This window comes from Gopherus flavomarginatus, chromosome 20, assembly GCF_025201925.1.
Source record: "Gopherus flavomarginatus isolate rGopFla2 chromosome 20, rGopFla2.mat.asm, whole genome shotgun sequence".
Lineage (NCBI taxonomy): Eukaryota > Metazoa > Chordata > Testudines > Testudinidae > Gopherus > Gopherus flavomarginatus.
The window spans coordinates 6,805,855-6,876,701 of record NC_066636.1 but is presented as its reverse complement, the minus strand read 5'-3'; the positions used below and the strand labels follow the sequence as shown (position 1 = coordinate 6,876,701).

The following is a 70,847-nucleotide window of genomic DNA, read 5'->3' as shown; positions in this document are numbered from 1 at the left end:
CTCACACACCAACCCCCTGAAACATTTCAGTGCCCCAGAGAAATCCTGCCCCCGGCTGTTGGAACGATGTGCTGGAGATTCGACTAGGAAAGGGACTGTCTGAATTGTCAGAGTGGGGAATGGACAACAATCTACAGCAATGTCGTTCACACAAACACACTCTCATCCTGCTCCAGCCGGAAGGGAAATGGGCAGGAATTCTCGCTGCTCAGCCAAGGACACACTGACACTGATGCGCAGACGTGAGTGTGCTGGGGAAGCTGGTCTGAGCAAACAATTTGAAGTGACAATTCAGTGAGAACAGAATCATCATGTAGTGAAATGGGTGTAGTGCAAGTAGTTGTGGTCGAGTGGTTAAGGTGCTCGACTAGAAATCTGTTGGGGTCACCCTGTGCAGGTTCAAATCCTGCCAACTGTGCAAACACTGTGCTGCTGCTGCTGCTGTTGTTGTTATTATTGTAGTCTCAGTGTCTGAGCATTCACAGTGTGACCTGGAGCCATATCTCGTTTCACTGTGGCACTGCTATAGCACTCTGGAGCAGACAGCAACTGGAGGAGTTTTCTCATCCCTGTAATAGCTACATTGACAGAACAGTTCTTCCTTTTCTTTAGCACTATCTAACCAGGGCTTAAGTCAGCTTCACTCTATGGGTTTGGGGATGGAGGGTTTTCACACCCTGAGAGATGTCGCTCTGCCAGTTCAGTGCCCAGTGTACACCAGCCCTTAGATCCCTCTTGGTATTTCAATGCAGGTACTGACCTGTGAGAGGAAAACATCAGCTGACAAACACAGAGACTGAATTCCCCTCATTTAATCTCTCTGCACTTTCCAGAAAGTCACAAAATTCAATTCATTCTTGCTAGGACAGAGAAAAAAGAAGTGACACTAAGTTTTTGGCTTGATTAAATAAAATTAAGTGTTTAATTAATATAGTAAAAATCTGAACTGATTCCTCTAACACCACAGCATGAAATAGGAACAAAGAAAAATCTTGTCAGTGATGACTAATTTCGCAAATGATCTTCCCATTATTAATTTCCATTGGAGGTCTGGGCATCTCCAGTGTCATTGGTCTACATTCACCTTCCCCTTAGAATTGTTCTCGGACATTCGCCTTCCTCTGCAGCGTGGGGCTCGGGTCACTTGCTGGAGGATTCCCTGCACCTTGAGGTCTTTAAGCCATGATTTGAGGACTTCAATAGCTCAGACATAGGTCAGGGGTTTGTTACAGGAGTGGGTGGGTGAGATTCTGTGGCCTGCATTGTGCAGGAGGTCAGACTAGATGATCATAATGGTCCCTTCTGACCTTAAGTCTATGAATCTATGAATCTATTCCCAAATTTGGAAAATTGTGCAGTTCAGAATGTGAATAGTGACCCTGGCTCCTTCCTGCACCTGCTCTACATTGCTCCACAGAAGCTTCTCCCCCTGCAGAGTCACCCCAGCACTGCAGTGCAGCCACCCAGGGTTCAGCAGGGGTCCCTGGCAAGGACAGTGGGTGCAGCTAACAGCCCAGTCTGCCTGGCAGTGAGTCAGCTGTAAAAAAGCAACACCCCCTCCCAGAAGTACAGAGGCTGAATTCCCCAACTTTAACATCATGACCCCCTGTAGAAAGCCATACGTGTCAGTTGTATTTTCACAGGGAGATGAAAAAATCAGGTGACACAAATTTTTAAGTTGAGTAAATAAAGTTGAGGAGTTAGTTATTAACCTCACAAAAATATACTAAAGATCCCTCAACATAACACCTGAAGGCGAAATATGAAGAGAGACAAACCTCGTCAGCAAAGGCTCATTTCCCAAACGATCCTCAAAATGTTACTAATAAACACCCGTCCCCCACAGGAGCTCTGTGCAGTGTCACTGTTCTGCAGGCAGCTTCCCATTCAATGCTGTTGTGGGACATTCCCAGGCCTGGAAGTGCACCAACGACAGAATTTGAAGAGCAAACCTGGCTCCCTGCACCAAGCAGGATTTGAGTGGTTTGTCCCTGTCACTTAATCTTTGTCAATAGTACAGACGCCAGGGGAGAGATCCTGGCACAGGGGCTGGGGAAGAGAAAGGATTGTAGATTCTGGCCTGTGCTCTGGAGAGGAAGTAATAACTGAAAGGGGCATTTCTGACTCCTCCCTTCCTCAGTGTCCCAGGGCTGGAATTCTACATTCCACAGGACAAACAAGGGGGTGAAGCTGTTTGGTTAATGAAAACCAGGGCTCTGGGAGAGGTTGGAACTCACAACCTCAGCATAGCTCCTTTCAGAACGGCCCTGTAACCACTGTGTGCTGAGCAATTGCACCATTGGAGCATCTGCTGGTTAAGGTGCTCTGAGACCCCTAGGTTGATAAGGGCGAGCAGTGACCCCAAAACATTCTCAGTAGGGCTGAGAGCAGGTAGCGACAAGTGTTGTACTCGGTGGGGTGGATTCTTCTTAAGGGCTCCAGGCACCATTTGACCCTTTTGTTCTTCCCTGTGTAATAACAGAGCTGGTTAGGACTCACTGCAGAGTCTTGCTGCAGACCAACAGATCTGAAATCACTGATCACCAGGTCTGAGCATTAGTCCTGCTTTGGGACAGCGTCTCCCATGCAAGAAACTGCCGAGTCTGCGCTAGCAGTGAGACTCCCTCACTAATACCCACCTCAGCCCCCGCCACCTGCCCCGTCCCTGGGCCCCCCATTTTCCCATCCTCCCCCCGGTGCCTCCCTCTGTCTGTGGGGGCCCTCCCCCCACCCATCTCACCTCCCCGTCCCATGGGCCCGCCCCCAACACCCTTCTCCTCCCCCCATCCTCAGCGCCCCGCCCCCGACATCCTCCTCCCGCTCATCCTCAGCACCCCTCCCCCAATTGCCTCCAACCCATTTCTCCATTGCTGGATCCCACTTTCCCATCCCCCACTCCCCCAGTCCATCCCCAGGGTGTGAGGTTCCTCATCTCCAATCTCTGCTACCCCCCAACCTGCCGGGTTCCCCTTTTCAGCCACCGTGGGGCCTTGCAACCCGCACCTGCCTGTCCTCTCTGGGGTCTCTAAATCCCCCAGTCCCACAGTGCACCCTGGTAACACCACCCTCCTCTCCCTCTAATCCCCCTAGTCCCTTCCCCTGGGTCCTCCTGGACACCCCAACCCCACAGTGTGAAATTATTTATGAGTGTTTTAAAATTTCAGTGCTCTGCATTTTTCTCCTGCCACTGTCACCTGGCAGCTCGGGGATGTGAGATTCTCCTCCATAGTGTTTCTGCCCACGGAAACAGAAGAGAGATCACACTTCAGCACCTTTGTAAGTAAAAGCAACCTGGAAACAAACCAACTGCCTCCAGAGTGTGTAGTTTGTGTTTCTATTGTTGAAGCTGATGTGTGTGCAGCATGCACGGTGTGTGTGTATGTGTGCAGTGTGTGCAGTGGACAGGGGCATGGTGTGTGTGTCTATGTGCAGTGTGTGTGGTGGAATGTAGCACTGTGTGTGTGTGTGTGCAGGGCTGGTGCAAGGAAGTTTTGCGCCCTAGGCAAAACTTCTACTTTGCGCCCCCCACCCCCAGCCCTGCATCAGCTTCCCCACCTCCGCCCTCAGGCGCACCCCCCCCCCCCCCGTGGAAGCTCCCCTGCTCGGGAGCCGTGCAGTACCTCCCCACCCCAGCTAACCTCTGCTCCATATCCTCCCCGAGCACGCCGTCCCCGCTCTAATTTTCCTCCCAGGCTTTCGGCACCAGACAGCTGATTGGCGCTGCAGGCCTGGGAGGCGGGAGAAGTGGAGCAGCGACTGTGCGCTCGGGGAGGAACCGCTGTAAAAAAAATTGGGGGCACCACTTTTTGGCGCCCCCAAACCTTGGCACCCTAGGCAACTGCCTAGTTCGCCTTAATGGTAGCACCGGCCCTGTGTGTGTGTGGTGGACAGTGGCACAGTGTGTGTGTATGTGCAGTATGTGTGGTGGACAGTGGCACAGTGTGTGTGTGTGAGTGTGTATATGCAATGTGTGTGGTGGACAGTGGCACTCTGTGTGTGTGTGTGTGTGTGTGTGTGTGTGTGTGTGTGTGTGTGTGTGTGTGTGGACAGTGGCACTGTGTGTGTATGTGCAGTATGTGTGGTGGACAGTGGCACTGTGTATGTGTGTGAGAGTGTGTATGTGCAGTGTGTGTGGTGGACAGTGGCACTATGTGTATGAGCAGTATGTGTGTAGGAGAGAGGCAGTGTGTGCTCACACAGGAATTCATGGGGAACTCACCACCCTTGGCGCAGCATTTGACTTGTGCTCAGAGTGAATGTAGCACTGTGGAGTGTCAGCCATAGAGCATCTTCTGACAGCTCAGAGGAGCAATTGCAGAGAACGTCCTTCTCAACCCCAGGCTGGAAAATGCTCAGTGAGCAAAAGACCAGTCTCTGACACCTCCTGCAAAATGGCATCTCTCTGCTCCAAAGCATGGAGACGCTGTAGCTTTAATGGTAGTAAAAAAAATGGCCCCTGGGAAAACAAGCGTAAGGCCCTTTCTGGAAAAGGCTGAAACTTTTTTGCTGAAATTAAAAAAACCAATTCAGCCTGACTGGCTGTTAATGACCCTTGCAGAAAGTCCTACTTCTTGCCCAACATGCACGTGAAAGAACCATTTCCATTTCAGTGCCAGGAGAAAGGAGACCCAGAAGAAGCCTCTGTGCCTCCTGCACTTCAGCAATGCATGAGAGGGGTCAAATAATCAGATCAAATATTACAGTGCATGATGGAGTGTGCATACCCCGCACTAGGCAAGAAAGGGTTAATTCCACACTATGGCTGGAGCAAGTCCCGCCCCTCCGACCCTGCTGGTCTTGCTCCAGCTGCTGTGTCAGTATAAAGGAGAACAGCTCAGCTCAGTCTGGGGCTGGCCATTGAGGAAGCCGCACACTTGGTGGAGGCTCCAGGCCAGGAGCCGCTACAGCCCCTGACTGCGGGACCAGAGATCCCAGGTACCAGACTGGAGACTTGCTACCTACAGTCAATTGGTGGGAGTCAAAGTTCTATGGAGCTGCCAGTGCCAGGGAACCCAGAGACCCTGACGATAGATGGACGACAGCTTCAGGAAACAAGGTAGGAAGTGGCCCCGGGAGGCAGAGTGAGTGGTATCAGGTACCCGTGTAAGGTCAGAATGTTGCGGTAGGATCCTGGTTGGCTGGGTAATGAACGCACTCAACTTGAGAGTGCCTTGGGCTGGGACCCAGTGGGGTCAGGTGGTCCCAGTTCCCCTTAATCCAGCCACTATCCCCATTTTGAAGCGGCCCCCTGATGTGGCCATTAGGCCTTACAGCCCTGAACCAAAGGGTGGCCATATTGACTCACTCACGCAATCCTGAACCAAGGACAGCCATGTTGACTCTGGACTTAGTGCACCTAAATCTTGAGTTCAAGGACAGTCCAACCTTTCCAGTGATCTCTCACATGGCCCATCTTGCATAAAACACATCTTAGCTGTGCCATATGCATATCATAACAATATTCTCTGTGAAGAATATGGGGTGTAGGGTCACAGCTCCTCTGGCAGGGCAGCGGCTGGCAGGGACCAGGGGAAGCTAGAGAGAGCTCCTGGCTGGTTGCTGGGAGTTGCAGGCTTGAGACCCTGGGAAGAGGGCAAAGAACTTGCTGGGGCTGTGGGGAAGTGGCCCCGGGAATTGAAACGGCACTGGTGGAGGAAGTTAAGGAGAGAAAACAGAAGCTGTTAGCTACAGGATGCCTGGGCTGGGACCCAGAGTAGTGTGGGCTTGGATCCCAGCCACTCACCACTGCGGAAATGGCTGGATTGGGAGACACTTCACCGCACACCAGCCTATGTCACCCTGGAAGGGAGGAGCACCCTGGAAGGGAGGAGCACAGGGAGGAGCACGGATGGCCGAGTCATAAAGAGGATGCTGCAGTACGTGGACTGAGGCAGGTCTGCAAGCAGTGATAGTGATGGACGAGGCACCACCAGGAGAGGGAACACTGGCTGACTGAGCTAATCCCTGAGACAAAGAGCAGGAGGTGCCACCCTGGCATCACCCATTACAGGGCCTGAGTGCATGTCCTCCCCTTCCTGGGGGTCTGGCCAGGCTCTGCCAAGCAAGGCTCAGCTGCTCTGTGAGCCCATCCAGGGAGCTGATACCGCCCAGACATATGAGTGTCCTCAGGGCAACACAGTTGCACAAGTGAGTAGGGGCAGGCTGCAGCGTACACCATGCTTGCTGGCTCAGCCTCGTGCATGCTGGGGTGACCACTTCCCCGTTGATGAGACCTGGTCCCACCGTCTTCCTAGAGCTCCAGTCTGTCCTGTTGCCATCCCTGTCTGTGTTGCTGTTGTCTGCTCCAGCAGCTGACTGGAAGGGGTGCGTTGGCCCCAGGCCCATGTAGGTCTGGAAGGTTGAAAGCAGGAAGAATGGTGCCTTCCTAGCCCACTCAATATTCCAGAATATAATTAAGGAAAACATTTCTCAATGAATTCTCAGTAAAAGATGAGAAACAGCCAGTGTCTGCATCATGCTAAGGGCATTGGGATTTTCTTTAAATTTGGCAGACCAACCTAACACACATTTTAACCTCTTCTTTTCAAACTGTTGCTCATTCTTGGGGTCTGCTTTGTCTCCAGACAGATCCATTCTCTTTCAGAACGGCCTTGCTCTTCCTGTCTGTTTCACTCCTGGACGTATTGGGGTAAAGACTCCCCTTCACTCTATTCTCAGACAAACACTAGTATTAACTGTTTGCTACTGAGGGGTTAAGAAGCATTTATTGCATGACGGATGACGTTTCTGGGGGAGTGTTCCCAAGATCCAGCACTTTGTGTTCAAACATCTCCCAGCTTCCTTGGTGAAAATAAGACCAAGGTTTCTTTGCAGTATTACAAGAATAAAGGAGGTTTTCACCCCAGGTAAGACTTGAACCCACACTCTTTAGCTTAGGAGACAAATGCCTTATCCATTAGGCCACTGATGTACAACTGGAAGGATAGAAATTCCCTCTCATAAATGCACATTCCTCACATTCACTTGGAAGCCAAATACCCCCTTTCTGCACCTTACAGAAATGTCTGCATCCACCGGCAGTGAGGCAACTAGGCAGGTGACTGACAGAGCTGAGCACCACTTTTCTACCAGCCATCTTTAGAGAAGAACCCCACTCTAGAGTCACCCCTCCCTCCTTCAGCACCTCCACGTCTGTGGCTCTGAGCGGCAGTAGGATGATTAGGGGGCAAATCCGGGGCTGGAATGGAGGTAAGGTTGGCCTGTAAGGAGTAACCAGGTGGGGCAGACCCAGGGGGAGGCTGTGGGCTGCTGGTCGGTCGTTGGGATCTGAGCTCTGGATCAAGGCTGCACCGCAACCTGACACCCAGGGTTACAGGGCTGACATAGCGACTCCCTTACTGGCCTTGATGAACCCCAAACCCTTGTCACTAAGGGCATTGAGGAGTCTCTGTCCCTTAATAACTTCTGGGAGCTCACTAGCAGCCTGCGGGTGTCAGCCACCTCCTGCCACACAGGTTAGACTCTTGGTGCTGTGCCAGCCACCCCCTCACTTGCAGGCCCAGTGTAGGAAGAAGAAGGCCTGGTGCTGGCAGAAGAGGGTTTTGATTAACCCACCTCTATGTTATGGGCACAGCACACGGATGCTGTGTCCCTCTGCTGGCTTTTCTTCAGCAGCACCTAGAGGCCTTGGCTCCAGGCTAGTGCCTTGCGAACTCTGGCACTGGTAGGAAGCACTGCAGGGTGCTGGGCAGCGGCCCTGGCAAACCAGCTGCTGGTAGGTGTCTCTGTGGTATCTTGGGTCAGTGAGTTCAGCTGTTAATGGAAAGGAGGGGGGTTTATGCTCCCCCAGGAATGCCACTGAAGGCTCCTCCTGGGCTCCTCAAGGTCTGCTGGGAGCCGTGATGTTCCCCTTTTGCTGCCTTGAAGGCTCCTTCTTGGACAAAGTGGGTTCACCTGCTGGCTGGAAGAATGTGAGGGCTGCGCTGCAAAAGCCCATCTCCTTGCAGCCGTGCTGGAGGCTCAGGCTTAATCCTCAAAGCCGAGCGCAAAACCTTCAGCAGGGAGCGTTTCGCTCCCTCCCGCCTCTGCCCAAGGAGCAAGGGAGAAGCAGATGAGAGACGCTGGCTCAAAGACGCCTCCCTCCCACTTCCCTGTACGCTGTGCAAAGCTCCTGGCCTGCCTCATGCCTTGCCAGGAAAGCGCGGCCATGCTGCCCAAGCCTGAGTCACGTCCACAGCCTGGACTGCCCCGGCTGACGGCGCGCGGAGCCACGCGAGTCAATGGCAGGTCAAGTCGGGAGCCTCAGCTCTTTCCCCTGACAGCCACACAGCGTTGCCTAGCATCCCGAGAGCCTCCCTCATGTTCTCCCGCAGCAGCAGCCTGCCGGTGTGGGTGGGAAAAGGGGATGAGGAAGCACTGCGTCCTAATTCCGGGACAGGAGGCCTTCGCCACGCCCAGGCCTGCCTCTTGCCTTCAGCCCAGGCAGCCAGAGGTGCCGGGAAGTTCCCTGGCAGGCCACCGCCTCAGCCAGGAAATAAGGAAAAGGCGATGAATAAAGAAGTCAGGAAATAACAAGGAAATGAAGAGGTTTGTTGAAAGGGTTTCTGTCCGATTTACCAGCTTCTCAGCTGCCGCTCAAAGTTAAAGACCTAAAGTCAACCTATCAGCATAAGCACAGATGGTTAGATGAGAATTAAAAGGATCTGCTGTCACAAGTGTTAGGTGCCTGCAAGCAGCATGCAGACCATTTAAAAATGTCGCAATTAGAGGCTCAGATTAAATGTTTGCTCTAAATCAGAAACGACAATAGGAGGACCAGCAGGAAGCCACTCTAGGTAAACAGCCAAGTAATGGAGGCTGTTAAGAGGCAACAAGTCATTCCTCAAAATTTGGAAATCAAATCCGAGTGAGGATAATAGGAAAGTGCACAAACTCTGGCCTGTTAAGTGTCAAAGTGTAACAAGTCAGGCCAAGAAAGAATCTGAGAAGCAACATGCTAAAGACACAAAAGCTAAGCATAAATCCGGTCAATGCGAGTCCTGGTCTGTCCCTGCAGAAAGGTGAACCCCCTCTGTGGCTGGAGTGAGCTCCTCTAAGCTGATCTCACTAAAGACCTGTGCCAGGTAGTGCTCATTGGAAAAATGTTTCCTCTGATGGTTGGGAAAACGGGACCAGCGGTGCTCAGGCCGGCTGACACAATTAAAATCTTTCCCAACAACAAACATCATGCAGCCCAGAGGAAGGGAGCCTTTGATCTTCCATCTCATGCCTTAACTGGGGACCATACACACTAATATAGCAGTAACCAGTGCCACAGAGCACAAAGTTTACCAGTAATGCCCTCCCTGGTCGGAGCTCCACCACCTTCTGTACTCGCACCGCGAATGTGATAAACAAGACTCCAGCCCCATCATTCTTCCCTGGCCAGGAGGCCCTTCCTCCAATCACCCTCTGCCCTATTGAGCTACCCTAGAGTTGTTAATGTGCATTTCCTGAACACCCACCATGTCCAAGTCCAGCTGCTCCAAGGCACTGAACCTCAAGCCCCTCCTCCTGGGCCCCCAAATCCCTTCCACCTTCCACACAGCCATTTTCACAGATGCCCATTGCTTAGTACTGCCCTTGCTCAGCTGCACAGAGGAGTTTTCATCCCCAATTCCTGCCTGTCACTGCCCAGCAGCCTCTGGCACCATTCCTGATGGTCACCCTGCCTTACTCTCTTTCTGCCATGTTGGGAAAGACAGCTCTCATCCTTAAAGGTCAGGTGGGCCAACTAGGGACAGAAGCCCATTCTGTGTTTTCCTACTGCAGAGCCCAATATCAGAGACTCACCTTCCAGTGCCACCCAGAGGGGAGGCAAGTGGGGCAATTTGCCCCAGGCCCTGCAGGGGCCCCATGAGAATACAGTATTGCAACTTTTTTTTAATGGAAGGGGCCTCCAAAATTGCTTTGCTCCCAGGCGAGCCCTGCTCACCTTGGGTGCAGGCACCACTGTGCTGCCAGAGAACAAGTGCCTCTGCACAGAAAGGATGAAAAAACCTGCCAAAGCCTGGGATTGAACCAGGGACTTCTAGCTCTTCAGTCTAATACTCTCCCAACTGAGCTACTTTGGCAGCTGCATGGGATTATTTTGGCCTATTGCTTCTCTCTCCAGAATGTTTTTGCAGCAGTTACACACAAAAAGGACGTCATTGTGAGCGGCCCATGAAGACAAGACTTACTTTTGCCTGCCTTGCTCGGCTTAACTTGCTGCCTCACCCTGTTCCTGCCCTAGTGCCCGGGTTGACCTGGTGGTAGAAAGGGACTGGAGGCCAGTGGCGTGGGGAGGAAGTTGATCTGGACCCTGAGCTAGACTAGACCCTGGCAGTGAGAGTCTAGCCACCATTTGCCGCCCCACCCTGTTGTCCTGGCTTCCCCCACTGGGAGTCATTTTGGGAGGGAAGCGGGGCTTCTGCCTCCCCTCCCCGATTTTCACATGGCAGAGGAGTGCGAACAGGAAAATGAACGGCTACTCCACACCTCCACTGGAGGAAACTGACACCCTTAGCTGTGGTGAGTAAGACTCAAACCACATCTATTGCCAATTTAAGGAGTTGGTGCTGAATTTCTAAACCATCAGTGGGTCACAAGCCATGATAGACTCATAGATTTTAAGGTCAGAAGGGACCATTATGATCATCTAGTCTGACCTCCTTCACAGTGCAGGCCATACAATCTCACCCATCCACTTCAATAACAAATCCCTAACGTATGTCTGAGTTATTGAAGTCCTCAAATTGTGGTTTGAAGACCTCAAGCTGCAGAGAATCCTCCAGCAAGTGTCACGTGCCCCATGCTGCAAAGGAAGGCAAAAAACCTCCAGGGCTTCTGCCAGTCTGCCCTGGAGGAAAATTCCTTCCTGACCCTAAATATGGCGATCAGTTAAACCCAGAGCATGTGAGCAAGACTCACCACCCAGCACCCAAGAAAGAATTCTCTGTAGTAACTCAGATCCCATCCCATCTAACATCCCATTCCAGACCACTGGGCATACCTACCTGCTGATAATTTGGCAATTGATCGTTGATTAATTGCCAAAATTAGGCTATCCCATCCCGTCCATAAACTTATCAAGCTTAGTCTTAAAGCCAGATGTGTCTTTTGCCCCCACTACTCCCCTTGGAAGGCTCCCCAGAACTTCACTTCTCTAATGGTTAGAAACCTTCGTCTAATTTCAAGTCTAAACTTTCTAGTGTCCAGTTTATATCCATTTGTTCTTGTGTCCACATTGACACTAAGCTTAAATAATTCCTCTTCCTCCCTGATATTTATCCCTCTGATATATTTATAAAGAGCAATTATATCCCCCCTCAGCCTTCTTTTGGTTAGGCTAAATAAGCCAAGCTCTTTGAGTCTCCTTTCATAAGACAGGTTTTCCATTCCTCGGATTATCCTAGTAGCCTGTCTCTGAACCTGTTCCAGTTTGAATTCACTCTTCTTAAACATGGGAGACCAGAACCGCACACAGTATTCCAGATGAGGTCTCACCAGTGCCTTGTATAACAGTACTAACACCTCCTTATCTTTGCTGGAAATACTTCGCTTGATGCATCCTAAAACTGCATTAGCTTTTTTAATGGCCATATCACATTGGCGGCTCATAGTCATCCTGTGATCAACCAATACTCTGAGGTCCTTCTCCTCCTCTGTTACTTCCAACTGATGTGTCCCCAATTTATAACTAAAATTCTTGTTATTAATCCCTAAATGCATGACCCTGCACTTTTCACTATTAAATTTCATCCTATTACTATTACTCCAGTTTACAAGGTCATCCAGATCTTCCTGTATGATATCCCAGTCCTTCTCTGTGTTAGCAATACCTCCCAGCTTTGAGTCATCTGCAAATTTTATTAGCACATTCCCAGTTTTTGTGCCAAGGTCAGTAATAAAATGGTTAAATAGGATTGGCCCCAAAACTGATCCCTGAGGAACTCCACTAGTAACCTCCTTCCAGCCTGACAGTTCAACTTTCAGTACGACACATTGTAGTCTCCCCTTTAACCAGTTCCTTATCCACCTTTCAGTTTTCATATTGATCCCCATCTTTTCCAATTTAACTAATAATTTCCCATGTCAAATGCCTTACTGAAATCGAGGTAAATTAGATCCACTGCATTTCCTTTGTCTAGAAAATCTGGTACCTGCTCAAAGAAGGAGATCAGGTTGGTTTGGCACAATCTACCTTTAGTAAAACCATGTTGTATTTTGTCCCAATTACCATTGACCTCAATCTCCTTAACTACTTTCTCCTTCAAAATTTTTTCCAAGACCTTACATACTACAGATGTCAAACTAACAGGCCTATAGTTACTCGGATCACTTTTTTTCCCTTTCTTAAAGATAGGAACTATGTTAGCAATTCTCCAGTCGTACGGTACAAACCCTGTGTTTACTGATTCATTAAAAATTCTTGCTAATGGGCTTGCAATTTCATGTGCCAGTTCCTTTAATGTTCTTGGATGAAGATTATCTAGGCCCTTGGATTTTGTCCCATTAAGCTGTTCGAGTTTGGCTTCTACCTCGGATGTGGTAATATCTACCTCCACATCCTCATTCCCATTTGTCATCCTACCACTATCCCTACGCTCCTCATTAGCCTCATTAAAGACTGAGGTAAAGTATTTATTTAGATATTGGGCCATGCCTAGGTTATCCTTAACCTCCATTCCATCCTCAGTGTTTAGCGGTCCCACTTCTTCTTTCTTTGTTTTCTTCTTATTTATATGGCTATAGAACCTTTTACTATGGGTTTTAATTCCCTTTGCAAGGTCCACCTCTACACGGCTTTAGCCTTTCTCACTTCATCCCTACATGTTCTGACCTCACTAAGGTAGCTTTCCTTGCTAATCCCTCCCATCTTCCACTCCTTGTAGGCTTTCTGCTTTTTCTTAATCACCTCTCTGAGATGCTTGCTCATCCAGCTTGGTCTACAACTTCTGTCGATGAGTTTTTTCCCCTTTCTTGGGATGCAGGCTTCTGATAGTTTCTGCAGCTTTGACTTGAAGTAATTCCAGGCCTCCTCCACCTTTAGATCCACAAGTTCTTCAGTCCAATCCACTTCCCTAACTAATTTCCTTAATTCTTTAAAGTTAGCCCTTTTGAAATAAAAAACCCTAGTCCCAGATCTATTTTTGTTTATCCTTCTATCTAGTTTGAACTGAATTAGCTCATGATCACTCAGACCAAGGTTGTCCCCTACAACCATTTCTTCTATGAGGTCCTTACTACTCACCAAAAACAAATCTAAAATGGCATCCCCTCTTGTTGGTTCTTCAACTACTTGGTGAAGAAATCCATCAGCTACCACATCTAGAAAAATCTGAGCCCTATTATTGTTACACGTACTTGTCCTCCAGTCTATATCTGGGAAGTTAAAGTCTCCCATGAACACACAATTCCCATTAGTGTTTACTTCATTAAAAACATTAAAGAGGTCTCTATCCATATCCAAATCAGATCCCGGCGGTCTGTAGCACACCCCAAGCACTATCTCAGGGGAGGCTCTAGTAGCTTTCTTTCCCAGTGTGATTTTTGCCCAGACAGACTCTGTCTTATCTATTCCATCACTTCTTATTTCTTTACAGTTAACCTCATCATTTACATACAATGGTACTCCACCACCTTTGCCTTTATTTCTGTCTTTCCTAAACAGCACTTAGCCTTCAATAGCTGTACTCCAGTCATGACTACTATTCCACCATGTTTCTGTTATCCCTATAATATCCGGTTTCACTTCCTGCACCAGTAGCTCTAGTTCCTCCATTTTGTTACCTAGGCTCCTCGCATTAGTGTACAGACATCTTAATTTTTGCCGTTTGGCTTCATTGACATTCTTTACCCATTTAGGCACAGACATTCTACCACCGGTATCACCTATTAGACTGGTATCTACACTACCCTTCCTCCTTATGTCCATTCTTCTGCCCACGGCTATATCCCCTCTTATTTTGTTTTTTCCCCTCTCAGTGTTGAATTCCAGCGTGGAGATTACCTGGACATCTCCCAACCATCTCCTCCAAATTCCTAGTTTAAAGCTCTCTTAATCAGTTGCCCCAGCCTCCATCCTAGAAGCCTATTTCCCTCCTTACTCAGGTGAAGTCCATCCCAAGAGAACAATCCTCTGTCCATGAATGCTTCCCAGTGGCCATACATACCAAAGCCCTCCTTATAGCACCACTGCCTGAGCCATCTGCTGATCACCATAATCTTGTCACACCTTTGTTGCCTTTCTCTAGGAACAGGCAAAATCCCACTGAAGATCACCTGAGCCTCGATTTCGTTAAGCGTCTTCCCCATTCTGGCATAGTCTCCCTTGATATGTTCCAGTGAGAATCTAGCTGTATCATTCGTTCCCACATGAAGGACAATCAGCGGATTCTTTCCCACTCCCGTTAGGATCCTTTTCAGCCTCAGGTCCACATTCTGTGTCTTAGCACCCAGCAGCCAGCACACCCTTCTGTTCTCTGGATCAGCTCTAGTTACAGCCTGTCTATTCTTCTCAGTAAGGAGTCCACAATCACATAGACCTGCCTTTTCCTGGTGACTGTAATTCTCTGATCCATCCCCTGCTCCCACTGGCTGCAAGTCCTTGTGATTCAGATTCACCCTTGCAATCCTCCACAACCCATCCTGTATCCTCCCGGGGCTCATATTTGGTGTTGTCTCCATTGACTCTTCCCCTCTTCCTGTAAGACTAGCTGCTCTTCTCTTTTTCCTTGCCCTCTCACCTTCAGCGACCACCTGCTGTGCCCCTTCTTCATTTTCCAACTCCACAAACCTGTTCCTGAGCTCTATTTCTCCTTCACTGGCCCGTCTTTTCCTCTGCTTGGTTCTCTTAGTCACATGCTTCCCTTGTCCACTTTCCTCACCCAGCAGTCTCCCCTTAGAATTCTTTGGTCCTGCTTCCCTCTGCAAGTCTGAGCTTATCCCTTCAGCCTCCTCATGTCTTTGCTCCATCATTTGCTCAAACCCCCTTCTAAAGTCAACCAGAGTTTCCACCTGCATCTCCAGTCCTCGGATCTTTTCTTCAATCAGCTCTATCAGGCGGCACTTCATGCAGACAAAACTCTTTTCAGGTACCCCCTCCAGGATCGTGTACATGCCGCAACTTCCACATCCAGTCATCCTCATTGTGTCTTTCACTGCTGCCTCTCTATCGGTCATAGCCTTCCCACCTAAAACTTGTTAGTCGAAGAAACACAAACCAAAACAAACCCCCAACAGGCACCAGAACACTGGCAGACCATCACCCACTCCCTTCACTAGCCTGTCAGTTCTTCTGCCTAGGTCTCTAAATCTCCCCCACAAACTCCCCGTGACCTGCCACTGAAACTCCCCTGTTTACAGCTCTGTTTGCTGACTGCTGTGCCGCTGCAGCTATCTATGTTGCTGCCTGACTGGCTGCCTGCCTTTATAGGACCCCTAAGCAGAGAAGCCCCACCCCCTAAGCAGGGCTCAGCTTCTCTCCCAGCACACTGCCCCTACCAGCCTCCACACATACAAACTGCAAAACACAATACACAAAATACAAAAACCTGCTCCTCCAACAGAAGTCCCACTGAAACTCCGCTGTTTACAGCTCTGTTTGCTGGCTGCTGTGCCGCTGCAGCTGCCTAAGGACATGATGCTCTGGGACAATGCAGCTTACCACTCCCTCAGCAAAGCGTGTGGGAACATGTGATACAGTGTCTTGGTCAAAGGTGTTTGGCTTCCAAGTCTGCCAATTCTTAGACCTTGTGGCAAGAAAGAAACCATCCCCACCTCCCTAACACACACACACAGCTACCCCAATCAGAGCTTCCGAGGAGGGGTGAAAAGTGGAATCCCCTAGAAAGTTGTGGAGAATGTGATGGATTTCTGCATTATTTTTATAAAAAATATGTGTCTCAGTTTACCCACTCACTTTGTATTGTTACCACTGAGTCTCAAAGAGTTAAATGCTTTCTGAAACACGATCATGGCTGGGCATCAAGTAGGCAGTTCTGGCTTGGTGTGAATGAACTATCAAACACTGTTGCCATATGAATGTTTGCAGTGTTGCTCTAGCTGTGTAGGTTCCAGGATATTAGAGATACATGGTGGATGAGGTAATATTTTTATTGGGCCAACTTCTCTTGGTGAGAGAGACAAGCTTTCAAGCTTACACAGACCTGAGGAAGAGCTCTGTGTAAGCTCAAAGCCTTGTTTCTCTCACCACTAGAAGTTGCTCCAGTACAAGATATTACCTCACTTATCTTGTCTCTCTGTAGCTTATGAATGGAAATACTTTGGAAGACCAAGGTCAGGACATGAACTTTTAAGGACTGGCAGCCAAGGGGAGCAGCACACATGAAAGCGGTGTGACTGCAACTTGACAGAGAGACGGGAGGTGTCAGGACATGGTGTTAAGAACTCATCTGGGCAGTGCAATGGTGGAGAAATGGAATTCTGGATGCACTGGGCTACAGAGGCGAGATGTTCTGCCAGCCAGGACATGCACATAAACATGGCTTTTCCAGTATAACCTAAGGACCCTAAAACACTGAATTCCAGTTGGCTCATAAATTCTGACTTGTTTTGAAACAGCCATCCTGTGCTGCTGCAAAACATCTGCTGGATGCATCATTCCCAAAGGGCTAAAGTCTTTTAACAAGGGTTCAGGTTCTTTTGGACTTGCTGAAAAAGCCATGGTGAGAAACAGTGGCTGTGAAGCTAATGATTCCATTTTGAAGTAATGGACTCATCCTTCTAAAATGTGGAGGCTGCTGAAAGGGGCTGTGATGCTACATAAAAAAAGAGATCAACTGCTAATGTTGCCACCAGTAATGCATAATTCTGATAAACGTTGTACAAAGCTCACCTTGTAAGGTATTTTTGGAAAAGTTATAATCTGCTAAGTATTATTAGCCTGTTCAAATGTGTGTCTCACCACTGTGGACGATGTTACAAAATTTTACTGTACACTTGTTACTAAACATGTTGTGTTCCCAGGTAACAACCACAAGACAGATTTACATCAGGACTTGCCAGCCACGTGCTGCTGGGCCATTAAGGAGAATTAGCTCTTCCAGTGGGCCCCTCCTGAGGATGCCCATATGGACAATGGAGGCCCAGCAGGGCACACAGAATATGTGATGCACAACTCCATGTTTGAACCAGTATTTTTCCATGCACATGGACTGGGGTATAAATTGGAAATGGTGACATCACCCCCCTTGCCTCATCCTGCTCAACATCTCTGGACTGTGATTTCTAATATAAGGGAGCTTTCAACAATGGACCGAGAACACCAATATTTGGGTGAACCAGAGAGACTTATTGCAAGTTAGCAGATTTAACTTTACTGCCATTATCCTGATCTACAGACTCTGAAATCATTGTAATGCATGGGATTAATTTTAACAACTCTCTTCTATTTTAGAATCCTAGAATATCAGGGTTGGAAGAGATCTCAGCAGGTTATCTAGTCCAACCCCCTGCTCAAAACAGGACCAACCTCAACTAAATCATCCCAGTCAGGGCTTTGTCAAGCTGGGCCTTAAAAACCTCTAAGGATGGAGATTCCACCACCTCCCTAGGTAACCCATTCCAGTGCTTCACCATCTTCCTAGTGAAATAGTGTTTCCTAATATCCAACCTCGACCTCCCCCACTGCAACTTGAGACCACTACTCCTTGTTCTGTCATCTGTCACCACCAAGAACAGCTGAGCTCCATCCGCTTTGGAACCCCCCTTCAGGTAGTTGAAGGCTGCTATCAAATTCCCCCTCACTCTTCTCTTCTGCAGACTAAATAAGCCTAATTCCCTCAGCCTCTCATCATAAGTCATGTGCCCCAGCCCTCCTAATCATTTTTTATGTTAATAAGCCTTTAGGTTTTGGATTACTAAAGGACTGGCTACCAGATCTTGAAGTACATATTCTCCTGGGGCAAGTGGCTGGTTCTTCAGACTTGGAAGAAGCTAATCTCTGATGAATTTTGGTTTTAATGGCCTTTCATTATACTGTCTGGTTCGTCTGGATGGTGCATGAGGGGCTAGAGAGCCTGAAGGGAACTGTCTGTGGCTTCAAAATAACTGGCATATGTGATAGATCCAGACAAGTTGGGAACAGCAGAGTAGTCTTATTGGTAGCCAGGAAGCGGGCGGCTTTTCCAAAGGACATCCCCCCAGTCAAAGGGGAGGATCCACAGGACCTGGATAACCAAGTAATTCCAGGGGACAACAAATGAAATAACAGGGACAGGAGTATGGTCAAAGGGCTAAACGTAGGGAACCTAATGGGGACACTGAGCAGAGAACCCCAGACAGCACCCACTGCTCCTCGAAGGCATTAAGGGAGTCAGCGGGCGCTGCCCAGAGGAACTCTGCCCGGATGCGTGAATGGACTGAGGAGCAGAAATAGGCCCCACAGTTGCAGGAAATCCCTTCAGACAACCTCCGCTCCCTGATTTTATAGATGGCCAGTTTGGCCAGGGCCAAGAGCAGGTTGACAAGGAGGTCCCACGATATTGTGGGGTCTCAGATGGGAGGGGTGTGTAAATTAACAGGTGAGGGGAAAAGTGCAACCAAAAACGTAATAATATATCTAAGGGCTTGTCTACATCAGAAAGTTGCAGCGCTGGTGAGGGAGTTACAGCGCTGCAACTTAGGAGGTGTACACATCTGCAGGGCACCACCAGCGCTGCAACTCCCTGTTTGCAGCGCTGGCCGTACTCCCGTTTTGTCTCGGGTGTAGAGGATCCAGCGCTGGTGATCCAGCGCTGGTAATCAAGTATAGACACTTACCAGCGCTTTTCTTGACCTCCGTGGAATAAGCAGGTATCCCAGCATACCTGAGGAAGCCTCTGGTAATCAAGCTGGTCTCCTTCCCCGGCTTGCTCTCGCGTTCCCCGAACCCCGAGCAAGCAGGTCTCTGTCCCTGCGGTTTGCAGGGTGGTTCCGGGAACGCGAGAGCAAACCGGGAAAGGAGACCAGCTTCACCGCGGTTTGCTCTCGCGTTCCGCGAACCACCCTGCAAACCGCAGGGAAGGAGACCTGCTTGCTCGGCGGTTCGGGGAACGCGAGAGCAAACCGGGGAAGGAGACCAGCTTCGCCGCGGTTTGCTCTCGCGTTCCCCGAACAAGCAGGTCTCCTTCCCTGCGGTTTGCAGGGTGGTTCGCGGAACGCGAGAGCAAACCGCGGCGAAGCTGGTCTCCTTTCCCGGTTTGCTCTCGCGTTCCCCGAACCCGAGCAAGCAGGTCTCCTTCCCTGCGGTTTGCAGGGTGGTTCGCGGAACGCGAGAGCAAACCGCGGCGAAGCTGGTCTCCTTTCCCGGTTTGCTCTCGCGTTCCCCGAACCCGAGCAAGCAGGTCTCCTTCCCTGCGGTTTGCAGGGTGGTTCGCGGAACGCGAGAGCAAACCGCGGCGAAGCTGGTCTCCTTCCCCGGTTTGCTCTCGCGTTCCCCGAAACCCCTTGAAGCCGCCCAACAGCGCTGCAGTGTGGCCACATCTAACACCACTTGCAGCGCTGGTTGCTGTAAGTGTGGCCACTCTGCAGCGCTGGCCCTATACAGCTGTACTAATACAGCTGTAACAACCAGCGCTGCAAAATTTTAGATGTAGACATGGCCTAAGAGTAGCCGGAACAGGGGCTACAACCTGGTGCACTCCAGATAAATGTGCGCCAGGATTTCCCTCGTGCTGCAGAAGGGGCAGATGTCTGAGATAGGGGTGAACTGCGCCAAGTACACGCCTGTGATCATGGCCCCATGAAGGAGCCGCCAACTGATATCCACAGCGGGCCTCGGAACCAGGGTGGAGTATAGGCTGGCCCACCTGGGCTCCTCACCCTTGAGAGGTGGCAGGAGGTCCCACCACTTTGTGTCAGGGCGGGAGGCAAGGGTGAGGAAGTGAAGGCTGTGGAGCACAAGCATGTACAGATGTTTCTTGGCGCAGTCTGGAACCGAATCTGCTGCAAAGCGTGTAGTCGGCTAACGGTGAAAGGGTGTGGGGGGGTCCTCTCGCAGGACCCAGTCAAGGTAGGCCCTAGCAGCAGGTGTCAAAGCAGCTTTCACCTCCTGAAGTACATGCTGCGGAGTACGAGGTCTGGAGAGTCCCATGTGCTTAGCGAGCATCAAGAAATCCAGCCAGTCTCTCTGGTTGTAGTCCAGGAGGTCTCCAACTCTAGTGATTTCTGCCAGGACCAACCTCTGGTGCACCGCGGGGGACTCTGCCACCTGCACATGGAGCTGGGGGTTGTGTAGCAGGGGGTCCACAAAGAGATCAGCCCCCACAGCCGCCACCATGGACCTGGTCGTTGAAAACAGCTTCCAGGTCCGGAGGAGGTCTTGGTAGAAGACCGGAAGCCCAGAGAGGCCTTGCAGAAGACCTCTCAGAGGGAGATAAAGGAGCTGCCAGTCGTATCGGAGCCCTCGGAAGCGGCACAGGAAGGCATGTGCCAGTAGTCACCACGCCAGACTACCTGCACCATACAGGAGCCTCTGCAGGGCCTGGAGGCAGAAGACATGGATCTGAGTGTGTTAGCACTTCAGGCCCTGCCCTCCTTCCTCCAGGGGCAGGTGGAGGACCCCTGCAGAGACCCAGTGCACTCCTGGCCAAAAGAAGCCAGAACTGACTTCTGGAGGCTGGCCAGGAAATCTGGAGCCGGGGCCAGGGTGTTGAGTCGGTACCAGAGCATGGCCAGGAAAAGTTGATTGAGCACTAGTGCCCTCCCTTGGAGGGAGAGGCACCGGAGTAGTCCTGTCCATTTCCGGAGTTGCTCCATCACCCTGCCCTTTAAGCCATGCCAGTTCTCCGGCAGAGACAGATGCATGGCAGAGAGATAAACGTCAAGACAGTGCAGCGGACCTGCAATCCACCAGATGGCCTGAAGTGCAGGTGGGAGGGAGTTCACCTGCCACTCATCCCCGACCACCAGGCCAGAGCTCTTGACCCAGTTGACTCGGGCAGAGGAGGCTGCCGAGTAGATGGCCTGGCAAGCCTCCCCCCGCACCAAGTCCCCAGGTTCCTGGACCACGAGAAGCATGTAATCGGCGTACACTGACAGGACCAGCCGCAGCTCAGGCTCCCAGAGCACCAACCCCGTCAACCTCTGGGGGAGGAGACAGAGGAAGGGTTCGATTGCCAGAACGTACTGCTGGCCTGAGAGGGGGCACCCCGCTGCACTTCTAGCCCAAAGTTGACGGGCTCAGTCAGGGTCCGGTTGAGCCTGACCTGACACTCTGTGGAAGCGTACAGCACCTGGAGAAAACCCACAAAGTGGAATCCGAAGCCAAACACTCGCAGAGTGCTCAGGAGATACCCATGGTCCACCCTGTCGAACACCTTCTCCTGATCCAGGGACAGGAGGGCAAAAGACAGACAATCCCCACACCCAAGCACCAAGAGGTCCCGGACCAGATACAGGTTATCAAAGATGGTGCAGGTCTGGTCTGGGTGGACCACGTCCGCCAGCATGGACCCTAGTTGCAGTGAGATGGCCTTCGCTACGACTTTGTGGTCCATGCTGAGGAGCAAGACAGGATGCCAATTCCGTAGGTTCATAGACTATCAGAGTTGGAAGGGACCTCAGGAGGTCACCTAGTCCAACCCCCTGCTCAAAGCAGGACCAATCCCCAGACAGATTTTTACCCCAGTTCCCTAAATGGCCCCCTCAAGGATTGAACTCACAATCCTGGGTTTAGCAGGCCAATGCTCAAACCATTGAGCTATCCCTCCCCCCAGGTTGCAGAGGTCCCCCTTCTTCGGCAGTAAAGCGAGCATGGCTCGCCTGCATGAAAGAGAGAGGACCCTGCTCTGCAAGGACTCGGCCCAGACGGTGACTAGGTCTGGGCCAAGGATGTCCCAGAACACACGGTAGAACTCCACGGTCAGCCTGTCCATGCCCAGAGATTTATTGGTGGGCATGCAACAGCGGGCTTCCGAGAACTCGGCCAGATTGAGAGGTAGCTCTAGCAGGTCACAATTGCCCGCGCTGACCATCGGGAGTCTGCAAGTGTTACGAGCACTCTGCAAGTGTTATGATTGTTCGGCTCCAGGGAGAAAAAATTTGCATAGAAGGTCCTGGCCCTCCTGCATAGCTCTTCCGGATCCGTGAGTGGGTGCCGTCCTCCGCCAAGAGGCAAGTGATGTGCTTCTTAGCCCCCCTCTTTTTCTCCAGGGCATAGAAGAAGTGAGAGCCGCAATCCATCTCCCGAAGGAGGTGGATGTAGGATCGAACAAAGGCACCCTGGGCCCAATGATCTTCGAGAGCCCGGAGCTCCTCCTGCTTCTCCCCGCACTCTCTGCAGAGGGATGGATCCTCGGGGCTGGGGGCCAGACGCCTCTCCAGCTCTAAGACCTCCCATTCCAATGGCTCTATCGCCGCATTCCTCCGTTGGCTGGTGCCTTGGGTGTAGTTACATAGAATATCATACAGAATATCAGGGTTGGAAGGGACCTCAGGAGGTCATCTAGTCCAACTCCCTGCTCAAAGTAGGCCCAATCTCCAGTTGCGGCAGAAGAGCTGGGCGTGCACCTTCCCCAGGTCCCACCACCACTGCACCAAGGGAAAGGCGCACCTCTGCCCTCGCCAGGCCAGCCAGAACTCCCAGAAGGATGCCACAAAGCCCACATCCTCCAACAAACTGTTATTGAAGTGCCAATACGCCGACCCCGGCCTCTCCGCACAGAGAGAGGCCATCACGGTGGCAAGATGATGATCTGAAAACGGGACCAGCTGAATGCTGGAGGAGTGGGCCCGTGAAAGGTGGAAACGTAACAAGTAAATACGGTCCAACTGGGAGCGGGGCGACCGATGGGCCTCCACCTGGATGAAGATAAATGTTGAGATGTCATCCAGGTGGTGGTCGCGCCAGACGTCCACCAGGGAGTGATGTTCAACAATCTCCCGGAAGATGTCCATGGCGGCCGGGCACTGCTCGGTCCCTGAGTGGTCTTGTTGCTTGAGGGTGGTCTTAAAGTCCCCGCCCAGGACCTGGCACTCACGAGGATCCAAGAAGCCGAGGAAGGCGGATGCCTGCTGATAAAAATGCAACCTCTCCGGGACCGATGTCAGGGCATAAATGTTGACGAGATTGACCACAAGCCCCTCCATGTGGACCTGGAGGTGCAGCAGGCAGCCCAGCACAGCCTCGGCAACCCCCAGCACCTCGGGCCGTAGGTTGGGAGAGAACAGGGTCGCCACTACAGCCTTGCGAACTGAGAGATGGCTTAAGTACACCCTGTCCCCCTCACTCCAGCCACCAGCTATCTTCAGCGGCCAGATCTATATGGGTCTCCTGCAGGAAAACCACAGTACCCCGAGGGAAGGAGAGCACCTGGCTCCGTCAAAGCCCTGGGTGTTCAGTGTTGCAAAGATGAAAGGTGTCATGAGGAGGGCTGGGGGTGATCCTCGCTGGCAGAGTTGCCCAGGACCTCCATCGGGCCGCACAGCAAACCATGACCTACCCCGTAGGTAAGTAAGGAGTCACGGAAGAGGTGGACCTGCTGGTAGGCCACGGAGGCCTGCTTCCCAGTCCTTTTACCCTCCCCCATGAGGGCTCTCGCGGCCCGGAGGATTTGATGAAAATTCCCCCATCACTGGAGAGCAAGCTGCACCTTGCTGCGGGAGCCACGGACGTCTTCAAGGAACTCCCGCAGCTCTTCTCACAGCGCATGGGGGCTGGCTATCCTCCAGAGGAGGCTCTGACACAGCCCCATGGCCCACCGAGATGGGCAGGCAAGGGGCGGACCCCCAACGTGGCACCTGATGGCCTGGCGCCACGAGGCCCACCTCAAACCCCAGCTCAATAGGGGGCAACTGAGGGAAGATCGCAGCGCCTGGTGGGTCGGGACAGGGAAATACAAAGGCTGCTCCCTGGAGGTCATCCTCTGGGATATGAAAGGAGTCGGCCCCAGGGATGTCAATGGCATCACAGGAGGTGGAGAGAATAAGGATGAGGTTGGCATCAGGGGCAGGGCAGGGATCGAGTAGAGTCAGGACAGGGATCAAGGGTAGGGGCAGGACAGGGATCAGGAGCAGAGCTGAGGAGGGGGACAGAGGCAGGATCCGGAGCCCCATGAGTTGGGCCGCTGGAAGGTGGCCCCTTTCGGGTCAGCTCAGGGATCTGGGGGGTGGGAAGGGGATCCTCAATGATGCCGGGCTCACATTCCATGGCTGGTGTGGCAGCCACGGCATCAGGAGATGGACAACCTTCAGTGGGGTCCCTGCCCAGGAAGGAGGTCGGTTGCCCCACACCTAAGAGGTGTACCCCATGGAAATCAGGTCCTGGCCACGTGGCACCAGCCGTCACCTCCATAGGCTCGGCGGCTGTCAGCAGGGTGCCACCTGTGGCCGGGCAGATGGAAGAGCCCTGGGGACCCTCAGAGGTTGGAGCAGAAGCAGCAGTTAGGGGGATGGAGGATGGGGAAAGGGGGGCCAGAGTGAGGATGTCTACATCAAGGCCTGCTGGCAGAGGGTCATCCTCCCCTAGGGTGACCGGAGTCAGACCCAGGGCCTCGATTTCCTCATAGATAGAGGGGAGATCACCTTCCACCACCCCGGGGTTCACTCTGCCAGGACCCGAAGCGATGCTCGCTTCAGGGCTCGCTGGGTTCTAAACTATGAAGAGGGCAGGAGGGGCTCCATCGGGGGCCTCTGATGGGAGGGACACCAGGGGAGGGATAGTGCTACCCCCCGATGCTGCCACGTCTTCCCCAACTGGCACCATTAAATGGCAAGTGCTAGAGGGCAAAGCAGAAGCCTTGGGATCAGTGCCCCCCTTTCTAGTCTTCCAGGGGGCTTCTGCATCGGTGGAAAGGAGCAGAGCTCGAGCCTTCCGCTTGCCCTGCTTCTCCTGTACTAGGGTCCAGCCCTCCATGGCATCGTCTGGGGGCTGGTTAACAGGGGTCGGGTCAGGGAGCAAGGGCAATGGCTTGGGGACTTGGGGAGGCAACGGTGGGGCAGCATGAGAAAGGGAGGATTCTTTCTGGGGCAGGCCCTCTCCCATGCCCGGTGGTATCCCCGCCGCGCCCTTCTCCACAGGCCCTGTCATATCGCAGGCAGTGGAGGTGGGGCTCTCCCCACTCGGCTGGGCTTGCTGGGGGCAGTACCCCTTGAGCCCGAGTGGGAGCAGTGGTAGGCTGGGAAGGAGGAGGGACAGCTCTGGGCACCGGGCAGCCAGGAAGGACCCCTCAAGCACTTCACCATCACGCACCGCCAGCGGCAGTTGAAGCTGCACTTGCCAGCAGAACAAGAGGACGTGACGGAGGACAGGGTCTTTGCAGCCCAGCGGGAGAGGGCTGATGACAGAGATTGGTCGCCCCAAGGTAGAAAGGGCAGGCAGCAGGGCGGCATTGGGCAGGAAGAGAGGGACGGTGGTCAGGACTAACCGAACACCCAGGTCTTCTAACGGCTCCAGGGGATGAACACTCTCCCTGCCACCAGGTCCTTCTGCACTGCCTCCTAAGCAGCGGCCTCCAAAGCTAGGAAGAAGATGACCTTTCCATACATTTTGGAGGCTGCCACGATGACTGTGGCCCCACTACCCTCGCCAACGCCTGCACGTAGGTCTCCACGAGGGGCGAGGCAGGCACGAGGAGGCAATGGACACTGTGTTTCCTGGTCAAGGTGGGAAAGGGGCCCCAGCCACTATAGATGGTAGCGGAGGCGGTGATTGGGGGAGATGACGTTGCAGCGGGTAGGGGGGCTGCCGCCACCTGGGTGTATGCCCTGGGGGCTGGGGGAGGGGCACCTGCAGAGCTGGTGGAAGGAGCAGCGGGGGCAGCCCCTGCCATGGAGGGTCTGGTCCTTTTAGCGGGGCCCTTACCCTTCTTCTTTCCCTGATCTTTCCTGCCGGCTGGGGGAACTCCACCAGAATTGGAAGGGGCGAGGGACCTGGCAGCAGCAGAGGTCTCCCCAGTACTCGCCACGCCGGTGCCCAGCGGGCGTGGTGGCAGGCAGTTTGGCAGCGGCGGTTGAGGTAGAGGTTAGGGAAGTGGACGCGGGGACAGGCGGAGGAGGGGTGACAGGATCTGTTTGAGGGGGTCTCTCCCACTGTGTCCCCTGCCATAATGAGAGCGGGAGGGGGACAAACAGCGAAGGGGGTTAGGGAAGGGAGGCAACCACTCTTCCCCATTAGGCTGCAAGCAGGGGAGGAGGGCACTAGAAGGGGAGGTCTAAATGAGTGGGGAGGGCTATCGAGGACTTGGGGGGATGTCAGTCACCGACTCGAGGTGGAAATCCGGCTCCTCTAGCTGCACTAGGAGATCGGGGGATACAACAACATTGGGGGGGGGTGCAGTGAACTACGGCAAACTCAAACGGGGAAGGGTACAAGCGCACAGGAGGGGGCATGGCTGCACAAGGGGAGGGGCTAATCAGGGCTGAGGGACTGTGAGGGTAGGGGAAACAGCCAGGCTGGAAGTGTGGCAGAGGAAACATGGGGCTAGCTTCAGGGCTGAGGTGGGACAATCAAGATTGCAGAGGGAAACAGGCGGGGCAGACAAACAAACTCAAGCTGGGGCTAGGGAGGGACAAAGGCTGCAGGGATAAATGGGGTAGGCAGCAAGGGGTAAAGCTGGGGGACCTATAACAAAGGGGAAGGGGGTGAGTTCAAGGGGACGTGCGCCCACAAGCGTTTGCACGAAAAGTCAATGTTCAGCTAGCTGCTGCTGCAGGCCCAAATTGTGGAAACGGGCATGGCTAGCCAGGCGAGCAGTGCAGTCCTAGAGGCAGGAGCTCGAGGCAGATAGTAAACAGCCAGTGGGGGCGGTGGAGGGGCCAGCAGTAGTGGTGGTGGGGGTAAAGGGGGACACAGATGGACCAGGGGGCAGGCTCCACGCCACACGCCCAGTGTCCCCACAAACAGTCCAGATCCCCACCACAAGAGCATAGTTCAAAAATTACTCAGTGCTTAAGCGCCCCCTCCACTGTGGTCTTCAGAGCCTCTATGTGTTCCCCCAGCAGCAGCTGGTCCTCTTCTTCTCCTCTTTGGGGCTCCAGCAGCTCCCCAGCAGCTCCAGCAGGTGGTCTGGTGGCCAGGCAGGAGGGATCCTGCTCAGATGGTGGTGGTGGAGGTGGTGTCCTCAGCAACAAGGGCTGGAGCTGGTGTCCCACACTCTCCTTCTCTGGGGAGCAGGCCAGCAGCCCCCCCGGGGCTGTAGGTGGAGTAACAGCAGCAACTGAGGGTGGGGGTGGGGTCCACTAGCCAGCCAGCAAGCAGGTAGCAGAGAAAGGGGGTGGTTGGTGGTGTCTAGCCCAGCCAGGGGAGCAACTGGATCAGCAACAGCAGCAGTAGTGAGGGCTCAGTACCCAGCAGGAACAGCAGCAGCAGCCTTCTCCCTCCTTCCCTCTACAGCAGAGGAGTTGAAGGGAGATACTCTACTTGCCACTGGAGAAGCAGGCATCTGTTCCCTGAGTGATCAGAGCAGGGCTGCTCCAGGCTAATGAGAACACCTGACTCCAATTAACCTGCTAAGAGTCAGTTGAGGCTGTTAAGCACCTGACTCTAATTAAGGCCCCTCTAATGCTATAAAAGGGCTCACTCCAGTTAGGCCAGGGAGCCAAAGGAGAGTAAGTGCAGTTGAAGGGCTGGTTAATGAAGACACCCTCAAGTCATTGGTAAGGGAGCCCAGGGTAAGGGTGAAGAACAGAGACGCAGGAGAGCTGTGGGGAAGTGGCCCAGGGAAATGTAGCAACTCTGGCAGTGAATGGTTGGCTGCCAACAGCTGCTACCATTAAGGTCCCTGGACCGGAACCCGGATTAGAGGGCAGGCCTAGGTTCCCCCGCAACCCACCACTACAAGAACACCCCCTGGGAGGGGAAGACAGGCCCCTGTCAGGACAGAAGGCTAAACTGTTTTGGTATGGGGCCATAGGAGCAACAGAGACTGTGGGAGTTCTCTCATCAACCTCCTTGCTGGCTTATGATGAAAAGGGCTCAGTAGCCTCAGTCCCTGGCCCTAGAGAGAAAAGGGCTATGTGGAGTGAGCCTCTGAAGCCTGGAATTGCGGAACCCACTGGGCAAGGTCAGAGCTCTGCCACACATAGAATTTTGGAAGCACATATTTGTTGCTGGCTTAGTGAAAACTTATGTACCCCACCAGCTTGGGGTACACATTCTGTTTTCTGGCAGTCTGATCTGAGACTGGTGCTCTTAGCCATGTCCCACAATAAGCAGCATGACGGGCACACTGCTAGAGAGATGATATAAAGATGTGACCAAATGGGAATTTTTTGTACTATTTTTGAGTTCTATGTGTGCCTCACTTTCCCTTTTTACCTACTTGGCTGGAAAGGGACTGTTTGTTCTTGGGGCATGCTAACGCAGAGGTTTGAAGGCACCTAGCAGCCTGGGACTAAATGGGTAATTGGAAAGGGACTAGCTGGCAATCCCATATCAGTGGAGAATTCATAAAGACAATAACAAATCCAATTGCAAGGACATTTAAACCCAGCAACCAATGACCATGGATTGCCCCACCTCTCTGTAGGAAGCCAAGCAGCTTTTCCCCAGCTCGGGAACAAAGGACTGGAGAGGTATGAGATAAAAGTTGGCTGCTGGAGCCAGTCAAGGTGCTCTCAGCTGGAGTGTAGCCAAGGAGGTCAAACAGAGAAAGAACCAAGGGCTTCATTACAGCTTGGGTGGGCTCTGGGCTATGCTTTCACCGTCATTTCTCTACGCAAACCCAAGGACTTCCTACACTGTGTTCCAGATCACTAATAAACCCTTCTGTTTGGACAATGCTGTGTTAGTGTCACTGAAAATGCTGGGTGAGTTGCATTGATCCCTGAAGAGAGGACAAGTCTCATTCAGGCACTGAACAGAACTCAGAGTGTGAAGCAGAGGTGCTGAAGGCCCAGAGGTCCAGTCTAAAGAGGTGGTGAAGATACATAGCTGACCCAGGTGGAAGAGACCCCAAGGGAGTCTGGCACACTGAAGGTGATCCTCCTAGAGACTGTTCCAAAGCAGGGGCCACAGCAGTGATCTTGTGGATCCATGACAAAAGGTCAGGGGCCAGCTTGCCCTGTGGATCCATGAAAATAGACCTCACAATGCAGAATTAATTCAGCTATGCAGCATTTAGGGTATGTCTACACTACGGGATTATTCTGATGTTACAGAAACTGTTTTTTTAAAACAGATTGTATAAAGTCAAGTGCACGTGGCCACACTAGGCACATTAATTCACCGGTGTGTGTCCATGTACCGAGGCTAGCGTCGATTTCCGGAGCATTGCACTATGGGTAGCTATCCATAGCTATCTCAAAGTTCCCGCAGTCTCCTCTGCCCATTGGAATTCTGGGTTGAGATCCCAATGCATGATGGGGCAAAAACAGTGTCGCGGGTGATTCTGGGTAAATGTCGTCACTCAATCTTTCCTCCCTGAAAGCAACGGCACACAATCATTTCGTGCATTTTTCCCTGGATTGCCCTGGCAGACGCCATAGCATGGCAACCATGGAGCCCGTTTAGCCTTTTGTCACTGTCACCATATGTGTGCTGGATGCTGCTGACAGAGGCGGTACTGCAGTGCTACACAGCAGCATTCATTCGCCTTTGCAAGGTAGCAGAGATGGTTACCAGCCCTATATCACCGTCTGCAATTGGAAATTGGAAATGACGGTTATCAATCCTTTTGTACCATCTGCTGCTGTCATGGGTGCTCCTGGCTGGCCTCGCTGAGGTCAGCTGGGGGCACATGGACAAAACTGGGAATGACTCCCCAGGTCATGCCCTTCTTTATGTTTTGTCTAAAAATAGAGTCAGTCCTGCCTAGAATATGGGGCAAGTCTACTAGAGAACCAGAGAGCACAACCGCACAGACCCCCAGATATCCCACAGGAATGATGAGCTGCATACCATTCTAGGGGGTGCCCCTGCAACAACCCCCGCCCATTGCTTCCTTCCTCCCACACCCCTCCTGGGCTACCATGGCAGTTATCCTCCCATTTGTGTGATGAAGTAATAAAGAATGCAAATAAGAAACACTGACTTTTTACTGAGATAAAATGAGTGGGAGGCAGCCTCCCGCTGCTATGATAGTCCAGGCAGTACAGAATCTTCATTAGACATGAAAGGGGGTGGGGGAGGCGCTCAGCCTCCAGTTGCTATGATGAGGACGGTTTTCAATCCTTCTGTACCGTCTGCTGGGAATAACAGGGAGTCATTCCCATTTTTGCCCAGGCATCCCTGACCGACCTCACCGAGGCCAGCCAGGAGCACTCATGGGATGATGATGAGGATGGATATCAGTCATTTTGCACCGTCTGCCACCGGGGAGGGATAGGGATGCTGGTTTTCAGCACTGCAGCACCTCGTCTACCAGCAGCATGCAGTAGACATAGAGTGACATTGAAAAAAGGTGAGAAACGATTTTTCCCCTTTTCTTTTGGGGAATGGAAGGGGGCAAATTGACGACATATACCCTGAAACACTCAGGAAAATGTTTTTGACCCTTCGGCATTGGGAGCTCAGCAAGATTGCAAATGCTTTTCGGAGACTGCGGGGACTGTGGGATAGCTGGAGTCCTCAGTCTCCACTTCCTCCCTCCATGAGCGTCCATTTGATTCTTTGGCTTTCCATTATGCTTGTCACACAGCACTGTGCTGAGTCCCTGCTGTGGCTTCTGTCTATCATAGCCTGGAGATTTTTTCAAATGCTTCGTCATTTCGTCTTCTGTAACGGAGCTCTGATAGAACAGATTTGTCTCCCCATACAGCGATCAGATCCAGTATCTCCCATACGGTCCATGCTGGAGCTCTTTTTGGATTTGGGACTGCATCGCCACCCGTGCTGATCAGAGCTCCACACTGGGCAAACAGGAAATTAAATTCAAAAGTTCGCGGGGCTTTTCCTATCTACGTGGCCAGTGCATCCAAGTTCAGATTGCTTTCCAGAGCAGTCACAATGGTGCACTGTGGAATACCGCCCGGAGGCCAATACTGTCGAATTACGGCCACGCTAATCCTAATCCGACATGGCAATACCGATTTCCGTGCTAATCCCCTCATCAGGGAGGAGTACAGAAATCGGTTTTAAAAGCCCTTTATATCAATATAAAGGGCTTCGTTGTGTGGACGAGTGCAGGGTTAATTCGGTTTAACGCTGCTAAATTCGGTTTAAACGCGTAGCGTAGACCAGGCCTTAGATACTACAATTATGGGCATGCTAAAAACCATCTGAACAATAGAAAAATAAATCGGATGCTCAACATTTATCTTCTTTTTACTCTTCTGTGGCTGTTCAGCATTATACATGGCAGCTGAGGGCATAAGAACAGAGAATAAGGTGGATAGTGGATAAGGAGGTGTTCCTTGGGGGTTGAATGATGGTCTTGATCCCAACCTTCAGTATCTAAAGAAAACAATAACCCTAAATAAAATGTTAAACAATAAAGTTATTACATTAACTCCATGGAAAGATTAAAATCTGGGAAAAGAAAAAGCCTAAAGTAGAGCTACAATTTTCCATATTGCTGATACTGGAACTACAGACTCCTTTAGACACAGTTCAGCATTTATTATGGGCTGGCATGGTCTCACCTCAGCATTCACATCTGAGACGTGGATGTTGGTGCTTGTTTCTCGAATGGTGTTGCTGAGAGTTTCTCCTTTTTGATAAGTACGGATGAGTGTGGCTGGTTAGTGTATATGAGCCCTCGTCTTTGTACCCATCATGACCATCTCACGTTCATGAATGGTGGGGACATTCATTTCACAGGTAGACAGATGTTTTTGCAGCTTGGTACGACTGGCACCAATACAATGGAAAAGTTATCTCTGATGAAAAACATACTGATGTCCCATTGAAAATGGGAACTTTTGCCGAAACCACTACATTTCAAGTAGGGTGACCAATTTTTCAGCATTGCTCATCGGTTGTGGTTTCTTTTATATTTTGAAAATTGTTAAGGATTTTGGATAATGTTAAGATTGGAATTGTCCAGTAAGAAAATTTTGCCTTATTTATTAAATACTGAACTTTTGCTATTTCTAGGGCGTGTTAACACTCAGAACTTCGTATTCTTTGTAACACTTCTCTTTGCCATTCTGAGGTAAGAAGAAAGCTCTAAACCTAGGGTCTACTTTCCCTAAGCCATAACGATTCCTACCTACAAAAACGTTAACTCTGGGGTAGCTTGGAACTGACTTTGGAGGAATGGAACCAAATGATCCTTTCTTCCACTCTAGCACTTCACCGTTATTCTCATTTACCAACATTCTGAAGTTTGAGGTGCGATGTTCTTGATCAGCATTGGAATAGTAACAATATGGACCTTTACTTTCATTGAAAAACCCAACAGAACATCCTGCCTCTGCACAGACATACTCTCTGCGAGATGCCTCCTCATTCCAGATGGAAACTGCCCCGCTTGGAATTGACCCTTCCCAATCAACCCATTTCAGGTTTTCGTGGTCATCAAAAATGATCTGGCCCTTGTTCTCTGGAGGTGTTTTGCTCTTCTCCTCATCTGCTGTGTAAATATTCAAAGCAGAGGTCCCTTCCTGGAGGCTGGAAATCAGGGATGGTGCAGCATGGTTGTTATTTCCCAAGACTAAAATGAAAAAAAATGTAAAGCACATGAGTGGAATTCACATTTCCATTTTTTTTCCATTTCCATCTCTGTGTGTGTGTGTGTGTTGGGTGTTCTCTGTTTAATACAGTAATTAATGCAGGGATGGATTTTCTACTGTGGTCTGATCTGCCAGTATTGAAATGATATGTATTTTGGTAAGGTTGATGGTTACTTTGGTGGTAACCTTTCACAAATGACACTAATCATCCAAGCCTATAAGGAACACCTCAGTTTCCAAAAGGTTTCTATTGCCTCCTTCTCTGAGTACCAGATAGTACCTGCCCCTGCACAGGCATGTTTACTTTGAGCCTTATTCCTAATACGAGTGATCAGAGAGGGGAAGAGCCTTGGCTCCACTCACTCCACAACTTGAGCTAGCACAGGAGGTCAGAACGCGTAGGGGGAAAGTGAGAACTGCCAAAAACCAAGCAGAGTTGGACCATGAAAAGGAAATTAAAACCCACAATAAAACGTTCTATAGCCACATAAATGAAAAGACAACAAGGAAAGAAGAGAGGCTGTAATAACCTTAGTCCCAGATTTGGACCTTAGCGTCCAAAATATGGGGGTTAGCATGAAAACCTCCAAGCTTAGTTACCAGCTTGGACCTGGTACCTGCTGCCACCACCCAAAAAATTAGAGTGTTTTGGGGCACTCTGGTCCCTCTGAAAAACCTTCCCTGGGGACCCCAAGACCCAAATCCCTTGAGTCTCACAACAAAGGGAAATAATCCTTTTTCCCTTCCCCCCTCCAGGTGCTCCTGGAGAGATACACAGACACAAGCTCTGTGAATCCAAACAGAGTGAATCCCCCTCTCTGTTCCCAATCCTGGAAACAAAAAGTACTTTCCTCTTCACCCAGAGGGAATGCAAAATCAGGCTAGCCACTTCAACACACACAGATCTCCCCTGATTTCTTCCTCCCACCAATTCCCTGGTGAGTACAGACTCAATTTCCCTGCAGTAAAGAAAAACTCCAACAGGTCTTAAAAGAAAGCTTTATATAAAAAAGAAAGAAAAAATACAAATAGTCTCTCTGTATTAAGATGACACAATACAGGGCAATTTCTTAAAAGAATATTAAATAAACAGCCTTATTCCAAAAGAATACAAATCAAAGCACTCCAGCACTTATATTCATGCAAATACCAAAGAAAAGAAACCATAGAACTTACTATCTGATCTCTTTGTCCTTACACTTAGAAACAGAAAATAAGAAAGTAGAACTACTTCTCCAAAGCTCAGAGCAAGCAGGCAGCCAGAAAACAAAGACTTCAGACACACAATTCCCTCCACCCAAAATTGAAAAAATCCGGTTTCCTGATTGGTCCTCTGGTCAGGTGCTTCAGGTGAAAGAGACATTAACCCTTAGCTATCTGTTTATGACACGCCCCCCAAATTGCAGACAGTGGGGAAGCTCACTGGCGGCGATTTCCTTCTAGAACTTGAAAATAAACAGATTAATACAACACATACACCTTTACATATACTCCTAAGTATATAACTAACAGACTTTTACATTTTAAGAACACTTTTTAACTACTGAATTCTGGGAAACTCTCACGGGAGAGTGCATCAGCAACTTTATTAGAAGCTCCTGTGATGTGTTGAATTTCAAAATCAAAATTTTGGAGAGCTAAACTCCAACGAAGAAGTTTCTTGTTGTTCCCCTTGGCAGTATGAAGCCACTTTAGTGCAGCATGGTCAGTTTGTAGTTGGAACCGCCGTCCCCAAACATATGGGCGTAGCTTTTCCAGGGCGTACACAATGGCATAGCATTCCTTTTCACTGACTGACCAGTGACTTTCCCTCTCAGACAGTTTCTTGCTGAGAAACACGACAGGATGGAAGTTGTGATCTGTTGCTTCCTGCATGAGCACTGCTCCTATACCACGCTCAGATGCATCTGTGGTTACTAGGAATGGCTTGTCAAAATCCGGGGCCCTGAGCACAGGGTCAGACATGAGCGTTGCCTTAAGTTGGGTAAAGGCCTTTTGACACTCATCAGTCCACTTAACTGCATTTGGCTGGGTCTTTTTGGTCAGGTCGGTCAGTGGGGCAGCGATTTGGCTGTAGTGTGGTACAAATCGCCTGTAGTATCCGGCCAAGCCTAAGAAGGATTGGACCTGTTTCTTTGACCTTGGGACAGGCCACTTTTGGATAGCATCCACCTTGGCCTGTAGGGGGTTTATGGTTCCTCGACCCACCTGGTGCCCCAGGTAAGTCACTCTGTTTTGGCCTATTTGACACTTTTTGGCCTTAACAGTTAGTCCTGCCTGCCTGATGCGCTCAAAGACCTTTTCCAGGTGTAGTAGGTGTTCGGGCCAGGAGTTTGAAAAAATGGCCACATTATCGAGGTAGGCAACTGCAAATTCTCCCAGTCCAGCTAGTAGACCATCTACCAGCCTCTGGAAGGTGGCGGGTACATTTTGAAGGCCGAAAGGAAGGACATTGAATTCATACACCCCCGCATGGGTGACGAATGCTGACCTCTCCTTGGCAGGTTTATTTAGTGGTACTTGCCAGTACCCCTTGGTTAAGTCTATTGTAGAGATGAACTGGGCACGTCCCAACTTTTCCAATAGCTCATCGGTACGTGGCATTGGATAGTTGTCCGGACGAGTTACAGCATTTAGCTTACGGTAGTCCACGCAAAAGCGTATTTCCCCATTGGGTTTGGGTACCAGAACCACTGGAGATGCCCATGCACTGGTAGATGGGCGGATTATACCCATCTGTAGCATGTTCTGGATCTCCCGTTCTATAGCAGCTTGGGCATGAGGAGACACTCGGTAGGGTGGGGTTCTGATTGGGTGAGCATTACCTGTATCAATGGAGTGGTATGCCCGTTCAGTCCGTCCTGGGGTGGCTGAGAACAATGGGGCGAAGCTAGTGCACAGCTCCTTGATTTGCTGCCGCTGCAGACGTTCCAGAGTGGTTGAGAGGTTCACCTCTTCCACGCCACCGTCTTTTTTCCCGTCGTAGTAGACACCGTCAGGCCACTCAGCATCCTCTCCCTGGACTGTAAACTGACAAACCTGTAAGTCTCTGGAATAGAAAGGCTTGAGAGAATTAACATGGTACACTTTAGGCTTTAGTGAGGAATTGGGAAATGCTATGAGGTAGTTTACAGCTCCCAGGCGCTCTTGGACCGTGAATGGCCCTTCCCATGAGGCTTCCATCTTATGGGCCTGTTGCGCCTTCAAGACCATAACCTGGTCTCCTACCTTGAAGGACCGATCTCTGGCATGTCTGTCATACCAGGCCTTTTGCTCTTCTTGAGCATCCTTTAGGTTCTCTCTAGCAAGGGCTAAAGAGTGTCGGAGGGTGCTTTGTAGGTTGCTTACAAAGTCCAGCATGTTAGTTCCTGGAGAAGGCGTAAACCCCTCCCATTGCTGCTTCACCAACTGTAATGGCCCCTTAACCTCGTGACCATACACAAGTTCAAATGGTGAAAACCCTAAACTGGGATGTGGTACAGCCCTGTAGGCAAACAGCAACTGCTGCAACACTAGGTCCCAATTATTGGAGAATTCGTTGATGAATTTTCGTATCATGGCCCCCAAAGTTCCATTGAACCTTTCCACCAGGCCATTGGTTTGATGGTGGTATGGGGTGGCAACCAAGTGATTCACCCCATGAGTTTTCCACAGTTTTTCCATGGTCCCTGCCAGGAAATTAGACCCTGAATCTGTAAGGATGTCAGAGGGCCAACCTACCCTGGCAAAGATGTCTGTTAGGGCCAGGCACACAGTGTTAGCCCTGGTGTTGCCTAGAGCGACTGCTTCTGGCCATCGGGTAGCAAAGTCCACTAAAGTCAGTACGTACTGCTTTCCTCTGGGCGTCTTTTTTGGGAAAGGGCCCAGAATATCCACAGCTACTCGCTGAAATGGGACCTCAATTATGGGGAGTGGCTGGAGAGGGGCCTTGACCTGGTCTTGAGGCTTTCCCACTCTTTGGCATACCTCACAAGACCGGACATACTTGGCAACGTCCTTGCCCATCCCCTCCCAGTGGAAGGACTTCCCCAACCGGTCTTTGGTTCTGTTCACCCCAGCATGCCCACTGGGATGATCATGGGCTAAGCTTAAGAGCTTCCCCCGGTACCTAGTTGGAACCACCAACTGTTTTTGCGGCTGCCATTCTTCCCGGTGTCCACCAGAAAGAATTTCCTTGTATAAAAGTCCTTGGTCTATAACAAACCGGGATCGATTAGAAGAGCTGAGAGGCGGTGGGGTGCTCCGTGCCGCCGCCCAAGCTTTCTGAAGGCTGTCATCCGCTTCCTGCTCAGTCTGGAACTGTTCCCTTGAGGCTGGGGTCACCAGTTCTTCCTCAGACTGTGGACTGGGGCTTGGTCCCTCTGGAAGCGATGTAGGTGATGGGGTTGTTTCCGTTGCTGGTGAACCGCTCTCCGCTGGTGCACCTGAGGGTATTTTAGGCTCTGGCTGAGCCTTTTGGGTATGGTTGTCTTTTGCTTCTGCCAGTTTTGGCTCGCTGGCGCCCTCTGGCGTTGAGTTTGAAGATGGGGTTGCACTTGCTGGTGCTGGTTGCTGTTCCAGTTCCGGGCCTGGGACTGGAGATGCTGTGGCTGTTTCAGTGGTAGGCATGGAATCTGGGTCCACTACCTCTGTCTGGGTCTCTGGTAACACAGACGGGGCCTCTGTGGACGGTTCAGGAACAGGAATGGGTCTGGAAGCTTGCCTGGTTTGGCTACGTGTAACCATTCCCACTCTCTTGGCCCGCCTCACCTGGTTGGCCAAGTCTTCCCCCAGTAGCATGGGGATAGGATAATTGTCATAGACTGCAAAAGTCCACATTCCTGACCAGCCTTTGTACTGGACAGGCAGTTGAGCTGTAGGCAAGTCTACAGCTTGTGACATGAAGGGGTAAATTGTAACTTTGGCCTTTGGGTTGATGAATTTGGGGTCAACGAAGGATTGGTGGATAGCTGACACTTGTGCCCCCGTGTCTCTCCACGCAGTAACCTTTTTTCCGCCCACTCTCAAATTTTTCCTTCGCTCCAAGGGTATTTGAGAGGCATCCGGGCCTGGGGATCTTTGGTGTGATGGTGGTGTAATGAATTGCACTCGCATGGTGTTCTTGGGACACTTGGCCTTGATATGTCCCAGTTCATTACACTTAAAGCATCTTCCATCTGATGGGTCACTGGGCCGAGGTGAGTTACTGGAGACTGGTGAGGTTGAAGGGTAGGGTATCTGTGGCTTTACTTGGGTGGTATGTGGGGTCTTTGGCTGTCCTCGGTTGTAGGGTTTATGGTCTGTGTGCCCCCTGGGGTAATCGTTCCCCTTGACAGTAGCTTTCTTGCTTTTTGCCAGTTCCATCCATTTGGCTCCAATCTCCCCCGCCTCAGCGATATTCTTGGGGTTTCCATCTTGTATGTACCGCGTGATGTCTTCAGGAACACCATCCAAGAACTGCTCCATTTGTATGAGGAGGTTCAGTTCTTCCAAGGTTTGAATGTTGTTTCCTGTTAGCCAGGCCTCATAGTTTTTTGCAATGTAGTAGGCGTGTTTGGGAAATGACACCTCTGGTTTCCACTTTTGGGTTCTGAAGCGCCGACGGGCATGATCTGGGGTTATCCCCATCCTGTATCTGGCCTTGGTTAGAAAAAGTTTATAGTCATTCATTTGGTGCTTAGGCATTTCAGCTGCCACCTCTGCTAAAGGTCCACTGAGCTGTGACCTCAATTCTACCATGTACTGGTCTTCGGGAATGCTGTACCCAAGACAGGCTCTTTCAAAATTTTCCAAGAAGGCCTCGGTGTCATCACCTGCCTTGTAGGTGGGAAATTTCCTGGGCTGTGGAGCAATATTTGGCGCCGGGTTGTTAGGGTTGGCTGGCACAGGCAGCCCAGCTTTTGCCAACTCCAGTTCATGTTTTCTCTGTTTTTCCTTCTCTTTATTCTCTTTTTGTTGTTTTTCCATTTCTCGGTGGTGGGCCGACTCTTCTTCTGCTTGTTTCCTTCGGTAGGCCACCTCTTCTTCTTCTTGCTTCCTTCTGTGGGCCAACTCTTCTTCTGCTTGTTTCCTTCGGTAGGCCACCTCTTCTTCTTCTAGTTTTCTTTTGTGTGCTGCCTCCTTGGCTGCCTCTTTGGCTTGTTCTTCTCTTTCTTTCATCTCCATCTCTTTTTGTTTTATTTCCAGTTGTCGCCTGTGTTCAGCTTCTTTGATTTGTTCTTCGGCGTCAATTTTTGCCTTAGAAGTCATGGTTCCTGTTTTCTTGTGTTGGGGTGCCCTCCGGTGTTTATCTTCCGAACTGCAGGCTCTGTTCCCTCCTGGAGTCTGCCTAGCAACAGTGCTTTTTTCCTTTTCTCTCTCTAGCTAATGTTCAATGAAGGGAAACCAGAAAAACTACTTTATTTGCATGCCTATAAGTGCTGGTATGACTCTCAATGGGAGTGCTATTGTGTGACAAAAGACTGTTAATAGTCCTTAACGACTTCTGCTTAACATGCAAGCCACAAACTGCGAGAGAGAGCAGAAAAAAAAATTCTCTCTGGTTCCCTTTTAAAACCAACTGCTTCTCTCTGCTAAAAAGCCCTTAGCAGAGAAAAGAAAAATATAATATTTCTACTGGCTTCTGGATTCTAGTCCCACCAGCTGCACACCATGTAATAACCTTAGTCCCAGATTTGGACCTTAGCGTCCAAAATATGGGGGTTAGCATGAAAACCTCCAAGCTTAGTTACCAGCTTGGACCTGGTACCTGCTGCCACCACCCAAAAAATTAGAGTGTTTTGGGGCACTCTGGTCCCTCTGAAAAACCTTCCCTGGGGACCCCAAGACCCAAATCCCTTGAGTCTCACAACAAAGGGAAATAATCCTTTTTCCCTTCCCCCCTCCAGGTGCTCCTGGAGAGATACACAGACACAAGCTCTGTGAATCCAAACAGAGTGAATCCCCCTCTCTGTTCCCAATCCTGGAAACAAAAAGTACTTTCCTCTTCACCCAGAGGGAATGCAAAATCAGGCTAGCCACTTCAACACACACAGATCTCCCCTGATTTCTTCCTCCCACCAATTCCCTGGTGAGTACAGACTCAATTTCCCTGCAGTAAAGAAAAACTCCAACAGGTCTTAAAAGAAAGCTTTATATAAAAAAGAAAGAAAAAATACAAATAGTCTCTCTGTATTAAGATGACACAATACAGGGCAATTTCTTAAAAGAATATTAAATAAACAGCCTTATTCCAAAAGAATACAAATCAAAGCACTCCAGCACTTATATTCATGCAAATACCAAAGAAAAGAAACCATAGAACTTACTATCTGATCTCTTTGTCCTTACACTTAGAAACAGAAAATAAGAAAGTAGAACTACTTCTCCAAAGCTCAGAGCAAGCAGGCAGCCAGAAAACAAAGACTTCAGACACACAATTCCCTCCACCCAAAATTGAAAAAATCCGGTTTCCTGATTGGTCCTCTGGTCAGGTGCTTCAGGTGAAAGAGACATTAACCCTTAGCTATCTGTTTATGACAGAGGCCGCTAAACACTGAGGATGGGCTGGAGATTGAAGATAATCTAGACATGACCCAATAAGTAAATGGATAGTTTGCCTCAGTTTTTAATGAGGGTAATGAGGGGCTTAGTCTTAGTGGCAGGAAGGCTAATGGAAATGAGGATTTGGAAGTGGAAATAGCACATCCGAGGTGGAAGTCAAATTCAAACAGCCTAATTGGAGCAAATTGAGGGTCCTGGCTAATCTGCATCCAAAAATATTAAAGGGACTGGCACAGGAAATTGCAAGCTCAACAGCAAGGGATTTTTAATGTATCTGTAAACTTGGGGGACATACCCTGTGAGAAGACAACTGCTAAAATAGTAGTAATACATGGCTTGATAGCATTCATCACCATGTATTTTTGACAGGTTTCCATGCCCCATTTTGGGCTTATGTCCTGCCTTCCCATCCTGTTTCCGCTGGCGCTGAAGTGTGTTGTAATAAAAAAAGACCAGGCATATAAAAATGTTAACGGGGTCTGTCTTCATATACGCTTGTCTTTTAAAGTGTTTATTCCTTTACAAAACTTAACATAACTTTCACCTGTATTTGTTAAAAAGCAGGCAAAGAAGCAGCCTTCTTCTCTCTGATCTACTGGTTTACAAAGGCTGTGTTGGTGACAGCTGTTTTGCTGCAAAACTGTCCTAACTGAAAAAATGACCAGTGCTAGCCTAAAACCTAGGGAAAAACTTTTTTATACTATATATTACTTTTATAAACAGGTTTTCTGTGTTTTTAATACTGGGTTCTTTCTGCATACTTACAGTTTATTAAAACACTTATGCCAATGAGACTAAATGAAAAAAGTGTCTTCAGGTAGCCTGTTTTTCAAAGGGGTCTTCTTTTCTAATCCACTACCTTCAAAAGGCTGTTTCAAGTTGCTCTCACTAAAAACATTGGGAAAAAGCTTTTAAACACTTTTTCTTAGTCAGGGTTTAGGCCAGAGCTGCTTCTGCATGCTTTTTTTTCATTGAAACACTCCTGTAAATAAAGGGTTGTGTCTTTAGGTAGGTTTGTCTTTTAAGTGTTTACTTAATAAGTTAGAAAAGAGGGGGTTTTTTAGCATTACTTTAAAAAATACATTTTTGAACTGTTTACATTATGTGTTGGTCAGCTTTTGTTACAGTGTGAAGGAAAACAGCCGGTCCTGGTTGTTTAGACAAGAGCAGAGCAGGGGCCTTTTTACTTGTTTCTCTCTGGGGGAAAAAAAAAAGGCGGGAATCCTCTGGCTACATACTTCTTTTAGCTTTAATGGTTAAAAAGCTTTTATTTTACATAGTAAGCTTATTTACAGTTAAAGTTACTATTCTTTCTAATACAAGTATTTGGCATAATTTTGTTTTAAAAGCAGGCCTAGAGCTTTCTTGTTATGTTCTGGTCTTCTTATCTCTGATCCACTAACTCACACACGCTGGTTTTGCTGATAATGGCTTTGCTAAAAAAGCATGCTGTTTCAAAGTGTTCTTACTAAAAAATAATCCATGTTGGTTTAAAACAGAGGGAAACAATTATCATTATACATTACTTTTATAAACACGTTTTCTGTGTTTTTAACTCGAGGCTGTTTCTGCATGCTCACTTTATATTGAAACACCTATCCAAAGGGGCTAAATGAAAATTTGTGTTTTCAGATAGACTTGTTTTTCAAAGCTGTCTTCTTTTCTAACCCGCTAACTTAAAAAGTCTCCTTCAAATTGTCCTCACTAAAAACATAGGAAAAAGCTTTTAAAATCTTTTTCTTAGTCAGGGTTTAGGCCTAGGGTGCTTCTGGATGCTCTTTTTTTAATAAAACATATGCAAAAGGAATGTGTCTTCATATAGGCTTGTCTTCTCAAGTGTTTATTCCCTTAAAAGCCTTACTATAACTTTCACCTCTATTTGTTAAAAGGGGGGGGAAGAAACAAACTTCTTCTCGGATCCACTGGTTTACAAAATAAGGGAAATATAAACTGTCTGTTACTAAGGATCTGTGGTTCAAACCTGGGGTCTTCTGGCCTTCTTATCTCTGATCACAGAGGCTGTTTTTGCTAACAATGGCTTTGCGGCAAAAGCCTGTTGTTTCAAATTGTGCTTACTAAAAAATAACCCACATTAGTCTAAAACTTTTTTGTCACTATACATTACTTTTATAACCAGGGGTTGTTTCTGCATGCTCTTTTTTTATATTAAAACACTTATGCCAAGGGGGCTAAATAAAGAAATATGTCTTTAGATAGACTTGTCTTTTCAAGTGTTTAGTCCTTTACAAGACTTTCACCTCTAGTTGTTAAATAGTGGAGAAAGAAACAAACTTCTTCTCTCTAATCCACTAGTTTACAAAATAAGGGATATATAAACTGCCTGTTACTAAAAACCTGGCATTTTAAACCTGGGGTGCATCTGCCTGTTCTTTTTTTATTACAACACATACAAAAGGGATGTCTTAGGTTTGTCTTTTCAAGTAATTACACCTTTGCAAAACTTAATGTAACTTTAACATGTGTTTGTTAAAAAGCAAGTAAAGATGCAAACTCCTTCTCTGTGATCCACTGACTCACAGAGGTTGCTTTGCTAACAGGAGCTTTGCTGCAAAAGCCTGATGTTTCATATTTTGCTTACTAAAAAATAACACATTAGTCTAAAACCTAGGGGAAAACTTTTAAAATTGTGTGGTTTTAACTTTTATAAAAACCCCTATGTAAAGGGGCTACATGGCGGGAAAAATACTGGAGGTCTGTTTCTTTAGCCAAGAATAAGACAGTTAAAAGGGGGAGAGGAGAGGAGGGAAAAGAGGAGGGAGATGGCTCTTGTTTAAAATCTTGGGACTCTAGGATTGGTTTAGGAAAATGAATTCTGTGATGCTGTTGTAGAACAAACTCCGATTGATCCGAACTAAAGGTAGTGATAACAAGCCTGAGAGGGTCTGAAACTGGAAAGTTGCCTCATTCTACAGAAAGACTGGAAAGGTAAAAATTCTCTCTCTCTCGCTCTCATTCTCTGTCTCTCTCTCTTTCTGATTCAACCATGTACTCTCTATTTTTGCCCTTTGCAAAGGGGGCTCTCTTTCCTCTTTTCTTACCCTCTTTTTTTTTTTAACTTCTCTTTTTTTTTTAACCTACGCTGGTATTGAATAGTTTAAATGCATTTTTATTCACTTTTTTACCATGTGCTTACCAAACACGCTCTGCCTTAGTAAATCCCCTTTTAAACCTAGTTTTCAATATTATTTAATTTTTTCTTAAGCTAAACCTTTACAACCCTCTCTCCTTACTCAATCACATCCATATAACTTTTCTTTCCTTTTTTCTCTAAACCTTGCCCAAATTTTCTTTTTTCATCTTTAAACTCTCTCATTCTATTCTTTCAACCTTTCTCTCAATGTACCCAAGCACAAACACACACAACACTTCCCCTATTCAAACACACACACACATTTTTTTTTCAAAATGGCTGATGCCACCAAACTTCAGTGCCAACGGAAACAGGGTGGGAAGGCAGGACATAAGGCCCAAATGGGGTATAGAAACCTGTCAAAAAAAAGCATGATGATGAATGCTATCGAGCCATATACTACTAATAGTCCCTATTTTTATGAAAGAGAAAAATGTGATTCTGTGACTAGAGAATTTCTAATATAGTGCCTACTTTTATGAAAGGGAAAAAAGTGATCCGGGAATGTACAGGCCTGTTAGTTTGACCTCAATTGTATGCAAGGTCTTGGAACAAATTCAGAAGGAGAAAGTACTTAAGGACATAGAGGTGAATGGTAACTGGGATAAAGTACAAAATGGTTTTACAAAAGGTAAATTGTTCCAGACCATCCTGATCTCTTCCTTTGAGAAGATAACTGATTTTTTTGGACAAAGGAAATGCAGTAGATCTAATCTACCTGGATTTCAATAAAGCATTTGATATAGTTCCACAGGGGAAATTATTAGATAAATTGGAGAGGATGGGGATTAACATGAGAATTGAAAAGTGGATAAGGAACTGTCTAAAAGGGAATCTACAACAGGTTATACTGAAAGGTGAACTGTCAGGTTGAAGGGAGATTAGTAGGGGAGTTCCTCCAGGATTTGTTTTGGAACCAAAAAGTGGGAGTGTGCTAATAAAATGTGTGGATGAAACAAAGATGGAAGGTATTGCCAAGATGGAGGCAGACTGGAATATCATACAAGAAGATCTGGACTACCTTGAAAACTGGAGTAAAAGAAATGGGATGAAATTTAACAGTGCAAAATGCAAGGCCATCCTCTACACTGAGGACCTACACTGGAAGCAATAGAGGAGAAGAAAGACCTGGGTGTATTGATTAATCACAGGATGACTATGAGCTGCTAACGTGATGCATCTGTGAAAAAGGCTAAGGAAATCCTACGCTGCATTAGGTGAGGCACTTCCAGTAAAGCTAGGGAAGTGTTAGTACCATTGTTCAAGGCATTTATGTGAGACCTCACCTGGAACACCATGTGCAATTCTGGTCTCTCATTTTTAAGAAAAATGAATTCAAACTGGAACAGGTGTAGACATGGGCTACTAGGATGATAAGAAGAATGGAAAACCTACCGTATGAGGGGAGACTCAAAGAGCTTGTCTTGTTTAGCCAAAAGAAGGCTGAGGGAGATATGCTTGATATCTATAACTACGGCAGAGGGAGGGAGAAGAGTTAAGTGCCAATGTTGACACAAGGACAAAGGGAGATAAACTGGCAATCAACAAGTTTAGGCCTGAAATTAGATGAAGGTATCTAAACATCAAATTAATGAAGTTCTGGAACAGCCTTCCAAGGAGAGCAGTGGGGGCAAAAAACCTAACCGGCTTCAAGACTGCACATGATAAGTTTATGGAGTGGATGGTGTGATGGGACTGCCTATAATGGCATGTGGCCCATCTGTAACTGCTAGCAGCAAATATCCCCAGTGGCTAGAGATGGAATACTCGACGGGGAGGGCTCTGAGTTACTACAGAGAATTCTTTCCCAGGTATCTGACTGGAGGGTCTTGGCAACATTCTCAGGGTCCAACTGATCACCACACTTAGAGCCAGAAAGAAATTTCCCCCCTGCAGCATGGGTCATGGGTCACTTGCAGATTTAAACTGGAATAAAAGGTGTATTCGCTGTAACTTTAAGTTTTCAATTCATGATTTGAGGATTTCAGTAACTCAGCCAGAAGCTAGGGGCCTATTACATCAGGGGATGGGCGAGGTTCTGGGATCTGCAATGTCCAGGAGGTCAGACTAGATGATCATGATGGTTCCTTCCGGCCTTAAAGTCCATGAGTCTATTAGTCATAATTTGCTACTGTAGTAAATTGCTACTCGCATGAAGCAGAAGGAAGCAGGGAGTGTCTCTAAAGCAGAATGCCTCCCCAGGCTGTGCCCCACACCTAGCTCAGGGCTGTGCCTAAAGGCATAGTCTAGCCCTTAGTTAACAATTCTTTTGACATTGCATGGCCTAGAAATGAATCCAGCTCACTCTCCCATAGCTATTTTGGCTCTGTTGTTTATAGAGAGGTACAAAAACGTGAAAGTTACTTCAGAAACTGAACCAGTCTGATTCTGACACATACAGAGGGGTGCAGGGACTCTGACTCTGACACAAATGAGTGATCACCAGACTGATACACACATGGGAGCCAGTCTGATTCTGAGGGCTTATCTATACACCATTCACAGCAAACTAGGGTGTGACTCTACCCCACACTAGCCTGCCACACATTAAGTTCCCATGAGGACTCTGCTGATGGGCACCAACTGTTCAGTAGTGTGCTTTGATCTACTCCTGTTTCAAAGCAGGGTAGATGAAAACACGATATGGAATTGTTAATATCCAGCAGCAGGTTCCACACAACCAGTTAATGAGTGGAATAGCTTTATACCCCAGTTTGCTGTGAACAAAGAGTTTGTATAGACAAGCCCTTATACATACATGGGAGTGATCTTATGATGCATACAGGGCGTGTTTTTGTGTGTATGATAAAACTGACACATATGGGAAGCCTGATCTGACTCACACACAGAGGGAGCAAAAGATCTGTTGAGTAAGAAAGTGAATTTGTACATGGGCACTTTTCTGACCAGAACCAAATTTTATGTCAGAATGTAAGAACATAAGAATGGCCATACTTGGTCAGACCAAAGGTCCATCTAACCCGGTATCCTGTCCTCTGACAGTGGTTAGTGCCAGGTGCCCCAGAGGGAATGAACAGAACAGGTAATCATCAAGTGATCCATCCCTTGTCACCCATTCCCAGCTTCTGGCAAACAGAGGTGGGGAGCACCATCCCTGCCCATCCTGGGTAAGAGCCATTGATGGAACTATCCTCCGTGAACTTATCTAGTTCTTTTTTTTACCCTATTATAGACTTAAACTTCACAACATCTTCTGGCAAAGAGTCCCACAGGTTGACTATGTGTTGTGTAAAGAAATACTTCCTTTTGTTTGTTTAAACCTGCTGCCTATTAATTTCATTTGGTGACCCCTAGTTCTTGTGTTACGGGAAGGAGTAATTAACACTTACTTGTTTACTTTCTCCACACCAGTCATGATTTTATAGACCTCGGTCATATCCCCCCTTAGTTGTCTCTTTTCCAAGATGAAAAGTCCCAGTCTTATTAATCTCTCTCATACAGAAACCGTTCCATAACCCATATCATTTTTTTTGCCCTTTTCTGAACCTTTTCCAAATCCAATATATCTTGTTTGACATGGGGAGACCACATCTGCATGTAGTATTCAAGATGGGGGCGTACCACGGATTTATATAGAGGCAATATGATATTTTGTGTCTTGTTATCTATCCCTTTCTTAATGATTTTCCACATTCTATTCACTTTTTTGACTGCCACTGCACATTGAGTGGGTGTTTTCAGAAAACTATCCATAATGACTCCAAGATCTCTTTCTTGTCCTATTAGGTTCATCTCAAACTGTGTCCCTTTGCTAGTCACTGGTCTGTGGCTATTCAGTAGGAAAAGTCTCTGGAGATTACAGCCCCTTTGGAATTACTGACCTTTTTCTTTTTCCTCCCCCATCTCGGAAGCAGATTCGTTCAAACTAATCTTTTCCAAGAGTTCTGTGTCTGCATCCATGGCCATGTCCTTCTTGTAGAATTCCAACTTCCTATAAAATTTCAGGGAGGAAAAGTGAAAAACAACAATTGTTATTACAAGAGGAATTTTAGGTAGAAAAAATATAATTATCCAAGGTACTATCCTGTGAGGACATCAGTTAACACCACTTCTTGAGCAAGAAAATATTTTAATAGATTCAATAGATCTATTTTTAATAGACTCAAGTGGTCATAGCTGTGGTTCTGTCTTTTCCTAAAAAAACTAGAACCTTGAGTAGAATCTAGGGAGGTAACAAAAGTCTAGGTATAGAATCAGAACCTGGGGCAAGGCATGGAGATAAGCAAGGTCAGTATAGGGCCAGCAGGTGCAAGTTGGTTTGGAGGCATGGAGATCAACCCCATGGGGCAAGATGAGGAGAAAGACCAGAAAAGGATCAGGACATGGGGGAGTGACGCCTTGGTATGTTAGGGTTAATGAGAACACTGCAGGCTCAGGAAGTGGGATGGGCCATAGGGTGTTGGGGATGGTGCAAGGTCAGAATCGAGCCAGGTGTGGGGATAGTTAGGGAAAACTGTGCACAAATGAAGAGGGATGAAAGGGAATGTGGAAGTAGAAAAAGAACTGACAGGGATTTGAAGGGGTTTTTAATGCATGACAGTCTCTGTTAGCAAGAGTCAGCTAACTGCTTGCTAACAGAGACTGTTAGCAAGACTTGCTAACTGTAACCCTAATAACATGAGATTTGTAGAAGCGAGGATTGTGTGAGGCGAGTGGGAAAGAACTGTATGAGAATTTGTTGCGATCTTGTGTAGATAAGATAGAATGTGGACTAGAGTCAAAATAAGTGAGAAAAATAAGTTATGAGGATGGCCTGTGTATAAACAGAATGCAGCTGTTGCTTGCTACTGTCTGTACAGTGTTGCTTATTATTGTCTGTAATAAAGGTATAAATGTTTGCTGTAATTGTTTACCTGTAGAGAGACCTGCTTAGGAGGGGGAAATCCTGTATCCTAGTGCACTCTCTCCCTCTATGCAATTGCTTGAGAATAAAGTATATGACTTTGCTGCACCCAACCAGAAGTGAGAACCGTGTTTTTCTCCGACAATTTGGGGGCTCATCCAGGATGGCAACACCTACTGAGACAACGGCAGCTGCTGTGGATTGTTCCCCTTTGAACCCCATGGCACCACAAGAGAGGTATGAGACCTTTTGAATTCTCTATCGGGGTATTGGAGAAGAACTGTCCATGAGGCCGTCTGTCTCCGTTGGGCTCAGGGCCGGCTCTAGCCATTTCGCCGCCCCAAGCACAGCGGCACGCTGCGGGGGGCGCTCTGCCGCTCGCCGGTCCCGCGGCTCTGGTGGACCTCCCGCAGGCGTTCCTGTGGAGGGTCCGCTGGTCCCACGGGCTCTGGTGGACCTCCCGCAGGCGTGCCTGTGGAAGCTCCATCGAGCCGCGGGACCAGCGGACTCTCCACAGGCATGCCTGTGGGAGGTCCACCGGAGCCGCCTGCTGCCCTCTCGGCAACCAGCAGAGCGCCCTCCGTGGGATGCCGCCCCAAGCACGCGCTTGGCGTGCTGAGGCCTGGAGCCGGCCCTGGTTGGGCTTACGTCATCTGAACTTATTGACTGTGCAGCAAGATCAAATGCAGAGCGGTACTGGGGAACTGTTTTGCCATCCCCAGTAAGGTTAGTTTGAAGTGGTACTGGGGACTTAGTTGTGCCACCCCACAATAAGGTAGTTGTATGCGGTACTGGGGAACTGTTAGCTTGGCAGCCCCCAATAAAGTTAATGCATAAGGGAAATGCATTAGGTATGCACAGGTGCTGAGGGGTTTTTACCACCTCAAGAGGGGTTGTCACCACCTCATAAGGGAAAGTGTATTGAGTTTGGACACAAGGTACAGATGCATCATGGTATTTAGAAACAGAGGCCTTGGGTGGTGGGGTATACACAGTGTGAATGAGAGTTGCCAGAAGACACCCAGAGTATTCTGCGAAGCAATAGCTCATGACCAGAAATATTCTAAAGCAAGCCCAGTAACTCCACCTAGAGGATCTGTTGAAGATCCAACCCACAGTGGGCTGACTCGGTCTGGCATTGTCCGGCGAGGAAGCTACCTGGGCCTAGGAGTGTGTGAACCCATCTTCCCTCCTCCTTCTTTTCTCCGTGTTCCTCTCCTATGTGAGTGCCCTGTAGGGTGAGATCCTTAGTTTATCAGCCGCTAGCGAGCAGGGTGTTTTCCCTGTGTGTGATTGGAAAATGGGTGAGAGACAACCTAAGCATTCTCCCTCACCTCCTAAGGGTACCCCAGCATATTACATGTACGTACATTATGGTCCTAAAACCTGCAGGTATTGAGACATTGGAATCTTTACACGTGTGAAAATCCATCTAAACAATGCCCACTAGAAGGTACCTTCAATCTAGATAAGATCATACATCTCAGAGGAACTTTTAATCACCAAAAAAAGCCTCTGACACACAGTGGGAGCAATTTGTCTAATGAGGAAAGTAACGGGTTAATTTGAAATTCAGCTTGGCCCAGAGATAAAGAGAAAGTTGCTCTGCGTTCAAGGTCAAGAATCAATGCAGACCATGCTAAGTACAAAGAAAAACTGCTTTTGGCCCCAGTTGGCTGTGAAAAAAACATAGACAGAGGCAAACCAAAGGCAATACAAGTTACAGGACTGAGATTACATTTGCAAAGCTTAACTGTCCAGTGAGATCCAATAGTCTGCCTTTGCGACCCTGGAGCTGGTGTGGTTTGGTGACGCTGAAGAAACCACAGGCAGTCGACCTGGCCTGGAATCTCTGAAAACGATGCTGCAGGAGATCCCAGAGTGTAAAAGAACTGCCCTCCCAAGAGCGGAAGCGTGTTGGAAATTCTGGACAAGCAGTATACAGGATAATCTCCCGTCCACCTCTCCCCCTTCTCTGAATGTTATACACAGACGTGGCCAGTCTGGATGTACGTGCGTGAGTATGAAGTGGCTTAGGCTTGGCATTAATGTTTTTTTTTCCCTGAGTGATGTGGGAGTGTTCCCAACACTCTCTCTTGTTTTATTTTATGAATGAAGCATTAAAATTCAGTCATATGGTGTGTTTTCTTTATCTTCCCCCAACGATCCTGCGGTGTCAGCCTGATCACCTGACACGAGGGATAGATTGGTAACAGCAATTTGTCACAGTTGGTGGGCAACTGAAAAGTGGGGGAGCCCTGCAGAATTCACACCGTTTGTTTTGCCCTTGTTATTTTAATGTTTGCTTTGCTTGATATTGTTGGTGTTATATGTTGAGGACTGAATGATTAAAGGTGTGCCCACTCTCAGCTGCAGTAAGTCTGAGAACCAGAGAGGGCTTTAGCATTCCTCTCTCCACCCCAGTTGACTGGGAAGGGTCAGGTGGATCTACCCCCAGTCGTAGCAGGACTGAGCAATAGAGAAGTTGGAGAAAAGGGAAGAGATGTGTACTTGATAACTAGAATTGAGCAATTAAGAGCATAGATCATGAACCAGGCAGCAACTCAAACCTATGCCCAGGGCAAGATGCAGGCCTTGAGATAGGACTTCCAGGCAGAAAAGGAAGCATTGGCTAAGCAAGTACTGGTCCTTCAGAGACTTGTCAAAATTTAACCATTTGTGCTCAGCATACGCTGTAACAGCAGTGTGTTTGCCACAAGAGGAAACTGAATATTTAAACGCCCATGTGCCATGCATTTTTACCCAGGTGGCAAGCCTTGTGAGTAAGAATGTTTAAGGGAAGAGACCAGGAAGGGTGGGGGCTAGTTGAGAAGCCCACCCTCCTAGCTAAATTGGTAGTGGAACAAACCGGTGCCCATGGAAGGGACGGTTCAGCAAGGAAAGCAGGATCGGGCCCAAGCGGGCAGGCAACAGATAGAGCAGGGGTCGGCAACCTTTCAGAAGTGGTGTGCTGAGTCTTCATTCCTTCACTCTAAGTTAAGGTTTTGCCTGCCAGTAATACATTTTAACATTCTTTGGTCTCTTTCTATAAGTCTATAATATATAACTAACTATTGTAGTATGTAAAGTAAATAAGGTTTTTTAAATGTTTAAGAAGCTTTATTTAAAATTAAATAAAATGCAGAGCCCCCCTGGACCAGTGGCCAGGACCCAGGCAGTGTGAGTGCCACTGAAAATCAGCTCGCATGCTGCCGTCGGCACCCGTGCCATAGGTTGCCTACCCCTGAGATAGAAAGATTGGAAAATAGGTTGGAAATTTTGAGGGCATAGTGGAAGGAAAAGAGTAAGTAATTATAAGCATGGGGATTTCAAATACCCAGGACAATACTTGAAATGGTGATTTGAGTTGATAAAAAGTGGCTGTTGGGAGACAAGCAAATGATTTAAGGAAAGAGTGAGAAGTTAACTCTGTAGTTGCTGGAGGGAACAGCAGTTGAACTTTGTAAAAATGCTGAAGAGGAAAGTTCTTGCTGTCTTCGAAATGTTTTGTAAATAAATCCAGGCAAAGAAATTATTTGATTGCGATCATTTGGCTATGAACAATTTAGTCAAATTAGCTAAATAAATGTATACAGTGCTATGTAATTAAAACCGTAATAGGCTCTAAGGGGCTACAATAAGCAGTGATGTTTTCTTTCAGATCACTGTGTGTTTGAAAGCTGGAGTTAGAAGTAAAAGGCAATCAAAATTCTGGTAAAGTAAATTGTGTCCCTTTTTAAGTAAGAATCTTTAAGCTGTGGATAGCTTTGGATCCAGAAGCAAGCCAGAAAGCATCTCTATTAATGCAAATTATCTAACTGATAAGGTAGAAACCACTGAAACCTGGGCTGCCTATGAAACAAATACAAGACAATATGGGGTAATTCCTCTGTTTTGCCTGAAATCAACAAGGGTATTTGTATATTTTAAGCAATGACAGAGTGCCCAGAAGGGGTAGAGCTCTGTTCTTTTATCTTTCAGATAATCAGAGAAAACTGATGCCAGCTGAACAGCATTCAACATACCATGCATTTACTGGCACAATAGGAACTATGTCCTGTGTTCTATGTCCTGTCTTGTGATGTTTGTCTCGTGGCCAGAATTGTTGTGTCCAAACACTTTATATTTCAAGTTGAATAAAACAAGTATTTTGCATTTTAATTTAACCCTTCTGTTTGATTTTAAACTAGACTATCCTATTAAAATATTAAAGTGTTTGGATAAATCAGGAAAATGTGATATACTAAAGTCTAATACATTTGCTTAAGTATGAAAAAGAAACTTCATTGGCCAGATCTTTTAATTGAAAAAATGTGGTTAAATTTGCATATCAACAGTTTTTGGAAGCAAGGACATGAAAAGTTAACCCATTCCCCATATTGCATATGGGATCCTTCTGGCTACCTCAGATTTCTAGCCAGAGGGCCGAGGAAGAAGGGAAGCTATTGGACACCAGAGGTGGTACTGAGTGGACTCCTCAAAAGTGGGTATGCTTGTCCTCGCTTGTTGCTCCAAAGCTCTGCAATAAAGTTATTTTACTGGACGGGTATATGTGGCATACATTGAATAATAAGACTAATGTACTGTATAATGGCAATGTGTATGTGTTCATGGTTGGGAAAAGATGTATGAGTGAAGAGTGGAAGTTTCCTTTGTAGGCTGAAAGAAGCCAAGAAGGGGAGAAGGAAAAAGAACAGAATGAATTAACTGGGAAAAAAATAGCTATCAAGCTCAGTCCAAATATAAGACGCTGGACCCATTCAAGGACACTGCTCACAGCTAAGACTTGGCTGATAACCAAGAAAAGGGGGGAGAGGCTTGAATGTGCCCAAGCAGCTGTAAAATCTGCAAAACACTGCTAGGCATTAATGAAATGTGTTAGGTTTCTTTTCTCACAGGTATAGAAGCGCTACCCAAAGACCAGGGCCGGCTCTAGGTTTTTTGCCGCCCCAAGCAAAAAAAATTTTGGTTCCTCCCCGTCCCAGCCCTGGACTCTTCGCCGCACCCCCTGCCGCCCCAGCTCTGGGCTCCCCCCTCACCCCCCACCATTGCCTCCCACCCACACACCTCCTGCCGCCCCAGCCCTGGGCTCGCCCCCACCCCACCTGCACCCTCCTTCCACCGCAGCCCTGGGTCACTGGTAACTCACTCCCAGGGCAGGTCATTCAGCAGGAATTTTGGATATGCACAGAACACAGACAGGACTGGTTCCCATATGGTTACAGAACTGCAGCAAAGTGCAACAATTTTCAGCTTGTGTGACTGGAGGATCTCTGGATGCCTATTATAAGACTGTCCTACATAAATGAGGAAAAGTTGAGATGTCCTTATTATTCTTTTGTTCCACTCTTTCTTTCTATGGGGAATTTGCCAATGCAATATCACTGTCTTCCTTTTAAACAAACAAACAAAAAAGGCCATGGCTGTTGAAAACAGCAATTCCAGTCCTAATAACCACGGGGAAGCATTTCTTGCTCACTTTTATCCTACTTTTTCTACAGCAAGTTACAGTGGATCAGTATATTTGATTTGGGAGAAATGAAGTACCAGCTGCCCAAACTGAGCTTGAGCACTCCTGAATTTTGAGGTGTTCAAACCTGGAAGGCAGGTGCTGGGTGTGTGTGTCAGGGGGGCTGTGGGCTCCGCAGGGGAGCATGGCAGCATGTATGCAGCAGCGTGTCTAGTGCTGGTCTGAGTGGCATGGTAAGGGGGCTGGGGGGTTGGAGAAGGAGCAGGGGGTTCCGGGTGGGCAGTCAAGGGACAGGGAGCAGGAGGGGTGGATGGGGCAGAGGTTCGGGGGGGGCACTCAGGGGACAGGCAGCGGTTGGATAGGCATGGGAGTCCCAGGGGTTTGTCAGGGGACAGGTAGGGGGTTAGGTCCTAGGGGGGAAGTTGGGGAGGGTCTCAGGAGGGGGCAGTTGGGGACAAGGAGAAGGGAGGCGTAGATAGGGGGTGGGGTCCCAAGGGGCAGTTAGGGGCAGGGGTCAACCAGGGGACAAGGGCCAGTAGCGCTGAGATAGGGGGTGGGGTCCTAGGGAGCAGTTAGGGGCAGGGGTCCAGGGAGGGGATGGTCAGGGGACAGGGAGCATGGGGGGTTGGATGGGTTGGGGCAGTCGGAGGGAGTGGATGGTGGCAGGGTGGGGCTACCCTCCCTCCTCGTGGAGTGTCCTATTTTTTGAATGTTAAAATATGGTATCCCTACCCTTCACAGTGCAGTTCTCCATTTACAGCAGCCTGCAGCATGAGGTCCCCCACTTCCTTTCCAGTTTGTCGTGTCCAAGGGAATGCTGGGAAATGTAGTTCTTTCCCTGCTCCATGGCCAGCTCTATAGGCAAGGAGCTAACCAAGGAACTACAGCTCCCAGGGCCCCCTGACGGTTTTCAGCTCCCATGCTGGATCCCTGCCGCCCCTGCAAATGGGCTGCCCCAACCATGTGCTTGTTTTTCTCGTGCCTAGAGCCACCCCTGCCAAAGAACCTAGCAGCCCTACCACTCCTTGGAACCGGGAGACTGGATCTATGTAAAGGTCCATCAGTGAAAGAGTGCTCTGGCTCCACACTGGAAGGGCCCTCTTCAAGTTGTGTTAACCACCAACACTGTCGTGAAGTGCCAAGGACTACCTGCCTGGACGCATGCTTCTCGCTGCAAAAAGACCCCTCCACCTCGGGAGGATTTTCCTACTGATGATTGGCCTATTTCTCCTTCTAGCTCTGCTGTGCCTTCTGGACAGGAGGAAAAAAGGACAAGGTGAAGTGCCAGTAACCTCCCTTGACCACTGACAGACCTACTGTGCCTTTGGATTTTTCTAGAAGAAGCAAAACCATTACAGGGTGATGTGCTAGTAACCTCTCTCGTGTATGATGCTTAACCATGATTGCTTCAGGAAAGAAGAAGGAACATTCGCTCCACTGAAATTGCCAAAGTCCAGGAATTCCTGACTACAAAAGACATTAAGAACTGACCCTGGTGAAGAAACTAAGATTTATACACTGGCAGGAAAAAAATTGTGGGACCCATGCTTGGGAATGTGGTATTGATTGAATGCTGGGGTTTATCCAACAGGCTGCGCCTTGTGATTTGGATAAATCCTTCAGCATACATTGCCCTCTCTAACTGGATTTTAAATGATAAGTACCAAAGGCAACTTGTTGCCACTGCCCCTGCCATCTCCTCCATTACACTATTACCCCTGTAATACATCCAAATATAGACAATTCCATATATTTGCTAAAACTAATGGCCAAGGCCTTCACACTTTAGTGATTTATTTAAAGATTGTTTGGGAAAATAGAAAGAAAAAAATATTTTTAAAGTTCAGGATGTCCCATATAAGCAAACAATTGAGTGGGAAAAGACTGGTTAGAGGAGATAAAAGTATATGATATCACTACAAATGAACCCAAGAATCTGTAACTGAAATTGATGTGTTCCATAGTGAAGTAGATATGATGGCTGTTCCTGGAGTTTGCAATGTGTTACTTGAAAGAGGCTCTTATTGTTATTTGGTCACCCAATTAGTGAGTAATCAAATGAATACCCAAAGAGTTTGTTCTGCCACAGAAAATTTCACCTGTATAGAAATTATTCCAGTGACTAATAATGTAACCTGTACTTTATTGCAATACACCCCCTCCGATGCTATTAATATTAATGCCTCTTGAAAGTACCTGAGGATAGTTAAATAACAGATGTGATATAGTACTATACCAAAGAGAGATGTATTAGGATATTGATGGACTTTGATTAATACTACGCTAGGGACAGTCAAATTTACATTGCCCTTATCCAGTTTCCAGATCACCTCTACGTACCCAAATTTCTCACAGGGAGCTGCCATTAGATTAGCACAACAGAGGGCTGGGTTATTTCCTCTAGAAAGAAGAAGAACTTGACTGGATCCCTATGGGATGGGGCCAATAGTGCAGCAGCCATTTGGAATATTCTTAAAAGCCAACAACATGATGAGAAATTGGGACAACTAGAGAAGGCCACTGGCCTTATTTCTGGGGCACAGCTAACCCAAGTACAGGCTGGAGCTGGTGAGTTACGTGTTATATCCACCCTTAGTTCTATGACCCAGAAGTTGCCGACAGAGATGGTATTGAATATCACTGAGGCTGGGAAGGCATTGCAGTGGGATCTAGCATGTTCAGAAATTCAGGATTTCCTGAATGACCAGCTGATGGCCATTCGGAATGATCTTGAGCACCAGGCTTGGCCCACTGCCCTTACAGACACATCAGGAGTACCATCTGATCTGCGGCCATGGAGACATACTTGGAGACTATCTGGGTGGAAGTGTGGACATTCACAGTGCTCCTTCCTTAGAGGGGTGTGGGCTCCCACATACCGAATCCTGCATGGAGGATGCATGTGGGATTGGGTGATTCACCAAGATATCTGGAAAATTAGACTACCTGGCATGCCTAATCAATTTTTAGTCAGTGCTCCTGGGATTACACCCGACATTTGGATGGGGTTAGGGAGTCAATGGACATTTTGCCCATTAGAACCCCCACAGCTTCAGTGTATACGTAAACTGAAGCCAAGGGAAGTTGTCACTGTTCATGACAATGTTTGTTGGGAGGGTAGGGGACAAGGAACTACCCTGATAGGACACCTACTTTTTCAAGCTAATAATAGCTGTGTGTATGTTAAAACCACCATGTTGCAAGATACACATTTTAATCTCACTACTGCTGCAGGCAGTATTATCTACTAGCCTGCGGATAGAATTTTACAAGTAGCCCTTAGGTTCCAGGTACCCTTTAATTGGATTAGTTTAGAACCTGATCGGTTTCAAGATTTGCTTTCATTGTTACCAGAGGTTCAAAGAATCTCTGAAGTATGAGGGCAAATTCATATGCTTCAAAGTATATATTAAGTTGAAAAGAATGCCTTTCATACAGCTTATAGAGTGTCTACTTTAGGTACTAAGTATGATGTATTGTGCTTAGTGACTAAAACTGTACAACAACGCCATCATATTATTATTATGGGAATGTTTTTTTTATTGTTGTTATTTAGTTTAGGATTATGTTGTTGTTGTAAAGGATGTGATAATCGTAACATCTTTCATGTCCAGACTAATCATGCATTGTCATTACATTCAGTTAAAACCCCTAAGGTTGAAACATCTGATATAGAATCTGAAATCCATGGCTTAATGCAAATAGACGTTTGAGAATATTTGTTGTACTAGAAGTACAAAACTGAGCGGGTGGAAGTAGAGAAAGAATTGACAGGGATTTGAAGGGATTTTTAATGCATGACAGTCTCTGTTAGCAAGAGTCAGGCTAGCTGTAACCCTAATAACATGATATTTATAGAAATGAGGATTGTGTGAGGCGAGTGGGAAAGAACTGTATGAGAATTTGTTGCGATCTTGTGTAGATAAGATAGAATGTGGACTAGAGTCAAAATAAGTGAGAAAAATAAGTTATGAGGATGGCCTCTGTATAAACAGAATGCAGCTGTTGCTTGCTACTGTCTGTACAGTGTTGCTTATTATTGTCTGTAATAAAGGTATAAATGCTTGCTGTAATTGTTTACCTGTAGAGAGACCTGCTTAGGAGGGGGAAATCCTGTGTCCTAGTGCGCTCTCTCTGTCTATGCAATTGCTTGAGAAATAAAGTATCTGACTTTGCTGCACCCAACCAGAAAGTAAGAGCTGTGTTTTTCTCCGACAGGAAAGTCTAGCAATTTTTGATTGTAAACATGGAGGGCAGGGGAAAGGAGTGTTAAGAGCAGTCAGAGGTCTGCACTAACTTTTGAGCTGTGGAAGTGAGTAGAGAATGCAGTGTAAAGCCTGCACAGGGTAGTGATGTGGAGTAAGAAGGAGCCAGATTATACTCATTCAATGCTGATAGTAAGACTGACCCCATCTGAGATCTTTTTTCTCAGCTCTACACACCTTTGGACAAAATCAACTCCTTGTTTCAGGGGGTGGGGCCCTACAAAGCTGCATGCAGTAGAGCTGGGAACTCAGCCAAGTTCATGTTGGAACAGGAAATGCACCAGACTGCTGATTATTGCTCTGAACATAGAGCTAGTGCCTATCGCTTATGTACCTATTTACTAGAGTCCTGTGTCCTGGCTGCGTGCGAAGTGCAGACAGCTCCTTGAGGTTTTCATTCCTATTGCAGAAGAATGCAGTGAGATTGGACAAGGAGACCTTTTGAGGGCTGAGGGATGAACCAGGCAGACAGGGAAGAAGAGGATCTCCAGCCCACATCATGAGTGGCATGTCATGGGCACAGATTTTTAACACCTCTTGCCTTCATACAATTAAAGCCTCTTCTAAAAATCTCAGAAGCTAGAGATGCAAAGCAGACTTGTCCCTCGCAGTGCTCTCTCCAGACTAATTTGTGATGGGCTCCCAGCACTTCCACTAGAAAATTACTCACAATTGAATAGAATTCTCATGAAATTAAGCCTAAATGTTTCTTTGCTTGGTGTAATCCCTCAGTTCTCCATCCCCTCTTGTACCACTCTGCACAATCCTTTTCAATCGGTACCATTCATATACCTGTAAGCAGTTATATGATATTCAAAAACAATCTTCAAAGGCTTATAAAAATTGGACTCGTGCCCTTTTTTGCTGGTTTACAGGGCTCAAAGAAAGTATGGCCGTTTTTCCCCCTAATACCAGGTCTCAACTATAAATTGACATCGGTATAACATCCACACCCCTGAACAACATAATTATACCAACCTAACCCCCAGTGCAGACAGCGGTCAATATAGCTACTGCCTCTCATGGAGGTGGAGTACCTACATTCTCCCCTCGGTGTAGGGAAGTGCTACAGCGATGTGATTTCAGACCAGTTCTGGAGGGGACAAAGGTGTGTCTGCGTACAGAACAGAACAAGTGAATATATTATATCTTTGAGCAGTTGGGAGTGGGCATGGAGCATATAGACACAGGAAAAGTAGGAAGGGCAAACCAAGGTCGGGGGGGGGCAACTGCCCCCTTGCCTTATAGCAAATGAGGCCCATTCTCCCAGCACAAACATAGAGCCATCATGTCATACACCTGCCTGTCCCTATGATCCATCCCCCATTTTGCTCATATCCTCTCACCAATAACACCTCCCACCTCTAAGAACTCACCCTTGGAGTTTCTGCAGGGGGAAGATTGGGCATTCCTGCTCCTATCACCTCTCAGGATGACCACCTAGCCTGCCTGCCCCACAACATCTTCACAGAGGGACAGAGAAGGAATCCTGTTCCCCAGCCCATACCATCCTGTTTGCCATCTTCCCAACTCTTTCTCAGACATACTACAGGAGACTGGCTAGCTCAACAGGCAGCCCATACAGATCAGAGCTGGCTGGGAATTGTCTGTCAAAATGATTTTCCAAATGAACATGGTCTTTTCACAAAATCAAAATTTTCTGGAGGAAAAATTCAATTTTGTTGAAAGAAAAAAAAGGCTTTTCATCAGAAAAATTGAAATGGCTAAACCCTGGCTGCCCCGCTGCAGGGAGAAAGTGAAATTGACAAGAGCCTTCCAGGAGGCAGCTGGGGAGCCACAGCTGGGCTGGGAGGGAGGTTGAGAGGGAGGAAGGTAGATGGAGAGCTCAGCATCTGGCAGTCCACTTCGAAGGCTATTGTCAATTTCCAGGCACAGTTCAGTGCAACTGCATCTCTGTTTCCCTGAGCGGTTCAACAAGGTACTCCCGAGGGAATGATGCACCAACAAATTAAAAATTCTGCACACAATATTTTAAAATTCTGCATATTTGTCAAAAAATAAATGTGGAAGCTCCAGCGTGGCAGTGGGGAGCACAGGCCACTGGCTGCACAGAGTTGGGAGATCACTGTACAGCCCACACACAACCAGGACATGGACTCAGCAGTGAGGTTGCATCCAACCCTGACACAGCACAAGGGCCGGGCCTGCCACAGCAACACCCAGGGGCCCTGCCCCTCTGTGCCAGGCACACCAATATAATGAGCAAGAGGGACAGAGTACAGGTAGACTAGCTCAACTTAACAGGATCCAAGTGTTGAGGGGCTTAATGTGGGGGTATCCAGGTGTGGGGTAAGACGATTCTTTGTGGGGCAATCTTGGTGTGGGTGACTTGGTGGTGGGTCTGGGTGCGGGAGGATTCTGGATACACAGGGCCCTGTTCAGGAGGTTCCAGGTGCAGGGGTAATGGCAGACTGCAGGGGGGTCTAGGTGATGGTGGTCGGGGCTTAGTAGGAGGGTCTGGAGGGCACATCACGGTGGTCCAGGTGCAGGGGGCTGGGGCTCATCAGGGTGGGGGTTTGAGTGTGGGAGCCCAGCAGGTGGGTGTAGGGTTTGTCTGGATGCAGAGGGGAGAGGCTCAATGGGGGTCCAGATGAAGAGGGGGTGAGGCTTGGTGGAGGGGTAGGTGCAAAGAGTGAGGCTTGGCAGGATGTCTGTTTGGGTGCAGGGGGCTCAGTGGGGGGTGTTCTGGGTGTAGGGGAGTGAGGCTCAGCAGAAGTGTTGGGCACAAGGGGTCCAGATGAATGGGGCTTTGGCATCAGGGAGCAACTCTCTGTACAGTGACTCCTCCTGCCATGGCTGAGGAGCGACAGGGGCAGGAAATGGAGGGACAGGAATATGGAGCTTCCTGCAGGCAGAGGAGGTTTCTGAGGGTGGGTCTGATCCAGCCCCAGATGATCCTTCAGGGGAAGAGGAAGTCCCATCCTTTCCTGCCCCAGCCCAGCCAGGACTAGCAGCTGAGCCCAGCGCCCAGTCAGAGCATCCTCATCCTTGGCCTCCCACTTCTACAGTGTTTTACCTCACCACCAGCGGCTCTGGGCGCCCAAAATGATGCACCTGCATGCTTGGGAGGGGTGTGTGGCCACTTTTGCAGCTTCCTTTTGTTTCCCCATCAGAAGTCATTTTTCTGTAGGTATGCAAAGAAATCTGTAGGTGACATGAATTCTGCATGTGTGCAGTGGCACAGAATTTCCCCAGGAGTAACAAGGGCATTCACTGTGAGGTTTCCAGCTGGCCAGCTGTTGCCTTCTGACCAGTTTTTTTCCAGGCTTCACAGTTTCCTGCATTTATTGTGTACTTCCCAGCACAGACAGGCTGACTCAGCAGACCTGCTTGCTTTCTCTTCAGAGACTGATAACAGATTTAATTGCCATAGATATAAGTCACCACACAGCTCTTTCTAAGCCAGCCTACTTTCTTCTGAAGGTACAGACCAATACAGAAAAAACATTAAAAACAATAAAAGAACCTAATGCTAATAAACTTACCTGAGATCACCCCACCTCTAACAGGGGCTGTCACAGGAGCAGTCTTTCAACACCTTCATCACAGGGGCTTCCTTGTGGCTACAAGTTCATCAGAGCTTCAGCTCAGAACAAGCTGTCTGTTCTTCCCTGTCTGTCTTATGAGGCCTCAGTAGGCCAAGTTCCCCAGATCCTACAATAAGGATTGGGATCCTCTGTGGCCCAGGTGTCCTGTCCATTTGCTGGATCAGGAAGAAGGCCCAGAGTCATTTTAAACTCCGTCTCTTCATTCAAAAGTCTTTTCTTTGTCTCTTGATCTCTGGAGAATCCAGTTTGAACCTGGAAATGCATTGCTCTCCAAAGCTGATAATGGAGAAGGTTCATTAACAGCTGCTTTCCCTACTAGAGAAGGTGCATACAGTGCCACAAAAACACACTCAAAATGTACCTGAAAGGTATTAACCTTAATTCAAAAATGTTTAACATAATTCAATTGAGTTTATGTGAATTCCATAAAATTTGTTCAGGATATTGCAGGACATGGTCAGTCTGTCACTTTGCCAGCAAGACAAAAAATCAATTTTCATTCTCCAAAAACAGATTTTTTTTTAAATTTCTCTCCCACAAAAAATATTGTGAGATTCTGTTCTTTGTCCTAAATTGGGATGAAATACTTTCAAAACCTTCCACTTTTCCACAGGACAGAAATTCTGTTTTCTGTACAGCTCTAACAAAGATAATCTAAACCAGCCCCTTAAATTCACCTTGCTCCCTGGTCCTAGAAGATCTGATCTGATCTGCCCTTGGTCTCATGGACCTGCTCTGCTTCAACAAACTAGTCTCCTCTCTGACAAATCACAGCAGCATCATGCATGTCAAACACATATGTGAACATAGAACACAGACAGACACGCAAAACATACCCTCAGAAATTCAATTACTGATTATACATTTTTTACAAGTTAAACCGAAAAAACAGATTTTCCCAAAGCAAAGCATCAGGAAAGGGAATGAGAAATACAGAGGAAAATAAGGTTTAAAATGCAGAACTAAGGAGAAAATGAAAGAAAAAAAAACCCACCGGGAACATGAATAACAAAACCTCTTAGCCTATCACTTTCTTCACTGTTAGACACCTCCAGTAAATGCTCCTTTCTTTAAAACACGTTTCTGTTCGAAATGCCGCTGGGATTCTCCTTCCAAAATTTCATTGCACGCAGAGGAAGTGCAGATTGTGCATTCAGTTGCAACTTCACACAGGAACCTCACCTTCCAGTTTTCATTCCAGCACATTAAAGATCACAAACCACTAAAATAAAGAAGTCATTCCTCAGTTCTCCTTCTAGAATCTGGCCCCATGCACGCGCTCCTGGGGCATGTAGTCCTTCTTCCCTACAGACTGGTACTGTCCTTTGACTCCTTTCTCCTACAAACAAAAAGGAAACTGAAACCAAACCTAGCAGGCACAAAAGGACAGACTTTACTGTGTGCTGGGGAGAGGGGGAGGGCTTGGACAGCGTACTTAGATTCAGAAGGCGTATAGTGGCTTCCGGCTTTTGTTCAATTTTACATTTAAATGAAGTTTTAATACCTTAAACCTTAAGTTTAAATATCCTCTGGTCCGCGCCAAACTCATACCAGTTCAGTGCAGAGGACAAGGCTGAATTTTCTAGCTTATTCTCATGCTATTTTCAACTAATTTTCTATTCCGAATCCTTGCTTTTGGTCATTTCCCCACAGAGCCTAAAGTAACAGAGTTCTAAAACTGTTCTCCCAGGTCCACACTGTTTTTTAGCAGCATAATGTCCTGACTGCCTCCCCACAGCTGGAATGTGGCCTAGTCTCACACAAAAAAAAAAGTGGCACTGCCTTTCAAAACAAGCCTAACCCATTTCAGAGGGAGGAGGTGGGTGTGTTTACACAAATCCCATATTTTTCCTAATAATGTAAATACACACAAATATATTTTTAACAGCATAGTGTCCAATGCCTCCCTGCCAGTGGAGCCTTTCCCCATTGGCTCCTTCCGGCTGGAACCTGTCATCGCCACATTTAGCTACACACTGCAGTGAGTGTGGACACAGCCTGCTTTTCACTGTGGCAGGTAGCTACACATATTCTACATGTTGCTGCCAGTGCAGACAAGGCCTAGGAATGAAATTCACAGGAACCAGCAACCTGAGTGGGGTACAAGGAAGACTCTCACACACACTGGTGGCCAGGCCAAACGATAACCCCAGTCAGAAGAAGCTCCCTCCAACTGACAACATTGTCACAAAGATGCACGTAACAGCCCCTGATGCCTCCCCCAGCTCCCGGGAGCCAGAAACCCAGAGCTCCCACCGCATGGCCCTAGGTCATGTGTTGGTTAGAAGCGGGGGACAGATTGAGGCCAGCCTGGACCCATCCTGCAGCCCTGGCTCTGGCCGGGCCCAGGCACCAGGCGGCAGGGGCTCCCTGCACTCCCAACGGCGAGCTGCAGAGAACCTATGCGTGGTGGGCACCAGCCTGGCCAGCTTCAGCACCAGTGGCATCGGCCATCCCTCCAAACTTCTCCTGGGTGGTGCCCTGCAAGCTGGCAGGGCCGGCCATGCCACAGCAGCCCGCACACTACCAGTACATGCATGAGCATGGCATCCAGCACCTGGTGTTGCTGATCAAGGGCAGCCCACCCAACCATGACACCTGCCCTGACATCAAGCACCATCACCTCTGCATCCAGGACTTCTGAGCCCTGTCACTGGAGCAGATCAAGCACTTCCTGCAGATTGTGGAGGATGCCAGCACCAAGGGCGAGGCCGTGGTGGTGCACTGCATGCTGGGATTTGGCAGGGAACCATGCTGGCCTGTTACCTTGTGAAGGCCCAGAAACTCACTGGGGTCAACGCCATCCACGAGATCCGTAGAATCCGGCCAGAACCATTGGGACGCTTGAAAGTCGTGATCCAGTTCCACCACCACAACAGATAGCCACAGCTGGAACCCCCCACCTCCCTGCACGGGGGGACGGGAGGGCAGAGGGACAGGGCTGCTCAGCTACACAGACAACTGCAGGAAGCCCCTCCTCGGCCTGTGGCTGGGCATTTCTGGACCCATGGAGGGGACCTTCCCAACTCCTCTCAGCAGGGAGTGCCTGGTTGCTGAGCGGAGCAGGCAGCGGTGTATTATCGCCTAGGCCAACAAGGCCTAGGCCTACGGTGGCAAATTTGCAGGGGCAGCAAATTTGCTCATGATCCCTCCCCAACTCTGCCCCTTCCCCAAATCCCCAAATCCCCTGCCCGCTTCCTCCCCCAGGCGTGCCGCGAAAACGCTGAGAGGAAGGGAGAAAAGAGGGAGCAGAAGTGAGCTGGGGCCCGCAGGCGCGGGGAGTAACCCTGGGGGGCCGGGAACCACTCCCTGCCCAGCTCACCTCCACTCCACCACTGCCATCTCCCGAGCGCACCATAACTCCTCTTCTCCCCCTCCCTCCCAGTCTTACCGCAGGGGAGCAGAGGTGAGCTGGCGGGGGGGGGGTGCGGCAATTTTCTGAGGGCCTAGGGGCACCATATTTATTAATCCGACACTGGAGCAGGGGCTGGGCTCAGAGCCTGGGGCCAGACCCCATTCTTGGCAGCATCTGCCTGCACTGAGGCAGGGGTTGCCCCAGCCCCCTTTACTCGAGACAGAGAGGATGAGCTCTGAATCAGGGAGGGGCAAGGCTCAGCGACCTGGAAGAGGGAGCCCCGTAGGGCAGTGTCTCCTCCAGACCCCTGTGATCCTTGCCTCGGGAGAGGCAGGCCCCTAGAGATGGAGTGGGGCTTTGCCCTGCAGGGAGGCTTTGCATGCCTGCAGGGTGTGTGAGCTGGAGCCAAACAGCTGTGCATACCTCTCTTTCAGTGTTATAGAGGGCGAACAATTTATGAGTTTACACTGTATAAGCTTTATACAGGGTAAAATGGATTTGTCTGAGAGCTAGGTACCTGGCTGTTGGAGACAGGAGCACTTCTTAAGCTGTTTTCAGTTAAGCCGGCAGCTTTTAGGGTAAGTAGTTCAGACGTGGGTCTGCCTTTGTAGCAGGCTAGCATGTCTGGCTCAAATCAGGCAGCTCACTGAAGTCCTAAGCTGGCAGGTAGTCAAAGCACATCAGGCAGGAGTCCCAAAAAGAGTTTCTGTGATCTAACCTGTCACACCAGTTTCTTGGGACTTTTTCTTATATAGGTGCCTATTACCCCCCACCCCCTGTCCTGTTTATTCCCAGTTGCTATCTAGTCACCCTAGTGCAGGGGCATGGGCAGGGCCTCAGAGAAGGGGGTGTTACATTTTGTGTGATTAGAAATTTGGCAACCCTATGACTGTGACCCCTGGGCACGGGGCCTGTGCATTAAGCCACTACTGGGGACAGGGAAAAGGGACAATGTGGAGAGGTAGGGGGATAGGGTGGGGAAAGGAAGGGAGGGAGTAGAGCAGAGATAGGGTTGCCATTGCCAACTTTCTGACTGCACAAAACTGGACACCCTAGCCCCGCCTCTTCCCCACAGCCCTGCCCCCCACTCACTATATTCCCCCTCCTTCGTTGGCTCACTCAGCCCTTATCTGAGGCCCCACCCATGCTCCACTCCTTCTCCAAGGCCCCATCCCCATTCATTCCTTCCCCCCCTCCCTCCGTCACTCACTCTCCCCCACCCTCATTCACTTTCACCAGGCTGGGGCAGAGGGTTGGAGTGCAGGAGGGAGTGAGGGATCTGGGCTGGGGGTGTGGGCTCTGGGGTGGCGCCAGGGATGAGGGGTTTGGGGTGCAGGAGGGATTTCCAGGCAGGGGCCGAAGGGCTTCAGAGTGCAGGAGGGGTTGTGGGCTCTGGCTGGCGGTGTGGGCTCTAGGGTGGACCTGGGGATGAAGGTGCTTAGGGACCACAGGACCTAGTGGCCACTTCCAGGAGCAACACAGAGCCAGGGCAGGTAGGGACACTGCCTTAGCCCCCGGTCCCCGTTGTGCCATTCACCAAACTTTTAACGGCCCAGTCAGCAGTTCCAACCAGAGCCACCAGGGTGCCTTTTCAGCTGTGTGTTCCAATCAAAAACTGGACACCTAGAAATCCTACCCAGCCAATTTGGGGTTCCCTGCAGGAGCACTGGACCCTGTGTAGGGGTGGGAAGGCCACTGGCACCAGAACTGTGGCCCTGCCCCTTCTCCTCCTCTTCCCCCTGAGGTCCCACCCCTGGCTGGGCCAGAAGATGGAGCCAGGCTGTGGTAGGGTGACAATATCTCCCTGCACGGAGCTGACCTGAGCTCCTTCCCGCACCGTGCAGAGCTGGCCCGAGACCCCCTCCCCATCAGGTGGAGCTGGCCCAAGTTGCTCACCCAAACTCCTCTCCTGCTCCTGCACAGAGCTGGCCCAATTCAGTAATCCTCCCCCTGCCGCCCACGTGGAGCTGTCCTGAGCACCCCCATGTGCGCCTGGCCCGAGCCTCACTACTCAGCTTCCTAAGCCTCTTTTTGGCAAACCTGGGCATTTCTCATGTTTGCTCTTGCCAACTGATTTTCATTTGGGACACAATCAAGAGCCTTCAGCCAACCTTCAGTGGCCCCACCCCTGCCCCCCCACAAGAATATAGTATTGTATAGTATTACAATTTTTTTTATGGAAGGGGCCCCCGAAATTGCTTTGCCTCCGGCCCCCTGAATCCTCTGGGCGGCCCTGCCCCTCTCCCCTGGACCTCCAGCCCCACCACCTGGAGTTTCCCTCCTTTTTTCTCACTCTCCCCATCCCCCCTAGGAAAAAGATTTAAAAGGGCCATGCTTTCTAAACCCTAAAGGGGTTACATTTACATTTGCTTGTTTATTCTATTACTAAAAATCCATAAAGAAATACCAGACTGGTTCCTTTCTCAAAACTGCAGTGAGAGCAAACATCTTCAAGGACATAGGTGGCCACTGGACCCTGCCCCTGAAGTAACACATTGTTATCCTGGCAATAGTCTACAAAACTAGATTCACAAAGTGACTTAGGTGCTTAAGGTGATTTTGTAGAGCTCTATCATATACCCCCCTTAATTCTCACTTTTCCAAGCTGAAAAGTCCCGGTCTTATTAACCTGTCCTCATATGGAAGCTTATTATTTGCACTCCTGATCATTTTTGTTGCCCTTTTCTGTACATTTTACAATTCCAATGTATCTTTTTCAAGATGGGGCAGCCAGATCTGCACACAGTACTCAAGATGTGGGTGTACCATGGATTTATATAGAGGCATTATGACATTTTTTGTCTTATTATCTAGACCTATTATCTAGCCCTTTCCTAATTATTTAGATTAGTCCAAGCTCTAAATCCAAGAATCAGGCCCCACTGGGATTCATAAAAGCGCACTCAGCTGCCCCAAGCTCTGTAGGTGCCTAAAATGATTTGCGTTCCTGTTACAAAATTGTGAACTCTGAGGGTGTTTTAGAGTCACAGTGCTGCATCCTGCACAATATCAAATTGCAGTGTGGAACACCTTTACCTGAGGGTCTAGACAGAGATGGCAAGGAGGCAGAACCTATCCAGCCCCCTCCCATTTCCTGCCCCCTGACTGCAAACCTCCCTCAGAATCCCAGACCCATCCTGCTCCTTGTCCCCTCATCGTCCCCCAGAAACCCCTCCCAACCACCACCCCAGGACCCCACCCCTGCTCCATGTCTCCTGACTGCCCCGACCCCTATCCACCCACCCTCTGAGTCCCGACAGACCCCCAGAATGCCCACGATCCAACCCCCCATTTCCTGTCTCCTGACGACCACCACCACCCAACCTCTGTCCCCTCCCTGTGCCCTGACTGTCCCTGGGACTTCCTGCCCCTTAGCCAATCCCCCCGGGCCCAGCTCCTTACACCAGGCTCCCCCCTCACCCGGAGCCTCAGCGCACCACATCATAGAATCATAGAATATCAGGCGTGGAAGGGACCTCAGGAGGTCATCTAGTCCAACCCCCTGCTCAAAGCAGGACCAATCCCTGACTAAATCATCCCAGCCACGGCTTTGTCAAACCTAACCTTAAAACCCTCTAAGGAAGGAGATTCCACCACCTCCCTAGGTAACCCATTCCAGTGCTTCACCACTCTCCGAGTGAAAAAGTTTTTCCTAATACCCAACTTAAACCTCCCCCACTGCAACTTAGACCATTACTCCTTGTACTCTCATCTGCTACCACTGAGAACAGTCCAGATCCCTCCTCCTTATAACCCCCTTTCAGGTAGTTGAAAGCAGCTATAAACTCCCCCCTCATTCTTCTCTTCTGCAGACTAAACAATCCCAGTTCCCTCAGCCTCTCCTCATAAGTCATGTGCTTCAGCCCCCTAATCATTTTTGTTGCCCTCCGCTGGACTCTTTCCAATTTTTCCACATCCTTCTTGTGGTGTGGGGCCCAAAACTGGACACAGTATTCCAGATGAGGCCTCACCAATGCCGAATAGAGGGGAATGATCACATCCCTCGATCTGCTGGCAATGCCCCTACTTATACAGTCCAAAATGCCATTAGCCTTCTTGGCAACAAGGGCACCCTGCTGACTCATATCCAGTTTCTCGTCCACTGTAACCCCTAGGTCCTTTTCTGCAGAACTGCTTCCTAGCCATTCTGTCCCTAGTCTGTAGCAGTGCATGGGATTCTTCCATCCTAAGTACAGGACTCTGCACTTGTCCTTGTTGAACCTCATCAGGTTTCTTTTGGCCCAGTCCTCTAGTTTGTCTACGTCCCTCTGTATCCTATCCCTACCCTCCAGCCTATCTACCACTCCTCCCAGTTTAGTGTCATCTGCAAACTTGCTGAGGGTGCAGTCCATGTCATCCTCCAGATCATTAATGAAGATATTGAACAAAACCGGCCCCAGGAACGACTCTTGGGGAACTCTGCTTGATACTGGCTGCCTACTAGACATGGAGCCATTGATCACTACCTGTTGAGCCCGATGATCTAGCCAGCTTTCTATCCCATTATAGTCCATTCATCCAGCCCATACTCTTTTAACTTACTGGCAAGAATACTGTGGAAGACCATATCAAAAGCTTTGCTAAAGTCAGGGAATAACACCTCCACTGCTTTCCCCTCATTCACAGACCCAGTTATCTCCTCAAAGAAGGCAATTAGGTTAGCCAGGCATGACTTGCTGTTGGTGAAGCCATGCTGACTGTTCCTACTTTCCTGTCCTCTAAATGCTTCAACATTGATTCCTTGAGGACCTGCTCCATGATTTTTCCAGGGACTGAGGTGAGGCTGACTGGCCTGTAGTTCCCTGGATCCGCCTTCTTCACTTTTTTAAAGATGGGCTCTACATTTGCTTTTTTCCAGTCATCCAGGACCTCCCCCGATTGCCACGAGTTTTCAAAGAAAATGGCCAATGGCTCTGCAATCACATCCACCAACTCCTTTAGCACCCTCGGATGCAGCACATCCAGCCCCATGGACTTATGCTCATCCAGCTTTTCTAAATAGTCCTGAACCACTTCTTTCTACATATGAGCCTGGTCCCCTCGTCCCCATACTTTGCTGCCCAGTGCCGTAGTCTGGGAGCTAACTTTGCGAAGACAGAGGCAAAATTTAGTACATTAGCTCTTTCCACATCTTCTATCACTAGGTTGCCTCCCTCATTCAGTAAGGTGCCCACACTCTCCTTGACTGTCTTCTTGTTGCTAACATACCTGAAGAAACCCTTCTTGTTACTCTTAACATCTCTTGCTAGCTACAACTCCAAGTGTGCTTTGGCCTTCCTGGTTTCACTCCTGAATGCCTGAGCAATCTTTTTATACTCCTGCCTGGCCATTTGTCCAATCTTCCACTTCTTTAAGCTTCTTTTTTGTGTTTAAGATCTGCAAGGATTTCACTATTAAGCCTTGAGGCTTAGAGAAGTGTTGTGTGTTTGTGCTTGGATACATTTAGGGCTGGTCTACACTACGGGGGGAAATCGATCTTAGATACGCAACTTCAGCTACGTGAATAACGTAGCTGAAGTCAAATATCTAAGATCGGATTACTCACCCATCCTCAAAGCGCGGGATCGATGTCCGCGGCTCCCCCTGTCGATTCCACAACTCTGTTGGGGTTGGTGGAGTTCCGGAATCGACATAAGCGCCCTTGGGGATCGATATATCATGTCTAGATAGACACGATATATCGATCCCCGAGCAATCGATTTTAACCCGCCGATATGGCGGGTAGTCTAGACATAGCCTTAGAGAAAAAGGTTGAAAGAACAGAGTGAGAGAGTTTAAAGACTAAAAAAAGAAAAGTGGCCCATGAAAAAAAGAGCTGTCCCAGCTCTAAGCTGTTTTTCAGGTCTGAGGCCTGTTTAGAAAGGCACAGCACTTTGGCAAAAGATGGTAAAGTTGATTGTTAAAACAGAAGTCTTTGCAATAAGTGCAGCTTCTATGAAGTTAAAAAATCACAGAAATTTCTGAACTGGTACCAACACAATCGCCAAAATGAATTTGATCTCCAGAAAGAACTGCGCTATTATTGTCAAAAAGATGCTGACAGCAAAGCAGATTGTTAAAAACTCAGGACAGGATGATGATGAGGTAGTCACTAAATTTATAGACCCTTTTCAGTAC

The 70,847-nt window shown here is 48.6% G+C and overlaps 1 protein-coding gene, 1 non-coding gene and 1 pseudogene across 5 annotated transcripts; 1 reads left to right on the top strand and 2 right to left on the bottom strand.

Annotated features, from left to right (window-relative positions):
- Positions 1-10,000: 10,000 nt before the first annotated feature.
- TRNAF-GAA (transfer RNA phenylalanine (anticodon GAA)) lies at positions 10,001-10,073 on the bottom strand. Its single transcript has one exon. It is a non-coding gene; the product is annotated as a tRNA-Phe (tRNA).
- Positions 10,074-30,503: 20,430 nt separating this feature from the next.
- Positions 30,504-62,742, bottom strand: LOC127037832 (natterin-3-like). 4 transcript variants are annotated; one of them, XM_050929965.1, is made up of 3 exons: positions 60,844-60,944; positions 47,050-47,159; positions 30,504-31,223 (listed from the first exon to the last, which is right to left on the bottom strand). In XM_050929965.1, exons 1-3 carry the CDS (start codon positions 60,885-60,887, stop codon positions 31,081-31,083), a joined length of 297 nt encoding a protein of 98 aa, XP_050785922.1. In that variant the 5' UTR covers positions 60,888-60,944; the 3' UTR covers positions 30,504-31,080. The 4 variants fall into 4 exon arrangements, with proteins under 4 accessions (XP_050785922.1, XP_050785921.1, XP_050785920.1 ...); XM_050929964.1 differs by lacking the exon at positions 60,844-60,944 and adding an exon at positions 62,370-62,742 and having other exon boundaries at positions 31,161-32,516; XM_050929963.1 differs by lacking the exon at positions 60,844-60,944 and adding an exon at positions 62,558-62,742 and having other exon boundaries at positions 31,161-32,516.
- A 1,002-nt stretch (positions 62,743-63,744) lies between these two features.
- LOC127037852 (dual specificity protein phosphatase 23-like) lies at positions 63,745-64,329 on the top strand (annotated as a pseudogene).
- Positions 64,330-70,847: the final 6,518 nt, after the last annotated feature.

Bases quoted from the DNA above. Each gene is read 5' to 3' on its own strand.
- LOC127037832 (XM_050929961.1), bottom strand. From the start codon at position 60,887: ATGCAGGTGCATCATTTTGGGCGCCCAGAGCCGCTGGTGGTGAG. The intron at 47,160-60,843 runs GTAAAACACTGT...GAAATTTTATAG, and splicing joins CCAGAGCCGCTGGTGGTGAG to GAAGTTGGAATTCTACAAGA. The intron at 32,517-47,049 runs GTCAGTAATTCC...TTTTCATTTTAG, and splicing joins GGGGGAGGAAAAAGAAAAAG to TCTTGGGAAATAACAACCAT.